General features: G+C 37.8%; 1 protein-coding gene across 1 annotated transcript; it reads right to left on the bottom strand.

Moving 5' to 3' along the window:
• Nucleotides 1–35,793: 35,793 nt before the first annotated feature.
• On the bottom strand, nt 35,794–71,269 carry LOC122787260 (fibrinogen-like protein 1-like protein). Its single transcript, XM_044053874.1, has 3 exons — nt 71,182–71,269; nt 45,868–46,017; nt 35,794–36,515 (listed from the first exon to the last, which is right to left on the bottom strand). Exons 1-3 carry the CDS (start codon nt 71,183–71,185, stop codon nt 35,884–35,886), a joined length of 786 nt encoding a protein of 261 aa, XP_043909809.1. The 5' UTR covers nt 71,186–71,269; the 3' UTR covers nt 35,794–35,883.
• Between the last annotated feature and the right edge of the window lie 820 nt (nt 71,270–72,089).

Below are 72,089 nucleotides of genomic sequence, written 5' to 3'. Positions count from 1 at the left end.
GCTAGAAATCCTAAGGACATTGTATTATTTATGTTTAGGTAAATCCTGATAGTCTTTTGAATTCTTCTAGCACATTCCAAGCTGTTTTCAAAAAACATATTGGATTTGGAAGTGTAATTAATACATCTTAAGTTTAGTTTTTGGTGTCATTCCAGGGGGATCCAGTACCTGACAGCCAGGGAAGATATGATAACACACCACAATGCTTTGCCAGAGATGGTTTGCATCTGTCTCACTTGGGCTTCAGGCTTCTGGCAAAGGCACTTGCCTCCCCCATAGTGCCTTTTTTAGAAAAAGTGATGAGGTTAAAACTACCAACATAAAAATTTAAACAAAACCCAAATGAAAGGTCATGCTGCTAAATGCTAGGAGTCTAAACATGAAACTGCACTCATTGCAAGCATTCTTAACCCTGGAAAATGCTGACATCTGCGCAGTCACAGAAACCTGGTCCAAAGCTGCGGAGAGCACCCCAGCCATACCTGGTTACACATCCTATCATACATTCCAACCCTAAACTGTGGGTAGTAAAGCCAAAGGAGGTGGAGTTTCAATATATATTAAAGACATACACACCTCCAGGCTGGTCAAATGGTATGAAACACAGGAGACACTCCAGGTGCAGTTAACCATTGACAAGACCCCTATACAAATCATACTACTGGCCCCCAAATCTGACCCAAGATGCCCAAACTGCCTTTCTACACCTCTTCGAATCTATCAAGATTTAACCCTTTACCCTGATCCTGGGTGACTTTAACTACTCAAACATAGACTGGAAGAGCTACTCATGCCAGAACACAAATGCCCAGAGATTCCTCGATTTTGTCAATGCAAATGCTTTGGAACAGTGATCCAATACCCCCACAAGAGGTGATAATATCTTGGACTGGTATTAACCAACATGAGTAACCATTGCAGCATCCCTGCAGTATCATCTTCCCTTGTAAGATCAGACCATAAAGCGGTCATGTTCGAAGTCACCATCTCCCCTGACCCCCCCCCCCTCTAGCCAGGGTCAAACAAAAAAACTTTTCCAAAGCTGATTACAGCCTCCTGAGGGATGGTATAAACAGCTTCACAGCCCTCTCCCCTCTCTAGGAACTGGCACCAGTATCCAAAACTACACCAAAGCACTATACAAGCATTTATATCGATGCATGGAATCAGAATACCTGACAGGGCTAAATCATCCTCCGCAAAGAAGAGTAAACCTGTCTGGTGGATATCTGCAATAAATAAACTCTATAACAAAAGAAAAAAAATTTCTGCCATGTGCCCAATTGGAAACAATCTCTCCTTAGCCTAAACAAGCAAATAAGAGCACTAGTGGAATCCTTCAAAGCAAACTTCGAGTCCAAATTGGCCACATCTACTAGAGACACTCATAAGGCCTTCTTCACATATGTCCGTAATCTCAAAGGTAGCACCCAGATCTGTTCAGAACTGGTGGTCAAGGACACCACATATACAAATGCCATAGATATAGCAAACTTGCTGGCTGACAGATTCAATGAAAATTTCAACCCTCTGTCTCCCCCATCAGTAAATCAGGACATTCCCAGTACCTGCCCCCTTCCCCTTATATCTAGGGATCAGGTCATCATTGCTCTCTCAAAGGCAAAAAATACAGCCTCCATGGGACCAGATAACATCCCAGGCTGCATCCTACATGAACTCAGGCAGGAACTTGCAGCACCATTAGGTGCCCTATTCAACCAAAGCCTGAGTACCGGCTTTGTCACAGCTGAGTGGAGGACAACTACTGTCATCCCTTTGCACAAACATGGAGCATCCACCAATCTGGAAAATTATAGACCCATCAGCCTAACTAGCCTGGTCTGCAAGGCCATGGGACGAATTATCATGAACCTCATTTATAAGGACATTGGCAACCTCCAAACACTCGATCCAACACAGTTTGGCTTTGTCAAGGGGTGGTCATGTCTGTTAAATTTGGTCAACTTTTTGAAACAGTTACCAAAGCCATGGATGAGGGGAAGGCAGTGCACACTGCCTACCTTAACCTGGCCAAAGCCTTCAACACTATTTACCACTCAGGCATAATAGATGAACTCTGTCAACTAGGCATCCATCCATATATTACCAGTTGGGTAGCTAACTGGCTCACTGATAGAACCCACCTAGTCAAAATAGGGGACGTCACCTCAAGCAGTAGACCCGTATTGAGTGGCGTACCCCAGGGTTCAGTCTTGGGGCCTCTGTTATTTGGGATATACTTTTCTGTGGTGCAGGCCAAAACCAGTGGGCTATGGCTGACCAAATTTGCAGATGACTGCAAACTGGGTGCAGTCATCAATTCCCCAAATGATGTGGATGTTCTCCAAGAGGGTCTCACCCAAACAAATGACTGGTGCCATAAACATGGCCTCAAGCGGAATACAAAAAAATGCATCATCATCCCCTTTGGGGAGAGTGATGTCCCCACAAATTATCACATTAATAACAACATCCTAAGCATGCAGTCAGTCGTGAGGGATTTGGGCACCCAGATTGATAGCAACCTGACTTTTGACCACCATATTGTTCCCATTGTACAGAAAGCTTTCTACATGCCCCATCTCATAAGTAAGGGTATCTCATCCAGGGGAAAGGAGGTCATAACATCCCTGTTTTCTTCCCTGATAAGGCCCATTATTGAGTACAATGCCCCATTTGACATGTACCTCGCAAAGCACATGCAGCAACTGGAGAGACCACAGAAGTTCTTCACCAGGAGAATCCAGGGCCTTAAAAATCTACCATACACAGATAGGCTAAAAGCCATATCCCTGTGCTCTGTTTCATACAGACTCCTCAGAGGTGATCTCTGTCTGGCATACAAGGTGATCTCGGACCCTGCCTTGATGGGACTGCTGCATATCTGCAAGTCAAGCTCCACTTGAGTAACCTGCACACACAGCCTAAACCTGGTCTGTGACATCAATAGGACTTGTTGGCGGGACAGATTTGTGTCCCAGAGACTCCCCCATCTATGGAATAGACTCCCTCTCCTTGTCAAGCAGAGTACCTCTTTACCCTTTTTAAGCGCAACCTGGATAACTGGATGGGAAATAGAAAATACATCCCTGGGATTCCACCCGTGTCCCTTTGGATAGGGGCATCAGCTGCTGATTTATCTATACATGGGCTAAACTCTTGGCTAGGCTTATAAGACCCTCAGGGCCAATAGTCTAGTAACTTTCTATGATCCTATGATCACCAAGAAAAAGGTTCAAGTGATCCATATGTTATTCCATTAATGAAATGTTTTAACAATGCCTACATATTGTTCAAAAATAAAATAAAAATCAGCTTGGCATTAATCTCTAAGGTATTCTGCCTGAAATGGATAAGCATTGTTTTTCCCCACTCATGATTAAGTGATTTAATGGGATTGAATAATTTATCTAGGAAGGCATTTTCCAATGCTTTTGACATGTAAGGCCATAACAATTAGATATATGTTTTTTTTTCCATCCAAACTCAAAGTTAATATTGAAATAATAGTGTATGCTTGATTTAGTAAAAAATGTAGCTATACGTTTTTTTTAGCATTTGGATTTCTTGACTTTAAAAATTAACACCAGTTCAGATTTATTAATACTGGAGGATTTTTTTAAATGTTCAGCCCAAAGTGACATAAAGATGCTAACAATAAATATCTATATGACATGTCTTCCTCAGCATGTCACTTGACATTAGAATTAAACATGTTGCTGAATGTTTCGGTGATGAAGAATTCTATACATTCATAGATCTAGAGGAGCATGTTAGTCCGTATCCCACATTGGAGCTTGTGAGTGTCCGTGTAGTAATCAGTTCCTTCTTGCTGGAATGAATTAACAGGCTGAGTTTAATTTAGAGGTGAAGTTTATTCCACAGGTGTGAAAGTCTTTGAGATATGGAGCTGTCATGCTTCACTGTATGATTGCTACTTTTTTTTATTAAGGGTGAGTGTCCACTTGTGCATGGGTCATGGGGGTATTCCCAGTAAAGGATTTCAAAATTAAGGTGTCTTTTAATGCTCCGTATTTAAACATAGGTCTTTTCTAATATGAAGATACGCTGAACAAAGAGAGAATTACCTTACTCTTTGGCTTGGAGTCTTTTGATTCTCTTTTTGTGGAATTTCCATATCTTCTCCAACTGTATCATATGGTGTATGAATGGATTGCAGGACACTGTACATTATTCTATAACTAGTCTGGTAAGAGCTGTATAAATGCACGATAATTCCTTCTGTGGCAAAGCTGTTAACCTCATGGAAGATCAGGAATATCTCAGTGTCAAATGAAAAGTTTTCCTAGGACTCCAAAGTCTTTTACTATTTTGGCAATGTTTAGCTATAGGCTATCAGTAATGTATAAATATGAGAAGGAAAGAAGTTACCAAATGTCTGAATGCTTCATTTCTTAACATTGAAGAAAAGGTCATTTTTACTTACCATTCAAGTATAATCCAGGAACCAGCTGGCATATTGGTTAAGGTCTTGGTCTCCAATGCAAAAGGTACAAGATTTGATTCTGACCTCCTGCCAATGCCTGTCTGGAGTTTGCATGTTTGCATGAACCCCCCCCCCCCCTGTGTCTATGTAGGGTTCATCCCATCTCCAAAAATCATGCTGAGTGTTTCCATCTCAAACTCGCCAATGAATGAAACTGTGGGCAGCATCACAGACTCTACATGGTGCTCTGTAGGGGGAAGAGTTGAAGAAAAATGGCAGCACCTCAAAACAGTATGTGTGAGGACTACAGAACAGATATGTGGCCAAACCAGGTATGGAAATAAGGTACATAAGGAAAGCTGGTGGTAGTGGAATGCAGAAGTCAAGGAAGTCATCAAAAGAAAGGAGTGCAGGAAAAAGTGAGAGATAGAAAAGACCAACCAGGCTAGGAAGGAATACTGGTTGGCTAACAAATAATTAAATAAGAAGAACAGGGCATCAGAGGCACTCTACCCGCTCCTGAAAGTGACTCAGTAGGTGGCACAAAGAGCAAGGCAAAGACAGAAAGATAAAGAAGATAGTCAGATACCCTCCATAAGGGATGACAGCAACAACCTGGACACCATCCATAGTCTATCAAAAGCAGATGGAAGGAATAGTTCCAGCAGCTTCTGAATGAAAGAAATTCAAGAAAAGCTGTACTGCCCCAGAAACAGCCTACAATGAGAAAGGAAGAGTTGCCCACCCTAGAAGAAGTAAGAATAACACTAGGGAAAATGAAGTAATGGAAACCAGTAGGCTCAAATAAAGTTATAGCAAATGCTGGGTGAGACAGGAGAAAAATGGCTACCAAGGATATTCATAGCAGTGTGGAGCAAAGGGCATATCCCAGATGAATAGAGAATAAGCATACCCATGCTATTGTACAAGTAGAAAGGGGACATCCACAACTGTAGGCAATACAGAGGTATAAAACTCCTGTCACATTGCATGAAAGTTCTGGAGAGGGTGATTGATAAATGGATATGCAGAGTAGTAGAAAGTAAGATGGGAAATGAGCAGTTTGGATTCAAATCTGGATACAGCACAACTGACCCAATGCTTACAGTGAGACAGATAGTTGAGAAGAATCTAATGATGAGAAAAGAGTCCCAAATGGGCATTCCTAGACTTGGGGAAAGCATATGACAAAGTCTCAAGAAATCTTATTTTGGTTTGAAGTCCCAGAAACATTGGTAGAATAAGTGCAGGCTTTGTACAAGGACCTAATGACTCAAGTACGGACAGTGTTCGGTGTCACAAAGGGGTTTGCAGGTGGAGTGGGTGTGGACCGGGGTTTAGCTCTGAACCCATTGCTGTTCATACTGGTGATGGACTACATTGGCAAACACACAAAACAAAACCAAAGTACGACTTACTTCGAAAAAACAAAAACAGGTGCCAACTCCACACTGTAATTGCTGAGACACACTTTTAATGCTGAGCAGTTGTAAAAAATTCCACAAGTAAATCCAAACATGAACAATAACAATAAAGTTTAAGCGCTTTTCATCTGGATGTTATCCGGACTTCTTCAGAACACTGTTTAAGTTAAAAAACCTATTTAAAAAGCCCTCGTCGCATGATGAAATCAAATGGGCATTACTACTTACATACAATTTATTTAAAAGCAACACACACATTTTTTTAATACCCAATACTTTCTCCCTCTAAAAAAATACATAAATATCATTTCACCGTTATGATAATTCATTAGTTATTATTAAAATAAATAAAATCATTGAAGTAAAAGAGGTACACAAAGAAATATATAACTAAATAAAAGTTGGCAAGCACCACACTGCAGGTCGACCTTAGCGGCTGGAAAACCTCCTAGCACACACTTTTCTAATTTATGCAAATAAATGTCAAGACTCCTTTAAATTAGTTAAAGTAGTACATGCCAATATAACCTCAAACTATATTGAAATCTCTAAAAGATATAAATAACCGTTACAGTAATAATATAACCAACTGTTCTGGTTAAACAAATACCCACTAATACGGAGATTTGTTAAAGCTATATAATCAACAACACGGCATTTAAAAAAAAAAGAATATATATATATATATATATATACTAGCAAAAGCATATTACCGTATAGCACAATATGGAAACTAGCATAATATAATAAAGTTAACAATAGTTCCTATCATTCCTATCAACTAATTATTAAGATAAAAAAAAACATATATATATATATATATATATATATATGTATATAACAAGCAGCCCCAACAGAAACCAAAATTGTCTGGGCTGTTAGATCCAAACAGGAATACTCTCTTAATGCATACACCTTAACAGTAATTATTTACAATGGTAGTGGATGTATAATAAAGCTGTTTTAGCCTAAGTTCATAACTTTAGTCTAAAAAATTCTTAACAGGGTTAATTAACACTTAATAAGTTTTATCACCTACACCTACTTAAGCAAAAGTAAATAAATGTGAGTCTATTTGTACAAGGATAACACTATAACAGTAAATTTAATTTTTTATTTTTTGTGTTTTATACTCCTTTACTCTTCTTAATAAACTCTTTAATTTCAATACACATGCTATAGAGTAGGTTTCATTTAAACCCGGGTAATTATAGGCATCAAGTCTAAGCTGCCAACATAACTCACTTTTTTCAAGTAGTAACTTGACCACATTCTCTTCAGCTAACCTTTTGGTGTCTTGTGGTGATATTTGAGTTATCACTTTAAATTTCAAATAATGGTCCTGGTTAGTTTTACAATGTCTAGCTAAGGCGTTGTCTAATTTATGCCTCTGAATAGCATACGTATGTTCGTATATCCTTTCTCGTAATCTACGATCAGTTTTACCGATGTAGAAAGCCAGATATCCCTGGCACTGTGCCAAATAAACTACCGATTTACTATTACAATTGAACTTGTCTTTAACATAGTAAGTCCTGTTCCTGATCCAAAATCTATTTCCTACATCAATATATCTACAATAACGGCATACATCACATCTGTACATGCCCGCATTCATCTTTATTGGCTTTGATGATAATTCCAGTAGGCTTTTTAAGTTCAGGCCCCTCCTATAGGTAATGTTAGGGTAATTCCCTATTTTATTATAAATTTCCCCATCCATAGACATTATGGGCCAAAATTTCCTAATTATTTTTGTATTTCTTCCACTATTGGACTAAATGTAATTATTAATGTAAGTGAACGGACCCTAGTAATTACCGCCCCATAAGCTTAACAAGTCTAGTCTGCAAAGCTATGGAGAGGATCATAATGGAGCTCATAAACAAAGATATAGGGGACTTGCAGAAATTGGACCCGACCCAGTTTCTGTCAAGGGCAGATCATGCCTTTTGAACTTGGTCGACTTCTTCGAAACAGTCACCAAGGCCATTGATGAGGGAAAGGCAGTCCATACAGCCTACCTTGACCTTGCAAAGGCTTTCGACACAATACCCCACTTGGGTATTGTAGAAAAACTTACCAGCTTAAATGTAAACCCATATGTCACAAGATGGGTTGCAAACTGACTTAACAGAACCCACAGAGTTAGAGTTGCTGGCGCTATGTCAGACTCCAAGCTGGTCACATGTGGTGTCCCACAGGGCTCGGTCCTTGGCCCCCTATTGTTCGGCATCTACTTCTCAGAAGTACAGGCCAACATGGGAGGACTTTGGCTGACAAAGTTTGCATAGGCGACTGCAAACTGGCTATAGTGGAAAGTGCATCAGACACGGATATCCTTCAGAAGGGACTCACGGAAACAGATAGCTGGTGCCAGAGCCATGGCCTGAAGTTAAACGCCAAAAAACATTACTGTTTTGTTAAAAATATCCACCAGTTTTTTGGCTATTTGGAAATCACCATCCACTATTAGGAAGATGTCATCCAGAAATCTTGTGTAGAACACTATTCTTTCCATCTACATACTGTTGAAAACAATTTTTTTCCCAGTATGCCATCACCAAGTTCGCAAAACTAGCTCCACAAGGGGAACCCATAGCAACCCCAATTTTTTGGAGATAGAACTTGTCATCAAAAGTAATAAAGTTATTCTTTAAAATAATACCCAAAAGTTCCTCCACTAGTCTCAAGTTGTTGTTAGTTGCACCCTTAGATCTAATAAAGTCTAGCACCCATTCAATACCCATATCTTGTGGGATAGATGAATAAAGGTCGCAGACATCAACTTTAAGAAAATTCAGCTCTTCTCTAAACTCTATAATATTGATCTTTTCTAGGAAGGACCACGAATCCTTACAAATTAGTTTTTCTTTATTCACAAACAGTAATGTTTTTGAGATTCACTATGGAATTTCAGGAACATAAAATATACTATTTGGATGTGGAACTTGAGAAGAACACTATGGAACAAAGATACATAGCTAGGATTTATAGGAAAATCACCTATTCAAACTCTTTTTTGCACTTTACTAGTTCCCACCCCTTACACCAGAAAAGGTCAGTGGTGAAGGGACAGCTAGTAAGAGCTGCAAGGATGATTACCCTAGAAGATGATTTCAGGGAAGAGTGCGAACAGTTGAGAAATATGTTTTTGCACAGGGGTTACCCTAATAGTCTCCTATCCAAGGTAATTAATGAAGTACAGTTTAAAAGAAATGAAGGTACTTATCAACCTATTTTAAATAAACAACATGGAAGTGAGCTACTTATAGTAGAAACATTCACCCAACAGGAAGGTAATATTGAAATAAGTAACACTGATGTAAGGAGTAACCACACAAACACCTATTCACTTACATTAATAATTACATTTAGTCCAATAGCGGAAGAAATACAAAAATAATTAGGAAATTTTGACCCATAATGTCTATGGATGGGGAAATTTATAATAAAATAGGGAATTACCCTAACATTACCTATAGGAGGGGCCTGAACTTAAAAAGCCTATTGGAATTATCACAGAAGCCAATAAAGATGAATGCGGGCATGTACAGATGTGATGCATGTTGTTATTGTAGATATATTGATGTAGGAAATAGATTTTTGATCAGGAATAGGACTTACTATGTTAAAGACAAGTTCAATTGTAATAGTAAATCAGTAGTTTATTTGGCACAGTGCCAGGGATGTCCGGCTTTCTACATCGGTAAAACTGATCGTAGATTACAAGAAAGGATTTACGAACATACTTATGCTATTCAGAAGCATAAATTAGACAATGCCTTAGCTAGACACTGTGAAACTAACCAGGACCATTATTTTAAATTTAAAGTGATAACTCAAATATCACCACAAGACACCAAAAGGTTAGCTGAAGAGAATGTGGTCAAGTTACTACTTGAAAAAAGTGAGTTATGTTAGCAGCTTAGACTTGATGCCTGTAATTACCTGGGTTTAAATGAAACCTACTCTTTAGCATGTGTATTGAAATTAAAGAGTTTATTAAGATGAATAAAGGAGTATAAAACACAAAAAATAAAAAATAAAATGTACTGTTAAAGTATTATCCTTGTACAAATAGACTCACATTTATTTACTTTTTCTTAAGTAGGTGTAGGTGATAAAACTTACTAAGTGTTAGTTAACCCTGTTAAGAATTTTTTAGACTAAAGTTATGAACTTAGGTTAAAACAGCTTTATTATACATTCACTACCGTTGTAAATAATCACTGTTAAGGTGTATGCATTAAGAGAGTATTCCTGTTTGGATCTAACAGCCCAGACAATTTTGGTTTCTGTTGGGGCTGTTTGTTATATACATATATATGTTGTTTTTTATCTTAATAATTAGTTGATAGGAACTATTGTTAACTTTATTATATTATGCTGGTTTCCATATTGCGCTATATCTTTTGTTAGTATATATATATATATATATATATATATATATATATATATATATATATATATATATATATATATATATATATATATATATATGGTTACCTATCATTTCATCTAAAGTTCATTTCATCTAAAGTTCATTACATTTTTAGGTGGGGCCCCCACACCCACCACCCCCAATGGGGGGGGCCCCACTACCCCCTAACTATATATATCAACCACAACATTGAGGAAGGGGCAAATGCTTTCAATGAAATGAACCATATATATATATATATATATATATATATATATATATATATATATATATTTTTTTTTAAAAAACATGCCATGTTGTTGATTATATAGCTTTAACAAATCTCCGTATTAGTGGGTATTCCTTTAACCAGAACAGTTGGTTATATTATACTGTAACGGTTATTTATATCTTTTAGGGATTTCAATATAGTTTGAGGTAATATTGGCATGTACTGTTGTGTCTTTCGGCTTTTTCCCGGTTAGGGGTCGCCACAGCGGAACTCCGGTCCACTAATGATTGGCAGTAGATTTTTACATGCCGAGTTGCCGGCCCTGATGCACAACCTTCAACGAAGGTACGCCCATTCACGCATGTCTCCACACAGAAGACGCTCTAGGTGAGCATCGAACAGGACAAGGTCTTACTGTAAAGCGACAACGCTACAGCAGCACCACCACCGCAGCTGTAATATTGGCATGTACTACTTTAACTAATTTAAAGGAGTCTTGACATTTATTTGTATAAATTAGAAAAGTGTGTGTTAGGAGGTTTTCCAGCCGCTAAGGTCGACCTGCAGTGTGGCGCTTGCCAACTTTTATTTAGTTATATACTTCATTGTGTACCTCTTTTACTTCACTGATTTTATTTATTTTAATAATAACTGATGAATTATCATAATAGTGAAATTATATTTATGTATTTTTTAGGGGGAGAAAGTATTGGGTATTAAAAAATGTATGTGCTGCTTTTAAATAAATTGTATGTAAGTAGTAATGGCCATTTGATTTTGTCATGCGACGAGGGCTTTTTAAATAGGTTTTTTAACTTAAACAGTGTTCTGAAGAAGTCCGGATAACATCCAGACAAAAAGCGCTTAAACTTTATTGTTATTTGTTCGTGTTTGGATTTACTTGTGGAAGTTTTTACAACTGCTTAGCATTAAAAGTGTATCTCAGCAATTACAGTGTGGAGTTGGTACCTGTGTTTGTTTTCTCAAAGTACATTGGCAAACAGGTTGGAGGTGACAGATCAACAAAGTTGCTGTATGCAGATGATGCAGCATTACAGGTTGACTCTGAGCAAGACCATCATCAAAGGATAGTGAATGGAATGCAAAACTGAAGGCACATGGGATGGAACTAAGCACAGATAAGACAGTGGTTATGGCAGTAAACTGGGGAAATCAGAAGCTGAGAACTGAGACAGAAAGGAAGATAGTGGAACAGGTTAATAGCTTCAAGTATCTTGGAGGAGTGGTCGAGAAGAAGGGAAGTCTGAATAAAGAGGTCAAAGTTAGAATTAGAGGGACTGTAGCCAACTGGCATAGAGTCTCAGGTGTAGTGAATGACAGAAGAATGCCAAAGAAGCTGAAAAGTAAGGTGTACAAGACAGTGGTGCAACTAGTACTACTGTATGGTAGAGAAACCTAAGCAGAAAAGGCAGAGCAGATGAGGAAGCTAGAGGTGATGGAAATGAAGTGCCTGAGAAGGGTGGAAGGAAGCACACTGTGGAACAGACAAAGAAACAAGGACATAAGAGCAGAATCCAAAGTAGCTACAATTGTAGAAAAGATCAAAGAGAACAGATTACGGTGGTTCAGATATGTGCAGAAAAGCAGAAGACAATCTGATGAAGAAGATTTGGAACAGACAGGAAGAAGGTAAGAGGAAACGAGGATGTCCAGCAAAGAAGTGGATGGATTGTGTGACAGGAGATCTATCGCAGTCTGAGATGAGTGTCAAAGAAGGTAGGAGTATGGCACTGAATCGGGACAGTTAACATGACACCCTGACCACATGTAGAAAAATGGGAAAAAGGAGGTTGATGATGATGATGATTATGATTCAAGTATAATGTGAGCACTATTTGAAGGAAGGTGGTGTCAGCTGAGTGAAGGAAAATGCTCCCAAGTTTGCCATAATATGCATATTTGGTGAGCCTGACAATGGAGTCACTTTTGACATCTGGAGAAAAAAAAGATGTACAAAAAATAGCCGTAGAATAGAACCTTGATGGACTTTGCTAGTGATGGGCTAGAAAAAATATGAGTCATCTGATTGTTACTTGGTTAAGTCCATTTAACCAGCTGAAGAGCCAGGTTATTAAGACTGCAATTACCTTCAGGTCTCAATATTTATATATGATTCTGTCTTGAGATATAGTGTGAAATGCTTGAGACAGGCAGAATTTAGCTGCATGGACCAGATAATCATTCATTCAGGGCAGGAGTAACACACTGAAAGAAATTATGAGGTTAAAGATACAAGGTCTACCTTTAACAAAATTACACTGGGTTACGACATGACAAAGGAGTTTCCTCGTGCCTAGCTGAATAAGTTTCATGATGATTCTGTCCACCATTTTTGATATTATGCTTGTGAGGATGATCAATCTGTAATTATTAGGTTCTATAGAAGGACCTTCCTTGTAGATTATGACCACATAATCCATGTTTATTCCGTGTTTATTTCTTGTATTGTAAAATTGCATTTGTTAAGAAAATTGAATAAATTGCTTGTGAAATAATTTTATAAAATTGCCCATGTAGGCCATTTGACCAAGATGATTTTAAATAGTTTGTATACTTTTAAGTGTAGCAATGACTGTATAAATCTTTGAAGAGATTACATCACATTTAGCTCACAACTCACAGAGAAATAACAGAAAATAAAATCTTCAAATTCACTGTAATGGCTGATTCACATACACATTACTGTTATCTTATAAATGAGAAAATGGCTCAGTATAACATATAGAGTCGCTTTTCTTTTCATTTAAATACTTTTCAAAATTATTAAACTAGGCTATTGCCCCCCCCCCCTTAAGAAGAAAGCTGCCAATAAAAGAGCATGCCTACTCACTAAAAGGCAACTAAGATGCAATGACATTATCTCAATCTCACTTTAAGACTGCTACAGGAGATAAAGCATTTTCTAGAGCAGGATCAGATACCCCTCAACTGAAATCAGATCTTTAGAAAGTCTTACTAATTAAAAAAAATCACTTTGAGATCATCTAACTAAAGTAGCAAAATGCCCTTAACTTTATTGCAAAAAGGCTGTTTTTCCCATTTGGAAACAATACAATTTAAACAGCCCAGGACACATCTCAACACATTTTAAAACATTTGTTTTTGCATACTCCCTGTAAAGTCGATTTGTATTTTCAACATTTATCTAAATTTACTAACTGACAATTAGTATGTACATCTGTATATTGTACCCATTGTTAAGTTACATGAAAAGCAATGCTGCACACTTTGCATTTGCCAGTATTCACTTTTGTACTGCATGCAACTTGATGTAATTTACCCAACTGTTAATTTGCTTGTACAACTATGTTGATTACTCCATATAGCTTACTGTGTGAACCTGGGTCATGGCTGAAAAGTGGTCAGCTAAACAGTCTACTCACTTGGTCAGCAAATAGAAATACTGCTGGATACAAGTACTTAGTTTTTGCAGAATAATATTGGGTAGAAAACTTTTATCTGGGATCTGAATGAGTATCATTGCAAATCTAAAACAAATTGGAGGCTTCCGGTATTGTAGCTGTGTAGTCAAGTAATTTCCTTGCATTGGGCTGCTTAGTTTCTGGAAAGTTTTCAGTGCATTTATTTTCAATATATTTCTGGTAAAATCACATTTTATGATCTAGTTTTTTGTGTACCTTCTTCATTTTCATCCCTTCTTTTTCTCGAAAACAAAATATGCACCTGTTCTTTCGTCACTGATTTTATTTTTTATCATAAATTAAGATTTCATTGTAACATGCTTGAATTTTCCAATGTTTGTGTTTTTTTTAATAGCAATTTTATAGTGCCCTTTAAAATTTAAGTTTTAATTTCAAAAGAGTTGTTCTCTTATTTGAGACTGACTAAAGAGTTTTAATACAGTCTGTTGGTGTTGAGAAATTAAATTTAAAATTCACAGTATATTTTTCCAATGTGTAGCTGTTGATAAAGTATAAAACATGAGATGTTGAGGCAGTTTCTTTATAACATATTAAGTTACAGTCACCAATAATTATTATTATTAAGCTTTCTTGATGTGGCACTAATAATCCTTAGAGCCTTCTCACAAATACTATTGAGCTTCCTGGAGGGATATGAGTGTTTTTAAATGTCCCTTCCAAAAATATTTCCAAGTCTCCTATATTAGCCCAATCTATAAAGTTTGCATTTATTGTGATTTACTGTCCAGTATAACCTTCCCCCTCAGCTTACCTGATGTATATGCTGAGACCACTATATCAGAAAAAGAGATTTATTTGCCTTCTCATATTCATTTGTTAAGCATGCTTCTTGCACTAAGCAAAATGTTTCTTTTTACATTTAATGCTTCTTGATATATATATATATATATATATATATACATGAGTGTGGAATACATGCATTTAGTCAATGTCAACACTGAATGTTACTTTTTCTGAACCTAAATGTCGAATTTAACATCGGCGAACAGTAGGAATGTCGAGCATAACACCGAATTCAACATTTCCGACCACTTAACCACTAAATCAAGCGCTACCATGGGTCAAGAAGGGGGGATATTTGCCTGGCTGGCATTCAGTGTTTATGGATTCGGTGTTTGAAAATTCGACATTGTGTAAACTTGGGTCACTGCCTTCGACATTTAGTATGTTGGACTACTAACGTTCAATTAAATGCATGTATTCCATATAGTGGATATAAAAAGTCTACACACCCCTGTTAAAATGCCAGGTTTTGTGATATAAAAAAATGAGACCACAATAAATCATTTTAAAACTTTTCCCACCTTTAGTGTGACCTATAACCTGTACAATTCAGTTGAAAAACAAACAAATCTGTTTGGGGATAAAAAATAAAAAACGTACAATAAGCTGGTTGCAAAAGTGTGCAGACCCTTAAACTAATACTTTGTTGAAGCACCTTTTGATTTAATTACAGCATTCAGTCTTCTTGGGTACACACCTGCCATCAATTAAAGAGACTCTGATTAACCCCAAATAAAGTTCAGCAGTCCTAGTAGGATTTTCCTGACATTTACTCAGTTGACTGCTACAGCAAACGCCATGGTTTGTAGAGAACTTACAAAGCATCAAAGAGATCTCATTATTGAAAGGTATCTGTCAAGAGAAGGGTAAAAAAAATTTCCACAGCATTGGATATACCATGGAACACAGGACAGTCATCAAAAAGTGGAGGAAATATGGGACAACAGTGACGTTGCAAAGAACTAGACGTCCCTCCAAAATTGATGAAAAGACAAGACGAAAACTGGTCAGAGAAGCTGCCAAGAGACCTACAAGAACACCGAAAGAGCTGCAGGAATTTCTGTCTGGTACTGGTTGTGTACTACATGTGACAACAATCACCCATATTCTCCATATGTCTGGACTATGGGGCAGGGTTGCAAGACGGAAGCCTTTTCTGACACAGAAAAACATCCAGGCCCAGCTAAAATTTGCAAAACAATACATTGTCTCACAAAAGCATCTGGGAAAATGTGTTATGGTCTGATGAGACCAAGGTTGAACTTTTTGTCCACAGTTCCAAAAGGTACGTTTGGTGCAAAACAACAATCATCAAAGAACACCATCCCCACGGTGAAGCATGGTGGTGGCAGTATCATGCTCTGGAGGTGATGTTCTTCAGCTGGAACTGGGGCTTTAGTTAAGGTGGAGGAAATTATGAACAGTTCCAAATACCAGTCACTTTTGGCCTAAAACTTTCAGTTGTCTGCTAGAAAGCTGAAGATGAATTTCACCTTTCAACATGACAATGACCCCAAGTCCAAATCAACAAAAGAATGGCTTCACCAGAAGAAAATTAAAGTTTTGGTGTGGCCCAGCCAGAGCCCAAAACTAAATCCAATAGAAAATCTGTGGAGTGACCTGAAGAGGGCTGTGCACAAGAGATGCCCTGCAATCTGACAGATTTGGAGCACTTTTGCAAGGAAGAGTAGGCAAATATTGCCAAGTCAAGATGTGCCATGCTGATAGACTCCTACCCAAGAAGACTGAATGCTGAAATTAAATCAAAAGGTGCTTCAACTAAGTATTAGTTTAAGGGTGTGCACACTTATACAACCAGCTTATTGTACATTTTTTATTTTTTATATTTTTCCCAAAAAAGGATTTGTTTTTCAATTGAATTGTATGGGTTATAGGAATACCGAAATTCCACAGTCCCGAGACTCAAAATCCCGAGGACCAGAATCTCGAGATTGCAGAATCTCAAACATCAAAAAAAAAAAAAAAAAAAAAAAGTAAAACATCCAACAAACTATTCTAAAATGTACAAGCCCCCCTGCACCCCCCACACCCCCTGCAACTTAAATATACCAACTCCAACACTGCACTACAGTGGAGTGAATGGCAAAGTTCCCATTCCGCACTGTACGCCAATCCCCATTCGCTACTTTCGAGATTCCACAATCTCGAGATTCTGGTCCTCAGAATTTAGAATCTCAGGACTGTGGAATTTTGGTATTCCGTAGTGATTATATATATATATATATATATATATATATATATATATATATATATATATATATATATTTGTATATAGTGGGTCTACTTCTCTTGCTCGAAAACACACTTCTTTGAACAAGACAAACCTGAGACCTACTTTAGTGAAAGTGCACTTAACCGAAAGTACACTTTCACGAAAATCAGTTTACCGAAGCATAGTAAAGTGGGGATAAGGAAATATACCTTTTCCCCACTACAGAGCAATCTTGGAGTTAGTATATATAAGTAGCGGGGATGTGGGGGGGAGCAACCCTCCCACATGGGAGGTGCAGGTGTGCTTGCCCCCCTGCAAAAATGTGTTTCACTTTGCTGGACCAGACCTCTGCGTCTTATATATACTAACTCTGAGATCACACTACAGTGGGGAAAAGGTATATTTCCTTATCCCCACTGTATTGTGCTTCGGTAAACTGACTTTCATGAAAGTGCACTTTCAGTTAAGTGCACTTTCGCTAAAGTGGGTCTCGGGTTTCTCTTGTTCGAAGAAGTGTGATTTAGAACAAGAGAAGTAGACCCATATATCTATACAAATATATACATATATATATATATATATATATATATATATATATATATATATATATATATATAAATGTCCCAAAAGCAGTAGGTGTACGCCAAAGCAATCATGGTGCTCAGAACTCAATATGCAAACTCCAAAACAAAATTCCAGCACTCGCATACCTTCTACGACATCTTCAACGGAAATCTACAGATGGGAACACAAAACGAACACTAGTTTCAGTGACTACGTATTCACACTGATGACACCAGGGGGCAAAACCGGTCACCGGTCTGTGTTTGCAGCAGTATGGCTGCTGTGAAGATCACCTGAATGGTTGCTCTGTGTATTTGCACTTGAATTAAAACTTAAACACTGAAACTAGTGTTTGTTTTGTGTTTCCATCTGTGGATTTCCATTGAAGATGTCGTAGAAGATATGCAAGTGCTGGAATTTTGTTTTGAAGTTTATATATATATATATATATATATATATATATATATATATATATATATATATATATATATGTGTGTGTGTGTGTGTGTGTGTGTGTGTGTGTGTGTGTGTGTGTGTGTGTGTGTGTGTGTGTGTGTGTAGGTGTAGGTGCAGTCACTTTGGATGATCATTTAAATAATTGTCCATGAAATGAATAAATGAATGTGCACATTTAGTCAAATGTTTGAATGATCAACTTACATTCAATTTAATCCAGTCCTGAGACTGTGATGAGATTTAAGCCTGACTCATGGAGAGCATACCTATCCAAGTGAACAACAACACCACATAGTCTGTGAAGATGATTTAGGCTAAGAAATAACGAGAAGGTACAACATTCTGATTCCCTCAGCCTTCATATGCCTACTGTTTCACCTTGAGAAAGTCACTTGACCAGACAGCACTTTGAGGCAATTGGGAATTTGGGTTAGGCTCTTTAATGGTCTCCTGCACTTCATGCATAGTAACTACCTTTGAACAGAATTCGTATTTTGTATCTACTGTTATTACTTGCAGCTGTATGAAGAACTGCATGCATAATATCATTTTAAAGACATGCAGAAAAAACTTAATAGCTTCCTCTACAGTGACTCTTCCTAAGACTTTTGTTTCTGTACCTCTGATACTGTACCTTGCAGCTGAATAGCACAGCTTCTTTTATTTGCACTCTCAGTGCTGAGTGAGAGAATGAAGCTGCAGAAGTTGCTAGACTTTTTTCTTCACTTTGATTCCTGATGAACAGTGACCTGTTAGCTATTGCATATTTCCAGGAGTGGCGAACTTTGTACTGCATGGTGAAGCCACAGCTGCTATTTAAAACCTCACTGAAGTAAGCAATAAATCTCACCCAGAGATAGAAGCTCTGCTTGTGAGGTGTTCAGAACTGGATACTGCCTGGACAACAGCAAGATAAAAGCTTAGTAGTATTCTTGTCTCTTGTTTGTACTCCAAGGGTTAATTGAGAAAGGAATGACATACACATCTTATTTCAGTCACAGCACATATATGACAAAAGGTTGACTGTCCATTTTAACATCTGTTAAACTTAAAATTTCCAACTGTAGTGAATATTAAGATGCGGGTGTGACAAAGGGAGATACTGCCAGAAAAGCTATCTGGAATTTTGTAAATAATTATATGTCCTTTGTGAATATCAACATGAATCATATAAGATGTTTGTGTTACAAATATATTAGAACTGTATGTCATGTATATATCAGACTGCTGTGCCCTACCGGAAGGGAACAGAAATGTACGTGCACTATTTTAACTGTTTAAATATATATATTTTAATAGAGGAAACTGGAACACAGGAGGTTATCTTCAGTCTAGCAATCTAGAAAAATAGCAGAAATTAAATTATTTTATAGGCTATGCAATAAAAGATGATATATTTCAGTTTTCAGTGCAGCTACAGACAAAATGTGTGTTCTATGGAACTTTCTGTATTGTCTTTGAAGTTTTTTATTGTTTTATGATTTCCAGTATTTCCCAAAGATCTGTGGTCTATGTATTTTCACAGGTAGATGCTAAATACTGCTAGGTTTCACCAGTGGGGGTTTCACCTGGGATGGAGTCAGATGGCAAGAAATTATGTCATTCTGCAGGCTATTACAGCAGTAATATTTCAGATATTCATTTAAGAAGTCTCTTAGTGAGACACAGCATTCTGTATTCTGTTTTGGACCTGACAACAGCTATAAGATCCATTCACCACATCTGCCTTGCTCTTAAGTAAGTTAACTTGGGTATAGTAATTCTCTTAGATTCAGGCAGAAATATAGTAAAGCTTAGTTTAAATATTTTTTCTTTATTTATTTGAGACTGTCCAGCAATGTTGTTTCAAATATTTCCTGTTATTTTGAATGCTGATGTCACTGTGAATATATACTAAGTATTTTCTTGCTCTTTTATTTACTATTAAATATATGTAAACCTTTCATTGCAGCTGATCTGTCTAGAGATATTTAAGTTCTGAGAGTACTTGCATATTTATTTGGTGACACTTTGTAGGCCACTCCTAATAGCCTTGCTCTTGGTCAAACTACCATTTGTATTAATAGTAACATTACACAGTAAGATTGGGCACCCTTTGTTAAGGGCCTTAAAGTAGCTAATAAGGAGTTAGTTGGTGCCAGTGATAACTACCTTATAGTCTGGGCAAAAGTGGGCATAGCTAGTAGACCTGTGTCAGCCTGTCCCATGTGTGTGTGTGTGTGTGTGTGTGTGTGTGTGTGTGTGTGTGTGTGTGTGTGTGTGTGTGTGTGTGTGTGTGTGTGTGTGTAAATCAAACCTCAGAGAGTGTGTGTGTCAGCTACATGGGGAGGAAGATGAAGCACTGGTTGGACAGAGAGGGTGCTGGAGATCCTGGCTTGGCCAGTCAGCTGAGATCTCAACTCTCTATCTGTGCCGGTGGGGAGTCTTGAGTGAGAAACCAGTCCCAGGCTGACTGTGGTCTCTGTGTGCTTTTAAGGGAAATTGCACTTGATGCAGAGAGCTACATCTGTAAATACTGTTTGTGTACCTGTTATCCTCCCAGTATATGTCCCCCACTGTTGCCAGTGGTAAGGATTGAGGGTCCTTGATTACTTTTCCAGTGGTGGGTTATCCACATATTGGGATTCAGTGGTGTGGATATTGAATTCCTGTGGGCTGTAAGCAGTGGTCACTAAAGACAATGTTTGTAATCTCAAGCAGCCACACTGTAGACATTCAGAGTTTCATATCAGAATACTTGGTATTCATTTTTAGTTAGCTTAGTTAGTCAGAGAGAGCAAGCAAGGATGTCAGCAGAGGAGTATGGCAAGCTGACAAGGAGCCAGTTAGCTGAGACATGCCAAGACAAAGAATTGGTGCATGCCAACCTGTCTAAAGCAAGAATGATTGCAGCCTTAGTCACAGCTGCATCACACACCAGCAACCAGGAGGACAACCAGACTGGCCATGGGGATATACAGCTCCCAGAAAATGGACGGTTCAACCTTTCCACAGAGGACTTAAAAATCCATCTGGAGTTAAAGAGATGAACTGGAGGCCAAATGGTTGGAAACAGAATCAGCAGAGAGACTGCAGTGTTTGTAGGCTGAAAAAAATGAGAAACAGAAACAAATGGAATTAGAATCAGCTGAGAGACTGAGATGTCTGGAAGCCAAAGAAAATGAGAGGCAGAGGCAACACGAAAAGGAAATGCTGACTCTTTGCCAGGGTCATGAAGGTAATGGGGGAGGAAGTAGCTGAACCCCAGAAGCAATTAAGATCAGTAAATTTCTTTCATAATTTACAGAGGGTGATAATTTTGATAGTTTTATTCATATGTTTGAAAGGGTATGTTAACAGTATAATGGGCTCTGGGTATGGTTCCTGACCTGCTTACTCCACGGTAGAGCTGTATTTGCTGTTTCTAAATTGTCTGACACTGATTGCTTCAATTATAATACTGTTAAAATTGTTTATTAGAGTGTTTTATGGTAACACCTGAAGCTTATAGGAAAAAGTTTTGTGAGCATAGACGCAAGGCAGATGAAAGTGTTTGTCAATATATTGCTGAGTTAAGTACTTATTTTCATAGATGGGTGAGTGGGTGTCAGGTTACCACTTTTGAAGGCAAGCAGACCTTTTGGTGAGGGAACAAGCCCTTAGCACTTTGCCTAAGGACATGAGAATCTGGTTGGCAGATAGGGAATGCAATACCACAGATTTGTTGGGGAAAAAGGGAGACCTATACCTAGCAGGCAGGGCATCACTGCACAGGAAAGGGATACCCAGTGCTGCACATGGGTCTAAGGGAACCCATGGTGGGCAGCCTAAACCGGCCAAACAGAGTCTGTTAGTAGCAGGGGAAGCCACTAATTCAGGTACACGGCCAGGATCAAGAGTTAAATGTTTTAAATGTAACCAGTGGGGCCATGTAGCATATAGATATCCACAGAGGCAAGGTGAGGAGCAAAAGGTGGGAGTGTCAGTAAGTGGGAATGACATAATCCCAGCAGTAAGTTGTCTGGCAACAACAAGTTTACCAAACTACCACAAGAGGTTCTATCCTATCTTAGTAGATTGAAAACAGGCCACTGCTAAGAGAGAGACACAGCCTCTGACCTAATCATTGTGAAGCCTATAATGGTTAAAAAGGATCACTACTTGGGCAGTCTACTCCAGTCAGAGCTTTAGGAGAGACCCTATTCCAAATACCTTTGGCTAGGGTTCACCTTGGCTAGGAAGGTGGAAAAAGAAGCAAGCAAGTAGGTGTGTTTGAGGATATCCATGCAGATGTCCTGATAGGGAATGATTTTGATAATTCAATACATTGTGTACATGCAGTTACATGCAGTCAGGCTTGGAGACAAGCATGTAGGTCTGGTAGCCTGTGGGGGAGACAGAAAGCACACATGAAGCTAGCACTGGTGAGGTGGCTACTTCAGGGAGGAAGCTACCCTGTAGCTGTGAGACTGAAGGTGAGTCACAGCTGCTTGTGGGTACTGATGTTCCCTTGGACAGAGGCAAAGGTGAGTAGCAGTACCCAGAGTGACAGTGAGGCACTGCTGTCAGAGGATACCAGATTTCCTGTGGAAGGGGAGCCAGAAAAGGTTACAAAGAGAGAGTTAAGACAGGCTCATCTCTCAGAACCTACACTACAGGGCTTGAGGGAGGTAGCCAGAGAGGTGCCTGATTCTCAAGCAAAGAGGGAATCTGTATATTGGGACAAAGGATTACTTTATAGAGAGTGGACCCTGAGGGAAGGCTAGAGAGTGAGACAATACAGCAATTGGTAGTGCCCAGAGCCTACCATCTGGCACTTTTTGCCATAGCCCATGATATTCCCTTTGCAGGTCATATGGGCAAAAAGCATATAAAAATACATATTATGCAGAACATTTATTTGCCTGGGATTTCCAGAGATGTAACAGGCTACTGCAAGACCTGTGAGAAGTGCCAAAAGGTAGGCAAGGCAGGAGACAAGGTCTATGCTCCTTTGATGCCTTTGCCTAAGGTTGAGGAGTCATTTCAGAAGGTAGCTATGGATATTGTTAGGCCATATTGTTCCCAAGTTACACAGGGAAGAAGTATATCCTAGTGGTAGTAGATTATGCTACCAGATACCCTGAAATGGTGGCCCTGTCCTCCATTGAGGCAGAAAAGGTGGCAAATGCTTTATTAGAGATTTTCAGCAGGGTAAGTTTCCCAAAAGAAATACTGACTGACAGAGGTGCCAATTTCATATCAGACCTGCTGGCTTGTCTGTAGAAGCACTGTGGGGTGAAGGACCTAAAGACCATCCCCTACCATCCACAGACTCATGGTCTTGTGGCGATGTTAAACACTACAATAAATACCATGCTACAGGCATTTGCAGACCAGTTTAAGAGAGAGTGGGACAAATATTTGCCCCATTTGTTGTTTGCTTACAGAGAGGTAGTCAAGAAAGTCAAACAGCCCTCGACCACTGGAAAGCTGGAACCAGCAATAAGGCACAGACCAGGAACTTGAGGCAATAAAAAATATATAATAAAAAAACATATATACGACTCTGAAGAAACCGGTTGCACCGGTGAAAGCGCTCAGTCGGTGTGCTTTGTTTGTTGGATTAAATATATTTTTTATTGCCTCAAGTTCCTGGTCTGTGAGTTCCTGCATTGGAGCTTTATTGTGGTTCGTTTTGGTTTTGCTTACAGAGAGGTGCTCCAGAAATACACAGGTTTTCACCCTTTCAGTTGCTGTATGGGCATAGGGTGAGGGGACCTCTAGATTTGATTTGAGAAGAGTGGGAGGGTGAGTGTGAATCCCACAAGGAGTCTGTTGTGGCATATGTCCTAAACCTCAGGACAAGGCTCAGGGAACTCATGGGCTTGGCCCAGGAGAACCTGCCAGAAGCCCAACATCAGAAAAAGGTCTGGTATGACAGGAATGCTTGAGCTAGAGAGTATGCTGTAGGGCATCAGGTTATGGTTCTCATTCCTGTAAGACAGAGCAAGCTGCAGGCAGATTGGGAGGAACCCTTCAAAGTGGTAAGGAAGGTCAATGCTGTTAACTACATGGTAAAACTGCTAGGTAGGAGGCAGGGGCACACATTGTACCATGTTAACATCATGAAGCCTTACCATGATAGGGAGGCCCTGGTGCTAAGTATTTGCAGTAAAAGGCAGGAGGAGTCTGAGAGGGATATATGGCTACAGGGAGCCAGCCAGCAAAATCCCAAATAACTATGGTAGAGCCTAGGATTGCAGGCATATGATATGACAGTGCAGCACTGTACTGGGGTCAGCAATGCAATTGTAGCTGGGATCTCAAGACAGGGTATGGGGTAGTGTATTCCCAGATAGGCTCATCCCTCTCAAGCAACATTTCTCAAGGCTCATTTGAAAAGCTAGCTTGAGTGTTCGAGGTGGGGAAGAAGTGTGACAAATGGAGATACTGCCAGCACAGCTATCTGGAATTTTGGAAATAATTTTATGTCATTTGTGAATATCAACATGATTCATATACGATATTTGTGTTACAAATGTAGTAGAACTGTATGTCACATATATATCAAACTGCTTATACAGATGTGTGTGTTGAAAAGGTTTTTGCAAAGAACTTGAAATGTATCCACAGTGTACCCTACCAGAAGAGAACAGAAATGTATGTGCACTATTGTAACTGTTTAAATGTACATATTGTAACAATGGAAACTGGAACACAGGAGGTTAATTCCATTCTAGCAAACTTCAGAAAAATAGCTGAAATTAAATTACTTTATAGGCTACACAATAAAAGATATCTTTCAGTTTTCAATGCATCTACAGACATAATGTCTGTATTAGGGAATTTTCTGTATTGTCTTGAAAGTGTTTTGCTGTTTTTTGACTTCTAGTATCTGCCAAAGATCTGAGGTCTATGTATTTTCACAGGTAGATACTAAATACTACTAAGATCCAGCAGTGAGAGTTTCACCTGGGATACAGTCAGATGACAAGAAATGATGTCATTCTGCAAGCTATCCCAGCAATAATATTTGAGATATTAATTTAAAAAGTCTCTTAGAGAGAGACAGCATTCTGTATTCTGTTTTGGACCTGGCAACAACTATAAGATCCATTCACCACATCTGCCCTGCTCTTAAGTAAGTTAGTTAGGGTATAGTAATTCTCTTAGGTTCAGTCAGGAATATAGTAAAACTTAGTTTAGATATTTTTCTTTATTTATATGAGAATGTCATGCAATGTTGTTTTAAATATTTCCTGTGATTTTGAATTCTGATGTCACTGTGAATATATATACTGAGTATTTTCTTGTTCTTTTATTATTTATTATTAAATATATTTAAACCTTTCATTGTGACTGATCTGTGTAGAGATATTTAAGTTCTGAGAGTATGTGTATATTTATGTGGTGACACCGTGTAGGTCACTCCTAACAGCATTGCTCTTGGTCAAACTACCATTTGTATTAATAGTAACATTACACAGTAAGATTGGAAATCTTTGTTAAGGGCCTTGAAGTAGCTGATAAGGAGTTGGCTGGTTGCAGTGAAAACTAACTTATAGTCTGGGCAAAAGGGGGCATGGCTAGAAAACCTGTGCCAACCTTACCCAGGTGTGGGTGTTGGAAATCTTGGCTTGGCCAGCCAGCTGAGATCTCAACTTTATAGCTATGCCAGTGGGGAGTCTTACTGGAGATCTGGAGAAAGAGGAAGAAAGTAGCCTTGGACTGACTGTGGTCTTTGTGTGTTCTTAAGGGAAACTACAGTTGATTCAGACAGCTGCAAATGGAAATACTGTTTGTGCACCTGTTATCCTCCCAGTGTACATCCCCCACTGTTGCCAGTGGTGAGGATTGAGACTCCTTGTTTACTGGTCCAGTAGTGGGTCATCACAGAGGGATCACAATAATATTTAATATATAATAATAGAAAAGTAATGTAGTTGTTCCAGGCCAAATGTTTTGTAAGGACAGCCCTGATGGAGAAAGAAATGAAAGAAGGGGGTTACTGTTCTGGACCTTTGATGCATGTTATGTGCTAAAGCCACAGGCATTTCCAGAGTATTTGTTTTCGAAATTGGTTAGCTGTGGAGAAAGTAATATTATTTTACTTTAATACAAGAATATGTGATGTCCAACAAATACATTGCTTTACTGATATTCATGTAGCAGTACCCTGCTACATTTCCTCTGGCAGGCTACCAAAGCTCAGGGTCCTCTCACTGCCTATCTTCAGATGTGATAGACCAATCACCTGGCAGTACAGGGACTGCTTTTCAGACACACAGACAGGGCCCTTTCCATTTTCTAGTACCATAGTAAGAGAAGGATCTCTTGGAAGACCGCTGCTTACTCTGGATCTCTTTAGCTGCTGAGCTCAGATAATAAACCCTTTTGGGTTTATTTCCTCCCTCTTCATTTTTCTCTCAATGCTTGAATAGTGTATCCTGCTGCTTTGCTTATTTTTTTCTGATTGGGAAATTGTATTTGCCTGGGGTTTTACTTTACCTGCAGTGTAAGATTTATACTGTATATTATACTCTAATAATTGGTTTATGTGAGTTTTTAACGCTTGTGATGTATTTTATGGCCACTCGTGAATGCTTATCTAAGTTTCTGTAGTAAGGCCATTTTAGTACAGTTTATCTCATTGCCTTGTGCTCCCAGAGTCCCAAGTTAATTGTTTTGTTATTTCTGTTGATTAAAAGTTTCATTTGAAAATTTTGACAGGAAAACTCGCTGTTTTGCATTTTTTTCTTTAAGGTTATGATTATTTGAGGTGATTGAGTAGGTTTAATTATTTTAAACATTTTTTCATTTAAATCTTGATTTTGCTACTATGTTGTATGGTAAACATTTCTAACAGGAACTTTTCATAAGTTTAAACTCTGTTGCTTTTCTAAGACTCTTTTATGCTGTTTCTAATCATTTGTGGTTAAAACTAGCTTTTTAATTAAAACTGGGTGACTTTTGTGACATATATATTTTGTGTTATTGAAGCTGTTGTCATTTTACTTAATGCAGTGTTCAGAACAGTACCCCTGCAGAAATAAACTTTAGATTGCTTTTTAGAGGGAGAATATTGGGATTTGTCCACTTTTACTGGGCTGACTGTGAAGCCAATATTTGTTATTCCTCTGGCTAGTTTTTTGTCCACTTATTGATGGATTTGGATACAGTGTCCCCTTCCACCATCTGCTCCTTGTTTACCTAAAAAACAGAAATAAATCAGAAAAAAATTGCCTCAACCTATAGTTTGTGAGTCCACAGTACAGTAGCCTTGGGCAGGCAATTGGATCACTCACCTTTTATTACCTCCAGATCCCCTGGTGTGATGCTAGTACCACATTTAAGCATGATACAAGGGTCAGACACATCCTCTGGGGCTGTACCATTGCCTGGGTAAGGTATTCAGAACCAAGCTCTTTAGGTGGAGGGGAAGTAAGAAGTGCAGAATCTGTTGCCAGCATTGATATGTCTCCCTCCAGGGATGCTCCCACTAATGTATTGCATGCAAACATGGGAAAACCCACCACATTGCAGGGCAATGATCTCTGACTGTATTTTCACCTGGGTTTATGACTATGGCTAGATCCATTATTCAGGACATTGATTATGTAGTCCAAACCATGGTTAGGAGTAACACTAGTGCTCCCAACCCTCTTTCAGCCACCCAAGGATTCTGATTTTGAAGTGGATATGGAATTTGAGGTTTTGGAAGTGTCAGGGTCTGATCAGTTAGTTTCTTCTGAGGACAAACAGGTTCAAAAACCCAAACAGATGTTTTATTTTCTTTTAATGCAAGCAATATTTAAGGATGTCTTCATCTGGGAGCAATCATGGGCAGCCCTTGAGATCACCAGGGTATTTGATATTTTGGAGGATGAGGTGACTTTCCCTCCATTGATCCCAGCATTGGAGGATATTTTTAAGAAACTTGCAATTTTCCTCTGTTAAATGAGTATATGTCTAAAAAAGTATTTAAGAAATTCAGGGTGTGCTCGGCCATGCCTGGCTTCCAAGCCCTCTTGTCTGCAGACCCTGCTTCTGTGTCCCTAGCAACCTATTCCAATAAAAAGACTATGGTTTCATCAAACCCTGTCTCTTCAGATAAACTAGGCAAGTGGCTAGAATCTCAGGGAAAGAAGCTGGCAAAGTCAAGCACAGTAGCTTTTAAATTGCTTAACTCTCAGTGTTTTATGTGGAAGTTTGTGTTGAGGTGTATGTATAATTTAAACAAGTTGGCTGCATCATTACCTCATAAGCAAAAAGTCTCTGGTTATGGATATTGTTTCCAATGTTTTTTAAGTGTTTAAACAGGTAACCATTTGAAATATCTGGTTCCCAAACATGAAGACTGAATGGCCAAAAAACAGGCTTATATATACTAACACCAAGATGGCAGTTTCTCAGGATATTACCTTTTTCCTAAGGTATGTAAATCTTGAAGTTAGTATATGTATTTATATATACATTTTGAGGGTGTGGTGGGCTTGCCCACCCCCCATATTGGGGGTACAGGGGCTTGTTCCCCCCTGCAAAAAAGGAGGTTTAAAGGAAAAAAGAGATTTTTAAAATTCACTCTTCTGAATTTTTGGTCTTTTTTTTAACATGTCAGCACTAGGCATTTTGATGCTGATATTTCAGTAGGCAGCCATCTAAATATGCTTTAAAGAGTGACTTGGCAGGAGCCAATACTGTTTCTAGAAATGCAGCAAGATCGGTTGTGATAAGGAGGTATACTTGGTTGCAAAGCTAAAACTTTTCTGATGAGCTAAACAATTAGATTATGAATGCTTCGCTTGATTCTGATTGTGTGTGTTTGGTACAGCAGCTAATCAGATCCTTAAACACTGGGGTGGCAGAGGTAAACTGATGCAAGGGGTGTTGAAAATTTTCCACATTTCTCAGTTTCCCTCCAATATTCAGAGTAATTTTCAGTGACCCAACAAACAGAAGTTTCAGTTGAACAAAAACCAATGCACCAAAAGGAGATGGCAGGATGAGAATTCTGCCAAACCTTACAAGTTGGATTCCTTTCCCAAAAAGGGTAACCCACCTTCCAATCCATGACTATGCCAAGACAAACCACCTGTTTTTTCTCAACTCATCCTGAAGGTTCTCAGTCTTGAAAATTGCCTGTCAACAAGCCAGCCTGGCCATCAGTGGTTTCAGACAAATGGGTGCTCAACATTATTGCCAGAGGTTATAACGTGGCAGCTGAAAGTACATCCACCTCCATTCAAGGAACAGACTCCAGTCTGGAACAGATTTTATTATTCCCACAATCCCACCTATACTCTGCAAATTCTGGACTCAGGGGTCATAGATCCAGTCCTTCCTTTAGAGAGAATGAAAAGCTTCTACTCCAGAATTTTCCTGGTTTCAAAAAACAGTGTAGAGGAGACACCAACACCACCTTGTTTAGTGCTTTTATTCTGTTTAATCAAGGATATCTTCTTTCTAACAGTGGTGGAGAGCACAGATGAGTATCAATCCAGGACTTCCCTTCTTCTCAGCATCTTCCAGACAGATTTGTTGGACTTTGCTTGGGGCACTGTGTCAATGGGAGTGCACGTTCAGGTCATTTGGAGGCCCAGGGATATATGGAAGCACATCAATATCTAGGAAATTTTGGCAGTGACCAACGTCTCAAAAGTCCCTCACCACCTATGGACTCCAGGTCCTCCTCTTGTAGTTATGGACAATACCACAGTGATGTGGTGCCTCAACAAACAAGAGGATACAAGTTAGCAATGATGGTCTGGGAGCTGGGTTTATTGCATTCTCTGACTCTTCAGGCAACATATATTCCATCAGAGCAAAAAATTGTGGCAGACAGACTAAGCAGATCCTGGACAGACCAGCATGAGGGTAATTTCAAAGCAGTAGTGTTCCAGAGTCTAGTCTAGATGTGGGTAAGCTGCAAATATATCTGTTCACCCCCTTTCAAAACAGATAGCTAGAGAAATTATGTTCTGGTCATCCTTGCCACCGTGCTTAGAGGACAGATGCATTTTCATTTGCTTGGACAGGAATATTCCTGTATGCATTTTCACCCTTTCCACTGATTCACAAGGTACTTCTGAAGGTTCAGAAAGTAATGCCAGAGATCACTCTGGTGACCCCCCCTATTGCCCCAGTCAATCTTGGTTCTCCCTTCTAATGGCATTGGGCAAGGGCAATTATCACAGACTTCCTCACCCCATGGATTTGCTCATACAGTCTCAGGGGTGACTGGTGCACCCCAGTTTGGAGTAGCTACAACTGGCAGTCTTGATAGTTCATTCTTCACTCCATTTAAGTACTGATTCATGGAGATATACAGCAGGTGTTAAGGAGGCCAGAAAACCTGCCAAGAGAAAATCTTATGTTTATAAATGGATGAGGTTTTCTAAGTGGTGCCTAAATGGGAACAGAGGGTCTCTTGAGGTTAACATCTCTCTGGTTTTGAAATATTTGGGTGAGCTACTTCAGAATGGCTTATTCTATGTGTCCATTAAGGTGCATTTAGCAGCCATCTCTGCTTGTCTGCCAATGGAACCCCCCCTTCTTCTTCTTCTCTGTTGATAAAACAGTTCATGAAAAGGTATAGCATATGAGACCCCCTCACAAGCAAATTCTTCCTTTGCGGGACTCAACTATGTTCTGAAAAATTTACCTTACCACCCTTTGAACTGGTCTGTCAGACTGATCTGAAGTTCTGAACATGGAAAACTGTTTTGCTTATTGCTCTGACATCTGCAAGGCAAGTCTCTGAGCTGGAAGCTTTCATGGTGGGACTACCTTTCCTGATTTTCCACAGGGATAGGATTGTGTTATGCACTAACCCCTCTTTCATGTCAACAGTGGTCTCAGAATTCACTCTCAGTCAGTCTATTAACCTCCCTGTGTTCTTCTCAAAACCTAAGAATAAGGGAGAGGATAAATCTTGGATGTGCACAGGCAGCTCAGGTACTTTGACAGAACAAAACCTTTCAGGAAGGCTGGGCAGCTTCTTATTTCCTACAGAGGAGAAAGGAAAGGGTCAAAGTGCCTTTAAGCATTCCAAGAGGGCCTTTTCCTCTTCAGTGGCATATTGAAAAAGAGTAGAATCTGGAAATGTTCTAGAGGCAACAACTGGTCCCCTGTCCATACCTTTATGAAGCACTACAAGCTGGATGCCTTTTCTAAACCCAGAACAGTCCTCACTAGAACCATTCTCATGGTGCTCCTGGACCATTACCCTTCCTCCTTCCAGGTTGGGTGATCTTTGGGAATCTACTTGAATGCCAGTAAGGCAGTGTGTTTGATGAACCCAGTACTTACCTGTAACAGTAAATGCTCATAGAATAGCCTGCCTTGCTGGCAATACCCACCCACCATCCCCCTTTTTAATGTTCATAGTTTGGTGTTGATTTTGTCATTGAATTATGCTCAGCGACCTTTTTGTTGTGTGTGTGTGTGTGGGGGGGGGTTGGAACAGTAAGTGTGCACAAAATTTGTGTTTTCATCTTTTCTTCCTGAAAAAAAAACAAAGCAGTGCAGTATGGAACAGCCACAAAGTCCAAATTAAGGAACCACACTTCATTCACATAAAATAAATAAATAGAACCACAATAATCCAAGTACTTTTGCCTCTGTTAATTCAGAGACTTTTTCAAGAATAATACATTAATTAATTTAAAATATTATGTAAGAAAACTGAATCTGAATGTATTGTTTAAATCTGTTGAATATGTGAGCAACCCTTTACATATCTCTAGTACATACAACTCTACATTGCACCCTTCATTACAAACTTTTGAAAAATTATGTGAAATTGATTTAAGGAATCTAAAAAGAGATGGGCATATTAACAACTTAAAATCAGATGAAATAGAGAGTTTACATAATTTAAAATGCAATACTGGTCTTAGAATTATAAAACCTGATAAAGGGGGTGGAGCTGTGATAATGGATATTACAGATTACAATCAAAGAATGAGAGATGTGTTGATGAGTGGTGCTTACATTAAGAGCTCATTAAATGAATTGAATGGTGCATATAGGAATATCCGGAATGAACTCAATGATTTGTTTATTGAGGGTTGTATTACTATAGATGAGCTTAATTTTCTGTTTGTACTCTATCCAAGAACCCCCTGTATTTTTGGATTACCAAAAATACATAAGTGCTTGCATGATCCTCCCATGCGACCCATTGTGGATGGTTGGGGGTCCATTACTTATCCACTAGCGAAATTTTTGGATGCTAAATTAAAACCTTTATTAACCATAGAAAATTGCTTATGTAAGGACTCATGGGATTTCCTGGATAGGGTTAATAATCTATATTATGTGGAGTCCTTGGATGTTAAGGACCTACACACTGTGATACCCCATGATCTTGGTTTGGAATGGTTTTGTGAATATCTACTTGAGAAAGGGGTACCGCAGTCAAAAATTAACATTTATGAACAGCTTTTGGGTCTAATACTCAGGAATAATTTTATATTTTTCAATAAAGAATATTTTTTACAGACGAAAGGGGTTGCTATGGGCTTCCCTTGTGGTGGCCTGTATGCAAACATTCTAATGCTCCAATGGGAGAAAAAAATTCTAGTGGACTCAGTGTTTTACAAATATTGTAGAATGTACATCCGTTTTTTGGATGACATTTTTATTTTCTGAGCCGGCCCCCCCAGGAGATGTTTATTGAGTTTTTGGGTTATATTAATAGTTCTACCCAATTTCTAAGGTTTACTCATACTTCAGAAGAGAGAGAAATTGCATATCTTGATGTGAGGCTAATGAAAAATAGCTCCTTATGTGTCTTCCAATCTGAGATTTTCCATAAGGAAACATACTCAAATAGTTTTTTTGCATTTTAATAGTGCCCACCCATATAAACAGAAAAAAACTGTTGTAAAGGGCCCATTTGTAAGAGCGGCCCACACGGTCACCACTTGTGACACATTCTTGAGTGAATGTGAATTATTGAAAGAGATGTTTATAAAGAGGGGTTACCCTATTAGACTGGTGAATGAAGTGGTTATAGAAGTGGTGAATAAAAGGGAAAGAGGGCACTTTAAAGCTATTTTAAACCAGGATGCAAGTGAGCCGATGTTACTTACTGAAACTAGTAATATTGAGTTTAATTACGAATGTGTGGATATGGGTAAAGGTGATGTGAAAAAGATCGTAGGGGTAACACATTCCAGGTCAGCATAAGAGAATGCTAATATTTTATACAAAAACTGGGTGATTGTTGCATCTTGTAATGATATTAGACAATGGGTGGGCAAAAAACCTAATATTGTATATAGAAGGGGTCGGACCCTCATGAATATCCTTGAATCTGACATTAGGGTACCCATGTTAGGTTATATGACTAAATGTGGGCCATGTATGGCCTGTACACACATTTTGGAGGGACCATCCTGTGTCATTAATGGTGCCCTTATTAAACTAAAAAAAAGGCTCATGTTAGAAAGGGTAGTATATGGTGCCCTTTGTACGGTTTGTCCTGCTTTTTATATTGGGAAAACTGAAAGGAAGTTAAAATGCAGAATTTACGAACATCTGAGGGATATAAGATTGGTGAAGGATACAAATGCACTTGCAAAACACTGTAAAGAGTTTGGGGGACACAGTTTTAAATTCATTATTATTGATGTTCTTGAAATTAATCTGAGGGGTGGTCCGTGGACTCTGCAATTGGAGAAACAGGAAGCCTTATGGCAAATTAGAACAAATGCTACGAGTTGGCTAAGAATTAATGATGCACTGTTCTTGGCTTGTTTCTTAAAACTGAAAGCACTAAATAGATAATTATAGTTATTTTTATAATAATAATATCTTAGTTGGTTGTTTTGTATGGTCTGTTGTATATATGATGTTTTAAAATTGTATTTTAAAAATGATTGGATTTCACAGTCTTTTAATTATTAGTGATGACATATGTATTATTTTATTGGTGTGATAATGAATGGGTGGGTCTTTACACTTTATAAGTAATCCTTTGGCAGTGTTTGTTATTCTTGAAAAAGTCTCTGAATTGACAGAGACAAAAGCGCTTGTATTACTGTGGTTCTATTTATCTATTTTATGTGAATAAAGTGCAGTTACTTAATTTGGACTTTGTGGCTGTTCCAGACTCTGCTGCTTTGTTTTTTTATGGTCTTGTTTTGTGGCTTTACTTGATCTTTTCTTCCTGTTGGACTCTAGAAAACTGAAAGAGTCCTGTCTGTGGATGTGAAAGACAGTCCCTGTACTACCAGGCAATTGGTCCATCACATCCACAGAGAAGCAGTGGGATGGACTCTCAGTTTTAGTAGATTTCAAGAGGAAGTGTAGCAGGGCACTACTACCTGAATGTCAGTAGGGTAGTATATTCTACAAACATCTACTTTTTTGGGTAAGTAGGACTTAGGCAATTGTGCTTTTTGTAATGCTTAATGTTTTATTGCTTGAATACAGTGTGTGTTACATTTACTACACTAACTGATAAAAACACCAGTATGCAAACCTCTTTAAAGTACCACAGGACATTTTTAATTTTCTTTACTGTTTAGAGATGACACTGTGACAAACTTCACAACTTGATAGTTAGGACGTTCCACATGTTAGTCTACCAACAGCTCTGTAGGCATATAAATACCTTTAGAAAGTCATAATATCTCCATTGTTACTTAGATTTGGTTTAACATTAAACTGCAAAAGCCAAAGCATATCAGATGTGCAGATACAGATCAGAACATTGTAAAAATAAGGTATAAACAGAATGGCTATATTCATCACAGAGAAATATGAGTTCATATTTTAGTTTATTTAAAGAAGTAGTAGATCTCTTGAAAAATTAATTCTTCTCAAGGTTAGTGCAAGGCAGCAATACATGGCAAACTGCCAGCTTGCTCATTCTGAGTTGAAGTTTAGAGATTTCTAGTTTCTGGTGGCTCTTTCACCTGGTGTCAAAGGCTTGTTGATGCCAATAGTGCAGCACCACTTGGGAACAGGGTTTTGGTCTGCCAAGGCAATAATGGTGCTTTTGGTCATGGGTTGTTTGTGGAACAATGCACATGCCAGGGGAGGATAGTGACATAGGAGCCCATGTCATCCACCAGAAGGTAGCATCAGCACATTATTGAAATCTCTGCTATCTGCTTATTGCAGGCTCTCTAGACTGGATCATCAATATTGAGGACTGAGCAAGACAATCAGTGGGTATATGATTGTTAGGGTTGTTGGATGGACCAGATGGTATAATAGCCATTCAGTGGGCAACTGGGCTGCAAGAGAAGGATGATAATGTGCAGATACTTTGGGACCAAGCAATCTCAATTCCTGCCTGAATGATGTTCTCCACCTCTCCTTCTCTATTTGCTTTTTTGTCCAAGTCAGATCTATTGGAAAGGCAGTTAATAGTTGGAGAAAGGGCATCAGAAATTACATAAAAAGAATGCAGCAAGCAGGGTTACGTAGCTACTTTAATAAATACATGCTTTGTCAATGACAATTACAGAAAATAACTGCAGTAGAACTAGATGTCATATGTACATCACACATATGCAGGCTTAAAACTAACAGAAGTCCCAAGAGATAGAAATGAATAGTAATGGTTAAAGAATAGGGAAAATTCTAGTTTGTGTAGCATTATTTGAGTCCTGCAATAGTGCGGATGATGCAGTATTGCAGCGGTTTGCGTTTTCACTTCACAGCAAGAGGTTCTCCGGTTCAATTCTCAGCTGGGGTGCCTTCTGTGTGGAGTCTGCATGTCCTCCCTGTATTTGTGTGGGTATCCTCCAGGTGCTCCAGTTTCCTTCCACGTTGGAAAGACATGCGTCTGGAGCATTTCTCCCTGGGCTTCCACTGAAAATTGGCTCATTCCAAGTCGGACTTTACTGGTAAACAAATGTTAAATAAATAAATCTTCTTGTTACTGTGCATTGAATGGTTTTATTAGTACCTCACTGCTTTTGCAGTCACTACAGAAAGTACTCCATAGTATGTTATTATGACTGTTAAGCCTGACATAACAGCAGTTATTATACCACCAGCCTCCACCATGTACAGAGGCACAATTTCCAGAGCTGAAGTCCTGATCTCTATCTTTGGTTGTGAATTTCATGTTGTCATGAATGCCAGCAGTACTGTGCATAATCAGTGCATCTCCTGCATTCCCAGAGTACTTCCCAAGCCGCAGTGCATATCCCTGACTCTCACTGTCCACACTGAAAAGGTCATAACTTGCAAACTTTAAAAAGCTGTTTGCATCAGAAATTACAAAGCACACTTTATACGGCTTCTGATTTGTTATTTGATGAATATATTCATTGCCCAGCCAGAATTCCCCTTCTAGGTTTCCAAATCCAGTTTTATAACTTTGCCAGGTCTGATCCCAGATATTTTCTGCTCTGTGGTGACTTCTTTGAATAACAGTCCAGCCACCACCATCTGAGTACATATCACAGTATACTACCAAATAACCAGTCGACAGCCCCTGAGGGAAGATGATGTACAACCCACTTGGACTTCCCTTGGGGATCTCACTGCAGTCTTTTGGATAATCTGAAAAAGAGGAAAGTACATAAACATGTAAAAATGTACTGCTACTTATATTAGCAATTTTAAGGGATTCAGCACATTGCTTCCCACTATACCAAAATAACAACTGAAACATAATTTTCAAACATGATGTAAAACCAAGGCACATTATAACAAAGTGGTAACCCGATCATTAATAGCTAATGATATTCTTTTGCATGTCAGTACTAAGGCAGTTCTTAGATATTTGCATAAAAAAGGCCAAGTATGCAATACGGAATTTTTAAAGGATGCCATGACTGTAGTTTGATCAATTACATGCAACCATTGCAGACAATGGAAATATTTAGTGAGTTTACAAGTAATTCATATTAAGCCTCTCGTATTAAAGCAAGAAAACACATTTTAGCTGTGATCCTGAAAAAGGAGACAGCAGATGACCTTACACCTCGTACAGAATACAACGTATTGTTTAGGAAAAGATATGGAGGAAGGGATCCATTTATAAATCTCAGCTCATGAGTATCTATGTCTCCTAATAACACTGAACAAGAGCCTTGCGTGTGATTGGTAAGTGCTTAGCAGGTAGCCATTTCAAACTTAAAGTGGTTTTGGTTTTATATTCCTAAACTTATGGATGCTAAATGCACCAAAATTATTCTTGAAGAGATTGTGCTTTTACTAACATGACAACTATATTGTATTGAATGATGTGAAGAACTGATGGTACAAATTGTTACCAAGCCAATTATGCCTAATAATGCTTGAGATAATTATATAATTGTGGACTAGATTATTACCAACACACTTAGGTAGGCTCTTCATTCCAAAAATTAGGCCTTCAAATCCCCAGACCAGATTTCAATAACTTCTTAGCTAAAAAAGGCATCTATACAAACATTGTCAATACAATTTAATGCTAAGATTTAGTGCATCATTAAAAGCAACACAGCCTCAATAATGAAATAGTAAAACCGCTTCAAAAATGTTTTAATAGCTTACTTTCGTTACAAGATATGTATTTCCCACTCACTAATAGTAGGCTGATGTGTGTGAACTTACCCCACGGGTTACCCCTTTACTTAAAATGTCATTTAAAACATGAGCCAAAGCTTTGATAGCCTACAATCATCCAACTCAGCAAATCAGAATACTTAAACAGCACTTCATAATTAATGTAAGAACCTCACTGGTGCTACTGATTCATTCCTTTAAAGGGGTCAACTTAGATTTCCTAATGATCTAGACAATTCTGGAGTGAAATAAACTATCTCTCTGGTAGAAGGAAAACATTTAGATATTTCTCAAAATAAATAAAGGACTATATTCTGAACCCAAATATACTGCTGCTCAGTCCTGTCTGGAATATGCTGCTGCCCAAACCTCCTCCAAAACCTCAATAACTCGTGCAGAACTGCTGTTCAGTGCAGCTCTATACTGCAATGTCCATTCATCTTTGTGTATCTGCCAGCTAATGAACAAACTTTTTAAAGAGATGGCTTTTTTGGTGAACTAAAGTCTGGCAGAATTTTTTCCTAAGTCCCTAAATTCATGTTATACTTTTATACCAATTCCACCTGAGCACAATTTATCCAGTCTCTTCTTCAATAAGTTTCCTGATCTTTCAATATTTGCAACTGTTGTTCTGCTCCCTAAACATACATCAGTTATCTCACTTTCATCTCTCACACACATTTTTCTATCAGTTCTAGGAAATTGTTTACAATTGTTTTAGATCATCCCAAAGCACATTAACAAATGTAGACTCATTACATCTATATGATTTATGTTTAGTAAGAGTCACAGTATTCTTACTGAATTCATCTGCATGACTAGTGCTATTTCCAAGACATGAACTCAAGTAGCCTTAGTGACATTGTTTTTGTAGCTTTCATTAAGGCCTTTGATTCACTGTCATATCTACTACTGCTCAAAGAACTAGTAACGTGGACTATTTTGTCATGAGCTAGTTTATTGACTATTTCCATAACAGATCATTTAAGGTGCTGGATAATAACAACATATCACAGGGCAATGTAGTCTCATAGGTGTGCTGCAGGGGTCATTATTAGAGCTTATACTAGTTTTTATTCATGAATATAATCTAGTTCTGTCAACAATTACATCCAATCCGAAGGGTAAAAAGGTCACACGGGAAAACTGTTCAGTAAAAATTGCAAGAAAGACCCAGGCAGGCTAGAGTCTTTACTATGTAGTACCTTAAATCTCATGTAGTGGAGGACCATGGGATATATGCTAAAGTATAGCAAAACAATCCACTTATGTTGTACTGACAAGGTCAGAAAAAGACTGAAATATGGCATATCTACAACTAGTGAAGTTAGGCTTTATTAGCCTGAATGTACCCATATAGACTTAACAAGTAAAAAGTCATGTGCATTCAAAAAACATATAACTGCAACACTGATATGTTTCCCCAAAGGGTCATCTGCATATATCCGATGCCTGCTAGTGGCAGCAGTATATCAAATGACTGTATTACTCTTAGATTAAAACCATCTTTCTTTTCTTATACAGTCTAAATTAGCAGTTTGATCAATAACTAAACTTATTTGACTAAGAGAATCGCATTTTATATAAATAAATTCCAGAGTTATTCTATAATTTAAGTGATAACCTTGAATATAAAATCTATTCAGTAGAATTAGTTTGCATGAATGCAGGTAAAGCAGTCCTGAATGAGTTACTATCTGGAACTATTTTTTATTATTTCATATGGTCAATGTTTAAACATACTGTAGAGGATTTTTATCAGGTTGCCAATCGTAACCTGTTTATTATGTGTTTGAGACATGGATCATCAAACCAAATGCCTCGCAAGTATGGCATGCTCAGTCAAACCATAATCAGACAAACTCCAGTGACCAGCAAAATGCTTTACACGACACCAGCCTTAAATCAGGATGATAATTTTATTACATAATCTTGTATATTCCTATATCCAGACCGGTTTCGGCTACCAAGCCTTCCTCAATGGATAGAAAAAAAAATTTTAAACAATAAAATAATCACAAATATTTATACTGTTTCCTAACCAATGGAAGCAGTGGTATAGCCCAACCTAGTAGTTGGAGTGTTTTAACACTGTTCAACACAAAATGAACTGCACTATGATAAATTAAAAAACAGTTCTTGAATATATTGATAAAACTATTTATGTTGAGAAGCCCAACAAAACCAGTTATATCTATCAATATATAATAAATAAAGAAAATAGCCCTTAGGTTCAATTGAAGCCTGACTAACATATTCAATTTTTTGACCCATATATTTCCACATTTACAATCTGTTTTCTCTGAGTATGTAACTAGTTTAATATATAATGCTAACAAATATATAGCTTGTATATATATATATATATATATATATATATATTTGTATATAAAAATTGTGTGTGTGTATATATATATATATATATATATATATATATATATATATATATATATATAGTGAGATATCTGAGCATCAACGGACAGAACTGTTCATCCTATCAAAATCTCTAGAATCTAATAAACCTAGAGTTCATAACATATCCAATTGGAATATCCTGGTATGTTAAATATCAACATTTATATCTGCTCCATGATATTCAAACCTATATATATTTTATTATACCCATGATAGACTAGTTCTAACCCATAAAAATGTCCAGCTGTACATTATCAACAACTCCATGAATATACAATATTGGTAAATGGAATGTAGGACATAATGTGTATATGTACATATATAAGTAAATATTTCAAGGTTAGAAATAATCCCCTATCAAATCTTATGACTTAAAAATGAAATGAGCATGTCACACTATATCTAACCAGTATAGTCTGCATAACTAACTGTTATTACCAAACGACATATAAGTCGTCATGTTAGTGATCTAATGTATAACTTTGTAAGAGGACCAGAGCAACCAATATAGACTGGCTCACACCAGCCTTTAACTCATAATGCTGACGATCAGCATACATCTTAAGGTTATTTATAAATGGTCATTAAGACCCGGCGGAAATAATCCCCCAAGATTAGTAATCCAATACTTTTCCTTATGATTTAGAATAGTATGCCAACCTTGTTGGTTACTTCTGTTCCCTGTGATTTTATCAATAACCATGAACATAAAATGAACATTACCATGTTTAATGGTATGTCTATATAAGGCATTGGTTTCTTTTCTGTTCCTGATGTCGCTTTTATGCTCTGTCATTTGTATTCTAAGTGACCGTGATGTTTGGCCCACATAAAATGCCTTACATTGGCAAGTGGCTAGATAAATGATCCAGGTGCTACTACAATTAGCGAATACCCTAGATTGATATACTCTGTTCGTATTAACACTAGTAAATTCTTTAAGTTTGCTAACATGTGAACAAGAGCTACAATGACCACATGGGAAGGTACCCAGAAGTCTGTCTCCAGTTAAAGTTGTTTGTTGATATATGGCACCCCCACTTTCCTTATGTTTATAATGAGAAAAAAGACCTCCTAGGGTTTAATGAAATTTGGCATTTGGGGCCCAAAAGTTTTCTTAGTTCCTCATTCGCCAAAAGTATATTCCAATTCGAATCTAGTACGTTTCTTACCATGTGGTGGTTCCTGCCATATGTGGTCACAAACCTAAGGGTAGAATCCTCCTTAGTGTTGGTTGAGTTCTTATATTGTAACAAAGTGTTCCTGTCTTGAGTGTTGCACCATTCACTTGCTTTATATATATCTGAATCTCTATATCCCCTGTCCCTAAATCTGTGGTACAGATCTTTTCTGGCTTGTTCAAAATCCTGCTCAGATGAACTTATGCGTTTGATACGCATAAATTGAGATTTTGGTATGTTTCGGATGGTGTGGTTCGGATGCATACTTGATGCATGAAGCAGTGTATTGTACTGTGGGTATTTACGATATGTTTTGGTGCTTAAAGTATGATCCGCATTTCTGTACACTGTGACATCCAGAAAGTCAATAGTATCATGATGAAATGTTAAGGTAAACTCAATGCCCCATATGTTTCCATTCAGATATTCAACAAACTCTTGTAAATATGCCAGATCCGCCCGCCACACCATCCAACAATCGTCCAAGTATCTACGCCAGATGTCAATCTCCACCATGTATAAATTATGTGATGTGTCATAAATCATGCATTCTTCAAAGTATAATTATCACAATGTGTTGAACTTATCAGATGTACAACTCACTAATGCACAAGAAACATTACTCAATAAAGGCCTTGGTGTTATCCCTGGTTTCTTTCCTGATCAATACAATATTGTCAATGATGTATTATCTTTTTGCCGTAATCTTAACCTTAAGTTGCTTTAGAAACATGCTAGATTCGAATTGGAATATACTTTTGGCGAATGAGGAACTAAGAAAACTTTTGGGCCCCAAATGCCAAATTTCATTCAGGCGGGGCAAAACCCTAGGAGGTCTTTTTTCTCATTATAAACATAAGGAAAGTGGGGGTGCCATATATCAACAAACAACTTTAACTGGAGACAGACTTCTGGGTACCTTCCCATGTGGTCATTGTAGCTCTTGTTCACATGTTAGCAAACTTAAAGAATTTACTAGTGTTAATACGAACAGAGTATATCAATCTAGGGTATTCGCTAATTGTAGTAGCACCTGGATCATTTATCTAGCCACTTGCCAATGTAAGGCATTTTATGTGGGCCAAACATCATGGTCACTTAGAATACGAATGACAGAACATAAAAGTGATATCAGGAACAGAAAAGAAACCAATGCCTTATATAGACATATCATTAAACATGGTAATGCTCATTTTATGTTCATGGTTATTGATAAAATCACAGGGGACAGAAGTAACCAACAAGGTTGGCATACTATTCTAAATCATAAGGAAAAGTATTGGATTACTAATCTTGGGGATTATTTCTGCCGGGTCTTAATGACCATTTATAAATAACCTTAAGATGTATGCTGATCATCAGCATTATGAGTTCAAGGCTGGTGTGAGCCAGTCTATATTGGTTGCTCTGGTCCTCTTACAAAGTTATACATTAGATCACTAACATGACGACTTATATGTCGTTTGGTAATAACAGTTAGTTATACTCCTATGCAGACTATACTGGTTAGATATAGTGTGACATGCTCATTTCATTTTTAAGTCATAAGATTTGATAGGGGATTATTTCTAACCTTGGAATATTTACTTATATATGTACATATACACATTATGTCCTACATCCCATTTACCAATATTGTATATTCATGGAGTTGTTGATAATGTACAGCAGGACATTTTTATGGTTTAGAACTAGTCTATCATGGGTATAATAAAATATATATAGGTTTGAATATCGTGGAGCAGATATAAATGTTGATATTTAACATACCAGGATATTCCAATTGGATATATTATGAACTCTAAGTTTATTAGATTCTAGAGATTTTAATAGGATGAACAGTTTTGTCTGTTGATGCTCAGATATCTCACTATATATATATATATATATATATATATATATATATATATATATATATATATATATATATATATATATATATACAATTTTTATATACAAATATATATATACAAGCTATGTATTATGTATTTGTTAGCATTATATATTAAACTAGTTACATACTCAGAGAAAACAGATTGTAAATGTGGAAATATATGGGTCAAAAAATAGAATATGTTGGTCAGGCTTCAATTGAACTTAAGGGCTATTTTCTTTATTTATTATATATTGATAGATATAACTGGTTTTGTTGGGCTTCTCAACATAAATAGTTTTATCAATATATTCAAGAACTGTTTTTTAATTTATCATAGTGCAGTTCATTTTGTGTTGAACAGTGTTAAAACACTCCAACCACTAGGTTGGGCTATACCACTGCTTCCATTGGTTAGGAAACAGTATAAATATTTGTGATTATTTTATTGTTTAAAAATTTTTTTCTATCCATTGAGGAAGGCTTGGTAGCCGAAACTGGTCTGGATATAGGAATATACAAGATTATGTAATAAAATTATCATCCTGATTTAAGGCTTTTGTCGTGTATTGCATTTTGCTAGTCGCTGGAGTTTGTTTGAGACATGGATGCCAGGAAATTCACCATGAAACAGAAGCTTGAGAGGTGAATCTTGGCATCCATGTTGAGAACACATAATAAAGAGTTATGAATGGAGACCCTCATAATTCTTTGTAGTACACGGAGCTTTATCTGCTCCATGTACTACCAGTTTCAGAAAAAAAGCACCAAGCTTTTTGCTGGTTTTCAAAGCCATAAAGTATTTAGCAAGTACTGTCAGAAAAGCAGCAACATAGTCTCTAATGTTGCAAAAAGTCAGGGACAGTTACCAACACAAACAGTAGGTAGAAACAAATCTGTTTTTTCATTTTGCCACTGTCGTTTGCTGGTGAGTACTGGCAGATTTAGCTGCCTAGCGCAATACCATATTTTAACAAGTGAAGTATGGGGTGCTTAACATTTGTTAAGCTTGGGTCGTGAATTATAGAAGTGCTTAACTGATTTGTCTTTTTCCAGAGTTTGGAGCTTAGTCACTGCTCTCCACACACTACGGTGATGGGGTAGCATTGTCGCCTCACAGTAAGACATTGTCCTGTTCGATTCTCAGCTAGAGCGTCTTCTGTGTGGATACATGCGTGAATGAGCATACCTTCGTTGAAGGTTGTGTGTCAGGGCTGGCAACTCGGCACATAAAAATCTACTGCCAATCATTAGCGGACTGGAGTTCCGCTGTCGCGACCCCTAACTGGGAAAAGACAAAAGACACAACAACAACAACAACATTTAACATTTTTAAACAACTTTTAGATCTGTACATTTACAAAACAATATATTGATTAGTTCATACATGTTATTTGCTTACTAACTTGCAAGTATGCTATAACATCTGTCAGCTCTTTCTGTTACTATTGTTAAGAAAATGTTTTTGTCTAAATGGGCCTGAATAAAATAAATATTTAGTGTTCCCTGATACATCGACAGTAGGAACTGTTCTAGCCCTGTAACTTTCATTGTATAATGACCTTTTCTTGAATACTGCTAGTCTGTGGCATGAATAAGGATAGGAGCTGGGATTTTTCTTGCCAAGGGATTCAGTCACTGGTAAGAGAGTTGGCATACACCTTAGCAGTTTAGTTTGACTTAGGAGTTGATGTCTGTCTAAAGGAGAAAATTAGAAAAGACACATGGTAAGCTAGCATATTAGCCAATACAGACTAAGAGAATATTTCCATTTCAGGAAATTTGTATACCCAGAAGAGAGAGTTGTTTAGTAAAAAGGTTATGGAAACTTTTATGTCTTGCAAAAGTATTTTTCAGTTGTGTTAACTGACCATTTTTCAGGTGAATACAGCATCAGCTGATTGTTGCTTGACAGAGAAACAGTATAGAACCATCTGGAAGGATGCTGGCACGCTCTGGTGGAATGGATCACATGCCTAACAAATACCTGTTGAACTGTGAACTAGACAGTGCTGTACTGCAATTGTGAAACTGAGCTAGGCTTTTCAATGGTCTCTTGGACTACAAGCCTAGAAGCTAAATATGAGCCTAAGATGAGTTTAAGGGCCTGACTAACTAGCATTTAAGCTGTATAGGATAATGAAACAATCAGAGCAGTCCTAAACCACCCTATTAGAATCATATGTGAATTAGATATTGGTTAGTACATGCATTAATGATTCAAAATCAAGTTTAATTAGGACAGGAGATGTAATAACTATACTAATTAGCTATGATGTGTTGCTTAGCAGAAAGGCTGAGTAGTCTAAGGACCTACACTCATGGCTTATATCCTTCACTAAATTAGTGTTCTGGTCACCAGATAGAGGTGTGGTTTCTGATAGTAGAATTTGCATGGCAGTTAGCACACAGGGGATGGCATAATGTGTGCTAACTGCCATGGATAGAAGTTGCAGGGGCTGAGTCTCACTTTGGGGGTTTGTTATAATAGCTAAGGTGTTTACCTCTCAGGCACAAGGTACAGGGTTTAATTCTCACCTTAGAAAGGGAAATTGGCTAGGCTTAAAATAGCCCAAAGGAGCAGCTAGCCTAGTACTTATCTATGAGCCTATTAGGGCTATGAGCTGTTAAACAAACTGCTTCTTGTAGTCCAGGGTTTGATTCCCTCATTCTCCATTTACATACTGTGTGACTCTGAACAAATCAATTAACCAAACAGTTTTCTGAGTCAATTAGGAAATCAGGATAGGTTTCTCAGTGGTCTTCTGGCTCACATATCTAATAACTACCTGTTAAGCTACGATCCTAACAGCCCAGCTGTTGTCATAAGCCTTATTTTAGTTTAATTTAGCATACACTTAACTTCTCACCCCTCCACTTATTAGGCACCTACCTGTAAGTTTGTCCTCAGCCTTGAGGTTCATAATCTGTTCCGGTGATCCTTTGAAGATATGGAAATTTGCAATATACAGCTGATGGGGACTGCATGTAAACACCAGCCACATGAACAAAAGAATGACTTGGAAAGAACCGTATTTACAACCTACAACAGAAAATGAAAATAAATTCTAAATGTGTAACTTAAAGAAGTCACTCCTTTCAGTTGTATAAACACTAGTGCTGACCTACTTATTTGAATCTAAACGATGTTCTGTTTTGTGAAGGCAGTCCTGTTTTAACACTTGTAATAAGTTATGCAGCATTAAGCCTGTACGTCCCTGTCTGTTGAGGCAGACACACCTGGTGCACATACAAAATGATGCAATGAAATGTTTCAAACAATTACTGACAAGCAGCAGCACAACAGTCGTAATCATAAACAAGTCACTTTTTTACAAGAACAACCACTTACACTGTGCTTTTAGTACTGTGTCACACACACTAATCCTCAAAGTAAGGTATTTCAGCAGCAGCTCATAGATAGCAACATACCACTCCAGTACAGAAGTCTTTGCTTGCTGCAGTTATTATATAACTATAGTATCCCATACTCTAATTTAGGAAGTGTGATATCATGGGTTCATTCCATCCTGATGCGATATTAAGATGTTACAACTTCTGGAAATTTTTCAGGGACAGCTCTTAGCAACAAAATAGATTGCTTTAGATTCATAGGTGGATAATAGACAAATAGTTGTGAAGACCATTTAGAAGCCCAGCCAAGCAAGTCACTGTACCCCAGCCCTTGGGTTTGCTATGCTTCAATTGTGCTGGCAACCTTTTGAAGGAGGGCTGCACATTTTATCACAGGAATGAAGTTATGAAAATCTAACCAAGTGTTGTTTGACTTTGAAAATGTTGGGTAAAACTATGTTTAATGTACAGGGGAAGCTTGTTCCAATGGTGGTGAAAGCTTCGTGTTAGGAAACTGTCCTGACATTGACCTGTATTTATTTGCTAATGGAAATTAAGGTAATTTGTCCTGGTATTTGAGGAAAAAGAAATCTTCTCAAAGTTGAAGATCACAAAAGAAAAAAATGTCCTCTTCAAGCTGAAGAAAAAAACATCTTCTGAGGCTAAGCAAATAGCTGTTATGTACATACATAATAGAACTTTGGTAGACTCTGTCAAATATCTTTGCTCTTTGTACCTTTGCCGAAGCTATAGCTCATAATATAGTGATTACTGATACTGCTTGCAGGGATCAACTGGCACCTCTTCTACAGTGCTGACCATGTGCTCTCTAACAGCTTGTACATTGGCATGTATCTTCCCCTCTCCCAGTTCTTCCTACAGTTTTGGAGTTAAATATATGTTGAGGGTTACATTTATGGCTAAATTGTATGCTATGTGTTTTACCCTGTGTATGGGGATGTTGAGATCCCTGTTCTTTAGCAGAAACTATTTTTTTTTGTTGTTATACATTTCTTTGTGTTTTATGCATGGTTTTCATTTCTGGCATTTTTCTACTGTTCTAGTTATTTTTTCAGTTATGTTGCCTTTGATGATTATATGACATGATACCTGGCAGCTACACAAGAGAGGGAGGTTATTTCAAAGTAAAATGTGGGTGCTGCATGTAACAGTGAAGTAAGTGAGTCTGCTTAGAGATCTACACAATGCCAGGTGGGAATAGAATATGGCTAAGTGGAGCCGGGAAGGATATGGATGTGTTTATTGTTTCATATAGTTATAAATCAGGTCTCACAGGTTAATATGCAGGTGTATGAAATATAGTAATTTCAAAACTGATTGCATTTCTAGACCTTTATATCATTCTAATCACTAACAAGAGTGTGACGACCGTGCCCTGGCTCACTTTGATATAAGTATTTATACAACGTCACAGACACTCCTGGGAAAAGCTGACACAGATTCACCAGCTGTGCCCCTTTACTCAGACCATACGGTAGTAATCCCTGCCACTACCCAGCTAATAATATCAGCTGACAGCTACTAAAAGGCCCTTATTACTGTGTGATATTATTATTATCCAATGGTAATGTGACTATTCAGTCTAGGCTTATTGGAAGGGCTTAGACTGTAAAGTCTATAAATATATAATGTACTCTAAAGCATAATTTATTTCTACATAAACCAACCACAGATAGAAGGTTTTAAAAATATTTAATAATAAATAATTAAAACACAAGATAAAACTACTACACCACAGATATATCTAAGAGTTCAGAGATCACACTGACACTTAAAATAATACAGTAGGACAGGTCTGATTTCAAAGAAAAATATCTACTTAATCTATACTAGCTTTAACTATTCCTACAAGAAACCACAGTGCTAAAACTTACATGTGAGCTTAGGCAGAGTGCTGAGTTAGATATCTAAGATCAAAATGCTGCCAGTCTCTTGTGAGAAATACTATTTAAACATTACTAACAAACATGTCTCTAAGGCCCTCCCAAATTACATCATTTTTGACACTTAGTCTGGAGTCTCGGGCCACAAACTGCATTATTTAGCAATCTAACACCTGCTCAGAAACGTACAACAATATAAATCATTTCACATGTCTATTCTAACAGAAACCAGAGCAATAAAGCACATTCCACATCTAAATTCTGGTCATAAATTTTATCCTTAAAACAATGGGCATGAAACCTTCATCCAGACACACTGGAGCAGAATTCTAACATGAAAGGGTCACAACATGCTTCACTGGGCCAGTAGAGTGCAATGTTGTCACATATTTTGCAGTTCCACATTTCACAGTATTTTTTTACACTCAAGAAAAACATGCCTGTATTTTACATTTATTTACAAATGTCAGAATTATATATCAAATTATATTTGACTATGTTGGCAGCCTTCGCCCATCTCTCCCCAATCGTCACAAAGAGTATAAAGTTTAATTACTGGAATTCCTGAATAAGTGACATGGCCATCAATCTCCAGTGAGACTAAATTAATGAAACTAAGCAGTGGCCCACACAATACTCATAAAGCCAACTATGGTGGTATTTCAACAATTTACATGCAAGTTCTTACTGATAACATTTCATCTATCACACTATGTCTTTCAACTGTGTGAAGAGTAATTTGCAGTGAATCCATCTACTGAAATCCCTGCATTCAGAACTATGTTAAGATGATATTAATATCATGCAGGATTAAGTCCATAAAGTGCTAACAGACTTCATCGCCTTAGCCTGAGTTTGTTTTCCTCAGTCTCCATATGCTACTGTGTGACTCTGAATAAGTCCTAATATTTAATCATTAAATTTATCAGTTATACAAACTCTTTCTATACAAAAAGACCATTTGGAGCAGGCAAAACCATTTGCTCAGTTCACTTACTTACATATAGTGACTTGTGTTTAATTACAGCCAAAAGTCCAAGCATTTTAAGATTACCTCAATACTGGACATCTGTTAAGCAGATCAACCTCCCCCCTACACACACACACAAAAATTAATTAACCACTTTGAATATAAGCATTCTATCAGAAAAGAGTTGTGCTTGTTTGCAGGTTGCTATAGAATGTGGCTGCATAGTAAGTTTTGTCATAATATAATCCCAATGTCTAAGTGCTATTCATTCTGCAAGTTGAGTCATAATTTCCAACACTTGAATATGTTGTTTTGTTAACTTGAATGTGTTTTTATTTGATTACAGCCCCTCATTTCCTTCCAGTTGAAACTGGTCTCACAGAGGAGTTCCCAGTGGGAGTGGGTGTGTATCAGGATTCAGCTCTGAGTGAACCTACTGCTTTTCATATTGATAATGGATTACATTAGCAAACAGGTTCGAGGGGACAGATCAACAAAGTTGGTGTATGCAGATGATGTGGCATTACAGGCAGACTCTGAGCAAGAACTTCTACAAAGGATAGGAGAATGGAATGCAAAACTGAAAGCACATGGGATGAAACTGAGTACAGATAAGACAGTGGTAATGGCAGCAAATGGGGATATCAGAAGAAGCTGAGAATTGAGAGAAAATAATGGAATATGTTAACAGCTTCAAGTATCTGGAGGGGTGGTTGAGGAGAAGAAAGTCTGAATTAGAAGGTCAAAACTGAGTCAGAGGGGCTGCAGCCAACTGCCACAGAGTGTCACATGTGGTATATGATAGAACAATGCCAAAGAAGATGAAAAGTAAGGTGTACAAAAGAGAAGTGCAGTCAGGACTACTGTATAGTACAGAAACCTGGGCAGTAAAGGCAGAGCAGATGAGGAAGCTAGATGTAATGGAAATGAAGTGCCTGAGATGCACAGTGTGGGACAGATGAAGAAATGGGGACATAAGAGCAAAAGCCAAAGTGGCTCCAATTGCAGATATGGTCAAAGAGAAGAGATTACAGTGGTTCAGTCACATTTGCAGAAAAGCAGAAGACAAGCTGGTGAAGACAATTTGGGACAGACAGGAAGACGTTAAGAGGAAGTGAGGGCATCCAGCAAAGCAAAGGATGGACTGTGTATGAGAGAAGACCTGTGACAGTCAGACATGAATGATGAGTTTAGGAGATTTGCATTGAACAGAAAGAGATGGTGACAGCTGACACAATGCCCTGATCCCATCTAGAAAAATGGGGAAAAAGGGAGTTTATGATAATGACAATGGATGGATGTACCTGTGCATGTGTGTGTGTGTGTGTGTGTGTGTGTGTGTGTGTGTGTGTGTGTGTGTGTGTGTGTGTGTGTGCATGCCTGTGTGCATGAGAGTGGCATTCAATAGAGATAGATGGCAATGGTTGACATAACACCCCAACCCCATGTAGAAAAGTGAAAAAAAGGGGCTGATGATGATGATCTCCTTCCAGCTGAAAGAGACAATTCAGTCTCTCAAATATAACCCACAATATTTAATTTGGTATAAAGGCGGGTAGTCCTATCAGTATAGAATTGTGTTGTATTTAAATGATAACTGAAAAAAAATACTTGTACAATTAACAGGATTGTGCAACCCATCAATGCTTAATAAATAAATACACATTCCCTAAATATACCATATATTATATGATGATATGTTATATTGTCATTGTTTGATGTCTTCTGACTGGCCTTATCTTTATTAACAAAATAAGGAATCCTTGCATGATTTTGTCCAAAACCGATGCCATCTCACTCACAGGAAAAACAAGAACAGACTACAAACGTGAATAGTTAAAACAGTTATACACTTGCCTAACCATGTCCTTGCCCCAAATCCTGGGGTTTAACTAATAGTGTACGTAGTAAAGCAGAGGGCTTCCAATGTTTTTGTTCTGCTATCAACCAGTAACGTTTATACAAGACTGGAGAGTATCACCATTCAGCCCTGTAACATAGAAGGACGAAGCCCTGACTATGACCCAAGTAACCTTTTTCAAATAATGGCACAGTTACCTGAGAGACCAGGTGGTTGAGTTTGAGCAGCCGGTATTAGCTTTCTCATCTGGGGTGGGGGGAGGGGGGTAAGGTACTTGGCACTGGTGATACCTAGTGGTGGCTTGGTTTATTGCCCTCCGCTACAGAGATCATGTTATCTTGTACTGCACTTGGCAGGAACCTCCCTGCTGAGCTGGGGAAAATAAGAGGAATGTGAGGTAGCATACATGCCCTCTCTTCTCAACCAAGCAGCTATGCCTAGGTCATGTAGCTGGCCTGCTTCCTACAATCTGACTCTTACCACTGAGGGAATGGTTGGACTGACAGTGCTTCCTGGGCAGGAGCCAATGGGCTGTCGACTCTCGCCTAACCCACAGATACCTGGCTACCACCCCTATGGAATGAATGGGCCAGTTCAAAACCATTGTGCAGAGTTCTGCAGAGATGGAAAGGGAAAGAGTATTGATCTACGTAGCTTTACATACTTCTTAGTTACAAATGAAAGTTTCAAAAACGACAATGGATTCAGTTCCACAGTAAAATTTATTGCTTGTCTTGTCTTAGTGCCTCGGCCATTACAGCCTTCAAAGAGTACTAGTTTACCAAAAAACACATTCCCCTATTTATACATCACCAACGATCATTTAATTAAATAATCAATCAATTAAAAATTTGAGGATGGCAACCAGTACTTATTTGGTACTAGTTGCCATCCGATTCATACTATACAATCTTTACCTTATGGAGAGATGATTAGATTGTCTAGGCTCTGTAATAATAAATTGAATTTACAAAAACAAATTAATCAAACACTATCTATGTTTTTTACAGAGAGGATATAGTGAGAATTTAATTTATGGGTCTATTGATAAACTAATACAGTATAATTTGAACAAACATGACACTAATAGTAGAAAAAGATTTACTAGTGTTAGTAATATTAATTCTTTGGTTGAAAAAGATAAAAAGTTTTTTGTGACCACTTATAACAGTTTAAGTACTAGGATCTGGGAACTAATAAAGCATTATTGGAAATTATTACATAGAGATGAACTGCTACATAGAATTGTCTCTGAGTTTCCCTATGTGGCTTATAAGAGAGGACAGAATTTGGGGGACAAATTGGTTAAAGCTTACTATATTGCACCAGTAGCTAGTCCCTCCACCTCATTAGTATCTTTGGGTACTATACTGTGTAACAATTGCAATGTATGTTCCCTTATTTAACTGAGTTTTCCTAGGATTAATGGAAAAACATTTAGACCACATAATTATTTCACATGTGATACAGTGGGTGTAATTTATTGCCTGAGATGTCCCTGCAACCTTTTCTATACTGGGGAAATTAAAAGGAAATTTAGAATTAGGTTGCAAGAACATATTAGAGATATTAAAAAGGGGAGACTAGAAAGTCCTATAGCATCTCATTTTGGGGAAAAACATAATAGTGATGCTAACCTATTACAAGCTACTATTTTGGAAGAAGTGTTTATCAGGGGAAGGGGATGAAAGATTAATTAAAAATATTTTATTGTATAAGGAAACTGTATTTATATTGAAATTTGATACACTGACACCAAGAGGCTTAAACAGAGACGTTAATTGGAGGTTTGCTTTAAAATTTTAAAATGCATGTTTAATTGACTGATTATTTAATTAAATGATTGTTTGTGATGTATAAATAGGGAAATATGTTTTTTGGTAAATTTGTACTCTTTGAAGGCTGTAATGGCCGAGGCGCTAAGACAAGACAAGCAATAAATTTTATTGTGGAACTGAATCCATTGTCATTTTTGAAATATTCTGCTGGTTCTGCTGTTCTGCTGTTGGTTACAAATGAAAGTTTCCATATCACTGCCTTTGCATTTTGTTATCTTATATGTATTTACCATGCAAGTACCTAAATCATTAAAAAAAATTACTGTTTTACACTGAGTCATACCAAAAGAGAATATCTATGCACACGTATGTTGCTTCTTGTTGTAATCAAACTATGTCAGCTAAGCCAAGTTAGTGAAAGAGAAATATTATAGTAAGAGAAATTATAATTAATTTCTATAACAATAAAATTGACACCTTTTTCAGTAGAAACTCCTGTTATTTTGTTAGATTAACACAATTGCCTCAACTAACTCTCTGTGCCTTTTATTGTTTCTGCTTATAATGCTTGACAAATTATTTTGCATTTTTGCATTCTGATGAACCACTTTTTAATATCAAATTAAAGTACTGCACCATCGTTAAGTCCAAATTTGGTCAGAATTGCTTTATTTTACCAAAAACACTGGCCTTCCTCAGTTTTACTTTGTAATAATCATCTTCTCCTACTCTGAATGTCACAGCTTTATTACTAATTTTATGTATTTTACATTCCCTGGCCTCTTTAATTATACTGATATCAGTATGGGGAATCCTTGTATAATATAAGCTCAGTTAAGTGAGGTCCCAGAAGTTATGTGATTTTAAAATGCCCTATAAGTCATTGAATCTGTGCTACCTTTACAGTAGTGCCAATGCCATTATATATTATTTTTTTCTTGTCAGAACATCTGCTTGTTCATTTAATGTATCCTAACAACATCTGTAAGGCAATGGAAGTTAGTCAGATATGCTACCACCAAAAGACAACCAGTGTCATGGTAGCTGCAATTATTTAACCTTTACAGCTTTATTTATATATTTATTTATTATTTATTGATCAGGTTAGTCCCATTAGGCTAGTAGCAGCTTTTCAGGGGAGACCCAAGATGGTATTTATATTATTACCTGAAATTTGGCCAAGGCATGATGAACTTCCCCTACTCTTTTCTATAGGTGCTGTGGGATTTTTTCCATCCACTGGAGCTTCCACCAACTCAAACAAATGGGGCCTTAGTTTAACATTCTCGTCTGAAGGATGGCACACTCAGGAGGGCAGAACTCCCCTTGTGCTACACTGTAGTGTCAGCAATTGATACACCTGTTGTGGAAATTAAACCCACAGCCTTCTGTACCAAATGAGTGTGTTCTACCTGTTACACTACTGACACTGTTATGGTATGTAAATCTCCATTGGTTACCAGTGTATACCTCATATCTCACTTGTATATTTATTTATTTTTTACAACAGACTAGTCTACAAGGGAGGGTGTGATTTTTTTTTTTATTTAGCCATATGGTGAAAACAGTCATGTGACTAAGGGGAAAGTATCACTTATTGTATTTTAGCCCTGTCAAAAACATAGTGTGTTACCTCTGGAAATCAGATCTGCATACATTATTCATTTCATGAAAAGCTCATGTCCGCTTGATTCACTCATGTATCTCAGGCTGATTAGTACCACTGGCTGGGTGAACTATATGCAGTGTATATGATGTTGGATAAAGCATCCTGCCACATTTATTTGGGTTATGGTTTCCTTAATTCTGTTAAATATGAAAGCATTAAAATGAAATGTTGTTGTGTCATCTGTATTACTTCTCTCATCTGTGTGTGAAACATTACAGCCCAAATGGCCTCATAATAGTGAACTTGTACAAAGTTTTTTTTGCTATGGGAAGAAGTAAAAGCAGGAATAACAGCGTGTATTTCATTGAGAGAAAGATGTACTGTCCTGGGATATTTTACTGCATTGCCCAGCACTGCAGCCATTGACCAATGACAGTTTTCCTTCAGACAGCTATCATTATATGGTGTTCCCATGTAATGCAAGCATAACCAAACCTGTGGAGCCATTTTACTTATTGGAGTATACAGGTGCCTGTTGAATAAATAGTCTCTTTCAGGTATGTGTCAGCACAACTATTCTGCATTTGAATAATTTGATGGTCCCTCCTTTCTTCCTTCCTTCATTAGTTCAGGCCTGGCATCCCAGTGCCCCATCCATGCTGGATCTACCAGCTGTTTCCTTGCCCCTGCTATCTGTTGCAGTATTGCTGGACTGGTCATGGGCATTAGGTATCTAGGGGCTTGGCATGTCTTTGCATCTATCCAGTGGAGGTTTTTTGCTATGTTCTACCTGCCTCCCCCCTTTAGACCTAATGGTTTTGTCTGTGGCAGGCATGCAGTGGAGGTATGTGGCATATTGCCCTGTCTGTGCAGCAGCTCAGCCATGTCTCCACCCTTATTTCCCTCTTCTAGGCATGCCTACCAGTGTGTCAGCCCCATCCTCCACTAAAGACTGACACAGGAGATGACCACAAGTCAGTCAACACATCCCTGCCTAACACCCCATCTGTCGATTGAGCCACTATTCGAACCTGGATCAGCTGGGTTATAGACATGGCTTTATTCCTTTACACCACTGGAGTACCTCTCCATGTAAATAGTTCATTAATTAAAGGCACCACTCATACAAAAGCAGAAATGAACTTATTAAATATAGACAATGTTAATAAAACTTGGAGAAGCTGTGGTCCAGTAGCCCAATAGCACCACCCACTCTTCCAATAACAGTAAATTTATGGCTGTGCATGGTAAATTTATTTTAGTTGGCAAATGTTACCATCTACTACATTCTTTACTTTTAAAGGTACCAGTACTGAGTTAACTGATCCTTCTGAGACATGTTGCCTTGTATCTCCAGCTGAATGACTTTAAGGCCCACATTAGTACAACTGTAAGCCTGGTTATCTCCCTATGAGTGTATTTTAATAGATGTGAACTTTCTCCTTAATACATTTGTTCTGGTTTATCACTGATGCCTTACATGTTATGTTCTGTGGTGCCCCTTTGCTACTGATTCTGTTCTGTGGTGCCCCTTTGCCACTGATTCTGTCTTTTTCTCTAAAGAGCTTGTGGTGTGGCAGTATTCCTGTTTCTATCACTGCACATAGTACTAAGGTACAGCCTGGCCCTTGCCACCTTAAAATGGTTCTTGACTATTTTGAGCTTCAGATGTGTTACTTTATCATTTCTCTTACTAATCAGCATCTTCTTCCATCCTTTCATCGTACCCTAACTGAAGCACTCAGTATTTCTTCAGAACTCCATTCCTTCATTTTACTCTTTCAGATGTACAGTCTTTAACTCTGATTTCACAGCCCACTGTAGGTTTCTTAACTGTAAAGTTCACATTCCTGAACTGTGCCATGTTTTTCCTCCAGCCTCACAACTTAGTCTTAATATAAACTATATCTCTTCAGCCATATCGGCCTTGTCTCTGTCCTCTGCACAGGCTGATGAGGATACAATGGTTTTGGTCTGATATATTTGTGAACTGGTACCAATGAAACTGTTAACACACATCAGGGACATGTTCACATACTACAAGCTGTTGTACATGATCTGATTAAGGTTTAGTCACTTTTTCTTGCGTCTCTGTAGGAAACTACCAAAGAATGTTATGTGTGTGCTGTAGAAGTTGTGTTTTTCATTTCACTTGTGTTAGTAGTTTTGTTTGTAATTGTATTACAGAATCTCCCCTTGCCTCTGTAATACTCTAATATATTATTTGATTATTGTGAAACTTGCACATTTTTTTCCTCTGAGTAAATTTTCTATGTCCTGTGAGCAGACGATCATTTCATTGTTTATTGCTAACGTTCACAATTTTACCTTTTGGTTTTCTGGTGTAATTAAAGAATATTGATCTCAACCAGAAAAATTGGGTTCACTACGTAATCCCGAAATACTGAAATCCCGAATTTCAGTATTCTGAAATTACATAGCCGAACATTCCAAATACTGAAACCCTACAACAGTGAAATTCAAAATCCCAACAGTACACTACAGATACAGCACACACAAACACATATACACAACTCCCCCCCCCAACTCAAACATAAAATCCTACACTACAGATAAGCAGGGGGGCTAGCTGCGCCCTCCACACCCCCTTACTTATATATACTAACTCCGAGATCGCACAATCAGACACACAAAGGTAACTCACACACACACATTTTACACTCCCTCACACACACACATCACAGTCACAACATACACTGACATACACTATAGCCCCTAACCAATACACATACAATCCCCAGGTCTTGGGAAAGGGGGTCCAGGGGCATGCCTCTCAGAAAAAGTTTTATAAATTTTTAGTCAAAGTGGTACATTCTGGTCAAAGAAATTTATGTCAAATATAGTATCTTTTAGGAGACTAACATATCAAAATATGTCCTGTTGTAATTAGTCACATAGGAAATGTAGTATATTAGGCAACCCCCTCCCATTATAATCTGCCACCGATATACCTTTCATGGTAAGCCAGAAAAGTTGTCAGAAAAGTTGATTGAAATGAAATAAATAAATAAGTCAGGCTAGGAATGAGGGGGTCCTTACCTCCAGAAGCAATGGCATTTTAGATGTTCTGTGATATAATTTAGGGTGTTTTTCCAACTTTTAATGAATACATATCATGTGCCCCTCATCAGTGGACTTCTGATGAATATTTATTTATATCATCATATTCTGGATTAATGTGACCTAGTTATAATAAAATGTTGTTGTCCTTAGAAAGCCATCTGGTACACAGATGATGTACACAAAAAGTTAGCAAAAGACAAACTTAGGGTGAGCCACAGGATGGCTTCCTGACCAGCTGACTCCTTATACTACAGGCAGAATGGAAACTGCCTGCACTAAAATGTTACAATCAAAGGAGTGCATGGTGTCTTCAGACACAGACCCTACTTTGCCTCCATTGCTGTGACCCCAGAATCTGGATTTAATGCAGTGAAAAAAAATCACTGTATTTGATTCCTCACTGCATTCATGACCCTAGTTATAAAGCACTTACCCATACTTCTTAGAGTTCCACAGTGGACGTCAGCTATAGTGTCTAACTTTCTTACTCAAGTGGCCTGGTCTTTCTTGCTACTTCACAAAAACAACAAACTGTATAAGTGAACAAAACAAGCAAGCTTTTATGTTCTACTCTGAAACTAGCACCTTTGCCCTATAGTCTTCTAAGGATGAGAACAACAGTGCACATATTATATCTCAAACAACAAAAAAAAATCAGCAAATCTCTCACTAAGTGTAAAGAGGCAACTGGGCAGGAGCTGTATGAAATGAGTCCTGTAATGATTACAGAACATGAATTCACATGGCTTATTCTGTGATAAATATAGGGCCTGAGTTCACACGGTTACATAGCTTACTAAATTTGAGCAGTGATAAAACATGAGTGTAGGAAGAAGGAGAGAAGAAAAAGCAAACATCAAAATATTACCAGACCGTGATGCATACCACAGAAATAGTTCATTACCAACTCATTAGTCATGCCAAAGTTATAAGGTATTCAACTTAAAGGTATGCCGTGCAGAGAACATGATTTACATCTGTGGCAAGATGACCATAAATTATCGTAAATAAAACAAAGAGCTGAAATTCATCACTATGATGATTCAAGCTGAAATGTTTGGCAACAGGATTCATGTATGAGCCACTTCTAATGTCACATGTGTTCAAAACGATGGTACCTCACTTTCCTGATTTTGTCCTAGATAATACATATTATAAGGACAGTGCAGTGTGGGTATAACCTGAGATCTGTGGCATTTAGATTCCACTCTACTCATGTATCATCTCCACTAATATAATGGATCTGTCAGTCATTTATGTAAAGACATACTGTGGATCCAGGACTCAACTCCAAATCAGAGGCATAGTTTTCCATATCAGAACCATACATGCATAGTGCACCAGCTTATCTCTAAGGCTTGGAGACTTCCTGTAAGTGACTTTAAGTATAGTTTTAAGGCTACCTGGTGATATCTGTACATTAATATCCTGCTGGAGAATGCTCATTGTTCAATAGGGTATTCATGTACAATTCACGCATTAGCTAAGAGTTCCCTTCTCTGTACTGTTTTTAGTAATGACATGTCTTATCTTGGTTCTACTAGTTCCCTTCTTTTCCTTTAATACTCAATGTTTTGCTCACCTTTGTAGTTTCTTTTTCCCATCTATTGTAGTATCTTTGCTCTTTTTTATCAGTAGCTTTGGATATTTTTTTCTGGTGCAAGTATTTTTCTTTCCATTAACTTCCATATTACCCTTACTGCATATAACCTGTGTGGAAAGTATGAGTTTGTTGTATAAAAGAAGCAATATCCTGAACTGTTCACTTTATTGTTTCAATGCTATAGTTTGGAAAATCTTTTGTTTTGTTTTTGTGAATTACTGGTTTCAGCTACTACAATGGATTCACTCACAGCATAGCCTGTGGCAGAATGTTTCCCTCTTTACAAGTTTGCAGTGTTTGTTGTTCCAGCCCTGGAAACAGTGCTTATGCCAGGAATGGGCACTTTGTTTGTATCCTGGGAGCTGTGCAAACAGTCTTTATTTTTTAATATATGTTTTTCAATAATTCATGGCACAATTATTTTCCCTTCCTTAGAAACACTCTGGATTGCCAAGTATGCTGGCAATATTAAGACTGGGAATGTTTTTACCAAATCCATTTCTCCACAACCCCTATTCCCATGTCTACACAGGGGGTCAGGGTGTGACTTCAAAAATGACAATCATCTAAAGCCAAGGTTCACACCATCAGCTGGCTAGCCCTACCATGGTTGTTCTTCCATATCACACACTCACACCTATGGCCAATTTAGAGTGTCCAATCCATCTGCTGCATGTCTTTGGAATGTGGGAGGAAACTGGAACACCCAGAGGAAACCCACGCAAATATAGAGAGGACATGCAGACTCTGCACAGAAGACACCTTAGCCGGGAATTGAACCAGGGAACCTTTTGCTGGGAGGTAACTACACTATCTGCTGAGCCATTATGCCACCTGTTTCAACTAGAGACGCTGATATTACTTCTTTCAATTACTATTTAATTAAAGTATCAGATATGCAAGACAGTCACAGTTTGAAAGTGTACCGTGACACGTCTGACTTCTGCTTATCATTCAGTTAAAGTTATAGATTTGCGGGACAATCATAGTTTGAAAGTGTATCTTGATGCATATGGCCTCCGATAAATATAGGTATAATTTTGTGAATATGTGTATGTGTGTGTGTATATATATATATATATATATACAGTAAATATGTAAATATACTCTAAATATATGAATATTGTCATATATATATATATACTGTAGATATGTAAATGTACTCTAAATATGTGAATATGGTCATCTATCACTTACAGTAAACTGTATAATCAGCGCTGTTTACATACCTCTTAACTGTGCAGACTTTCGCAAAATGTTTAGATTTTTGCCTCATATTTTTGGTCTGTTCCTCATAAAATTTGTGATTTTCTGGCAAATCACTGGGATGATCTGAGGACTGAAGTTACTAAATAATGACATACAATTGAGTTTCAGACTTCAAATCTTTCATAAAATAAATGTATGTTAACACAAAGCCTTTTACAGCAGTAACTTTCTAAGTTTATAAGAGCAATATTTATAAACTGTCCCTATTTCTTGGCCTTTGTCCCCCAATTTTATCAGGCTTTGTCAATATTTCTTGCAATAAGAGGTTGAGAGGTGTCCTGTTGTAATATTCCTAATCAGGTGGTCATGTGAACTGAAATTTTCCCTTATATAATATATAATAATAATATAATCACTACATTAGACGCCATTTGTGTCTTACATTTAAGGCATTCCATCAGGATACACTGGGAACACTGCTGAATCTAAAAATTATTGATAACCCTATTTTCTTTGCTCAATAACATTTTATTTAAGATTGATAGATTTGAAATGTCAAGAGGAATAATTACATCTCCACATCACTGGCAATGTTTGAATAAGCTAGCTAATACATAAGATGTTCTTCTTCATTAAATTTGTTTAAGAGAATGTTAGATCTTTCAGTAAGACAGTAAACCTGCTCTCCAAAAGATTTGGAAGCTGTGTTCTAATGGCCCTAGGGCCCAGACAGAATAAAACAAACTAGAGAACTATGAATGTTATTAGTGATGTCCCAGTGAGATTGTTTAAATAGCTCTGTGCAACATAAAAACGAACATGGGCATGAGGGATAACATACTACATTTTCTGTATTACAATTTATTTTTTTAATGGAAGTCAGATTTTTCTCATTTATTTCCTGTAGGAAGTACTTCTGTAATACTGACCACTCTGAATAGCTGCTACATGCAAACGTTTCACCTTTCTCTGATGGGGCTCTTTAAGATGTCAAATGTACTATAATATCCCCGATAAAGTGCAAGCATTACAATAACCTCTCTTTAGTTTAATAGGCAGAACTGTTTTGAGAACAGTATCTAAAATCATTATAGCCCGATGTTGACAAATTATTTAGAATTTTAGTTCCACAAATGGCACGAATTCTGTAACAAGCTACACATTTTATTATGATTATTAGCTTTATTTACATACTCTTTGTTTTGTAATTTTTCAGTATGTCCCTCTATTTTTTGTTGCAAACCTTCAACAGAAAAAATATTGATCTGATACTTTCGTAGCTTCATAACCTCCTAAAACTGGGTTTTAGGTCTAAAGGTGATCTAGAAATACAGACTCATTTAAATTAGGGAAACAAATCCTGTACCCATTCAATCATGTACAAGGGATTTAAGTAATAACCCACCATGTGTAATAAATAAAGGCATTTTTTATAGTCTTGCAAGTCATTGGGACAAGTCTATCCCTGGTAATAGTTTGAGAGAGACAGAGAAAGAAAACAGAGTGGGTGATGAAGTCGTGTATTTCTTATTTATTTATTCATTCCTTCATTCATTCATGTTTGTTGGCCAAGATAATCTAACTAGGCTGAACCCCTTTTCAGCAGAGTCCCAGTGAGAAAAGCTCCAGAATAAACAATGATAATGTATTAGCAGAAAAGGTCTGGGAGTTTGGCATAATGGTTAAGATGTTTACATTATAATCCCAATGTGCAGGTTTGATTCTCACATGGAGTAATTGACTAGGCTTAAATTAGCCCACAAGGCCTGTTAGACTAGTGCTAATCTATGAACCTATATGAGATCTAAAATACTGAAATTGTTACATAACGCAATTATTTATAGTATCTACAATAAGTGGAACTAAGGAGATCATGATTAAGAATCCTTGGTATAAAAATGCCCTCAGTACGTTATCATTAAGGGCTCAAAGAGCTGAACAGAACTTACCCCTAAAGGGGTGGCATCTTAGACTGAATAAGTTCAACTTAACCAATTATTCATTGTAAGGAAGATGTCTTGCAGATGGAATTTGAAAATTACAGAGTGCATGCACAAAAGGGTGCATTATACTCAAGAAGAAGATGCATAAAAAGTAGTCCTATCTACATCATAACTTTAGTTTTTATATGCAAGGTATATACAAGCTATATTCCTTAAAATAAAATGTATCTTTTGTCATAATATCTAGATTCTTTACACTGTAAAGAACAGAAACAGAATAATACCATTCAGAGAAGCCTTCAAAAATCATAACATAACCCTTACTGCAGTGAAATATTAATCCCAAGTTCTTAGCTTAAGAATAAGCAGGAGCTAAACAGTTATTTAATGCTTTAATATTCTTGGAAGTGTAACCTTTTGGAGTACATCTTTCTCTAATTTAAACTGCTTAAAAATATCACACTGGAAACAGTTATTTTGCTTCCAAAAGTTCTTTATGTAGAGCCCAACTAACTCAGAAAGATGTGCATTACTAGTTTACAGAATGAAGAGGGTTCTTTTCTGCCTATATGTTCAACTAACTCAATGTGCTATACAAATAAAACTACACCCAAAAATGTCATTTCCATCTTCTGATTAAAATAAACTCAAAAGAAAAATAATTTTATATAAATCCCGAAACAATTTCATAAAATCGTATTCCAAGCTTGTATATAAAAATTAATTAATTTGCAAAGATAGCTAAGGCTATAACAGGTTTCATCTCCTCTTATTTATAAATAAAATTAGTCCCAAAATAATCAAGGTTGAGCCTAAGGCTCAGAGGAACCTTATAGTTAAACACTACCCCGCCCAAAAACTGAACAAAATAAATGTTTTTATTGGTCTTTTTTGTAGTACTAAAGTACTGTAGTCCTTGTTTCACTATAATTGGTTATTTTCTAACTTTTATGCCCCCAGATGTCCTGAAGGCATTACCACACTGTGATTTTATCATAAGGTCTTTTTTAACTCTCTGATGTAACAATTTGTATGGAGACACAAAGTGCACTGTACTGAAAAAAACATTTACTGTGCTGATATCTTCCTCAGGACTGAGCTGACTTTTTACTGTCACTAGTAAGAGCGTTAATTTGTATTTTACTGTTACAAACTCTGAGTGTTTTTTTTTGGCCATCTGTTATACATGTTAAATTACATTTGAATGTTAGGCTTGAAAGAATAGTTTAATTAATGTTTTTGTTCAGAACCAGTTTTATATTTCCAAGCCACATAATTTAGTTGAAGTGTAAAGTTGGTCATAATTGACTGGTAATACATAAAAAGGGTGAATGCAGTCAGTGCTTAGATATACATTTTTTGTAGTGTATGGAGTGTCATGGTTATGCTTCAACATCGGAAAAAAGATAAACCTGTTATGTGGTAATATAGAGAGAGAGAGACCCAACTATAAAAGCACTTTCAGAGGTGTACAACATCTGTTATACAGTTCCTGACAGTCATGTATATGAGAAGGGATGTTCCTTTGGTCCCTGAATATATTTCCTTGCTTATCCACGGAAGTTTACAGATGTTACTATGTCCCCCTACTGTGACACACCCTTCCTTTCTAGTGTTTTTCTTTTCAAAACTTAAACTTTAGATTTTTTTTTCTGATTTCTCTTCTTTTCCTCCTTTTGCACCTTTTGAACTTTTCATACTAAAAAGCATTCTTTTTATTCATTTCAGAAAACTTGTTAAAACTGTTTTTTTCTGACATTTTGTTTTTTTTTCTATGTTTCTTGCATTCCGCCATACTCGAATTGCATATTGGCCTTATTTGATAGTATTTTTTCTACTTTTTTGAAACTGTTGAACTGTTGTGGCATGTTTTCTCCTTTATACAAAAAATTAATTCAAATTCCTGTTTTGTAACACTCCTGCTCTTTGACACTAAACATTGTTATAGCATTTTTAATGTTTTTTTTTGCTTCTTGCACTTTAAAAAAAAAAAAAAAAAAACATTTAATTTTTCCTGGTCATTTTTTTTCTTAAAAATTGTAAAAAAAAAAAAGTTTTCTGTTTGTTTTGTCATCCTGTTATAGTTCACTGAACTGAATTATCTCCAGTTTTCGTTTTAGCTTACTAGGGAGCCTTTTTTGTTCCTGGTGAAATCCACTACAGGATTTGTTTAGTCCAAGTTGATAGCTCAAATTAAAGTTGCCTATTGTCTCTAAGTGCCCTTGTTTTTGCCACGCTAAACACCTGGCTCAAGCTTCTTCTCAATTGCGCTCACCTGCACAAAGCCCGCAGGAGGCAGCCACTGCTATAGAGCAGGCTAAAGAGGAGAGTTACAAGAGGAAGTTATAAATATTTTTAGTGTTTTTCCACTGGCGAGGTTTATTAAGCAGCAGTACTAACTAATTTAGTTTTTTACTTATCCAATCTGCATTTAGCTAAAAACCTGCATTTTTAAGTTTAATATTTGCTTCACCATGGTTTTGCCTGCTATGAAGTGCAGCATTGCAACTGTTTATGTTTATTTTTTACATTAATTGTTTTTTTTATTTCTCATTCCTAACAAAAAAAAAAATTGTTTTTTGTTTTACTACACTGTTTGTATACAGTCTTTTTTTCCTTTTGCTGTTGCGCTTTTGTTGTGGTTTTTGTTTTGTTCCTGTACTTAATTGTCCCATTTAGTAGGAAGGTGGGATCTTTTTTGGGATCCACTTTTTATAAATTGCTTTTTGTCCGATTTGGAAGCGTTGAAGCCAGAAGTTAGTGCTCCATTACTCGTGGTGGGCCCATTCGTTGCGCTAAGCAGTTGTTTGCTATAAATTGCATTACTGTTCCTGTGCTCTAACTGAGCTGCCCAGTTTCTGGCTTAACTGAGCTTCATCCTTCTACTTGATTTTAAGCCAACTGTAGTCTACCTCCAGCAGCTAGCCCCCAGTACCTGAGTCTTTGCCTTCTTATTAAAAGCCACTAGATCAATCTTCTAAACCACCAGCCTAAAAGTCCTGTCTTACTTTCCTTGATCTACTGCTTCTGGTATGGGGGTATAGTTCCCCAAAGTCCTAAACCCTTCTGACGCTGCACTGGGTGAAGTTATCATACATGGCTCATGTTGCCTCCTCGATACTGAACAATCCTCTCCCTTCTTGAGTCCTACACAAAGACATGCAGTACTAAGCACAATATGCGGCAAAAGTCTCTCAGCTCTCAGCAACAAGCTAGCACACCAAGAATAGGAAGCAACTGAACACACCACACATACATAAGCCTCTGTTCATGCTGACCGGATCCTTAGGAGCCCACATACTGAGACAATACACACAAAACATAGGCTCACAAATTCCAAAATCACTGGCACATACCAGAGCAACACAGGCAAACACACCCTCACGCACTCTTGGCCAACACAAAACACACACAACAAACCAGACAGTCCAAACAACAACCAGACCAAAACAAAATGCCACACAAACAAAATTCACACAGAGGTCACCGTAGTACATTGCATAAGCCAAACGCTCACCACCCTTAACACTTCACACACATGCAGTAAGCTGCACACAGGGCGCCCGGAGCCACATAACTGAGCCACTGAAAAACAAATCTCTCAATACCTCCTACTAGTGGGCAGCACAGTCATACGGCACATTTCTCAATCAACGGTACAAGGCAGGTTACCTCAGTCCACGCTACATGAAAAGGGACTGAGAGCCTTCAACTGATTATGACATGGAAAAGGCATTGCTCTTGAGATTATGTAGCCCAGGCAGGTATGACGCTATGATGGGAATGATGCCAGTGACCATGATGAATGATGGAATGCCACAGTGATAAGATGAAATTCTCTTGCTCCATTCTGTATATTATGACATTTGTAAGCCTGGGATCTGTCTAAGGGACGCTTTAGCACCTTCGCTTGGACGGCTTGCACCTATCACCCTGGCTCCTATATCACCAATGGCTCTGGGCACCGGGGAAAGGCTCCAATGCTCCCACCACTAAACCTAAGGAAAGGAAAGGAAAAAATTGTAAAACTACCTCAATAGAACACCAAAAGGAAAAAAGTAGGGCAAGAAAGGCTGGCCGCCAGAGGGGCCCTTCTCCAGCGGCTTCTGTGCTCCCTGTCCATGCTGTACAGGACACCCTAAAGGCTCCTGCGGAGGGGTGCACCCACACATATTCGACCTCATAAATCTCTGCATGGTTTCATCCCAGAAATCCGGGCCAACACAAAAGGGGACAACACCACATCAAGGACGCTGGACATTCCTTCGTTGTTAGAGACGCCCAACCGGCACAGGACAGACCATCCCGGTAACCATGCAGGCAAAACAGAATTTGCAGCATGTTACAGCAAACACCATCTCACCTCACAACCCTCAAACCCCGGCCTTCCACTGGGAACGAATCTCCTAAATACATACTCACTTCAAAGTGACTAATTTATCAATATGACTCATACTGGAACACTCACACTTAACACTCCCGAACTAAATTCCTAACCCAAAGATTCTCAAATGCCCATAAACTCAACCAGTGAATCCACACAGGATCATATCAGGTGAAGAGCAAGATCCAACGAATATCTCATCGCCACTACAGGATCAAAATACACCCACCCTCAAGACCTCACTGGTGAGATAAGATCATCAAACTGGGGTCTCATAGTCCTACCACCCACAAACAAAGAAACAAAAACTTCAATTTCCATAAAAAAAAACTCTAAAAAATGTGTCAAATCATACAATTCGGCCTTCTAAAAGAGCCAGTGATGAAACATGACTCCCACCCAAATGCCTTCACCAGCACCTACGACTCTGTACCAACAGCACAAATCCAAACAAAAACTAAGAAAACTGTAACAAAAAGCAAAGCGAAAGCAGCTGTGATCCCCCAGCATAAACAAGCTCTCATCTGTAAACATTATAGGCTAATGCATATCAAAACAAAACAAATGCTTAAGACACTTTGAATGCAAATAGTTAAAAAAAAATAAAATCAAATCATTATAAAAATCATAAAGAGAAAAAAAGCAAGCCAAACCTGGTGAAATCATAGAAGAAACTTTAAGGATGTAAAAAAATAGGTTCAACTCACAGAATGATAAAGAATTAGTTCAAAATGGAGTGACTAAATGATCAGTGCAAACTTCTCCTCAACAAAACTACTGGCTGACAACACACTGGGAGACCCCTCCCCCAGGAGATATCTATTCCCTTCTCATCTCCTTGCGAGGGGGCAAACACTGCCCTCCAGGTGAGAACTGCCACACATGGGACTTCAAATGAGAACTGATGTACCGGATGTGTCCCATGCATGGCAGCTGTAATGTTACAGCACCAGCAGTTAGGACTCAGCGCTTTGTTTAATCAAGCGACACCTAGAATACTCAACTGGGTAAGGCACTCACTTGACTGTGGTCCCACGATTCTGGTGGGTAGCCTTCACTTCCCCGCGCAACACCTTGGATGGACAGCCAAGGAGGATCAAAAACACAACAAGAAAGGATCATAATGGGAACTGAGGACTTTACGGATTTGAACTTGCAGGATCCAACTCCAGACTTGGTTCTTCAATTCTTTTTCTTTTTGTCAAAGGCAGGTGACAGCGGGAAACTTGGTAAGGTTTTCTACTCGAGACAGTCCCCTCCTGCTACTGCAGGGAAGGCAGTCCATACAGCCTTCATCGCCCACTCAAGAACTCAATGAAAATCATCACCAATGTAACCCCAACATCCAACTGCAACTGAAACCCATACAGGGCCAGATGGGTCAGAACCCACGAGGTCAGAGTTCAGGGTCTCACAGCCTCTCTCAAAATTGATCCTCAGAAGTCTCCACTCCTGGTCCTCCTCTTCATTCGCATCTACTGAACCTTTGGTCCACACCTGACAAAGTTGGAGGCTGAAGCACACTGCAAACTGCAAACCAAATAACACTGACATGATTCAGCCCACTAAGAGGCAAATGTCCTCAAGGGAAGGACACAGCAGACAACGATAACTGGTGCCATGGCCCCTGCTGAAGATGGCAAAATGCATAGGCACGCCCTTCCCCAAAAAAAAACAAGCACTAATATGGGTGACAATCCACTTTAGGCAGCAACAGAAAAGGGGGTCATCACAGGGGGGGGACAGCAAGTTGACAGGGTTCTCGTTGACACTCATGTTGCTAAAGTAAAGTTAAAACCTAAACCTTCTAGCGCACCATCTATATGTTCACATCTAGATCAGTGATCAAAAGGGTCGTCCCCTTAGACTCATCACTCATTTAGACCTCCAGCACTCAACTGCCCTGCCTCCGAATATTGATGCAGGCAGACACCACAATTGCCCAGAACCAGAAACTCCCAAAAAATGCCAAAAAAATATCTCACCTCTGATAAAGGATGTCAAACTATAACTTATGCTGCCTTTCTTCAAAGAAGCCAGCTTTATTCAGTACGAAGTCTCCACGCAACCTATAATGACATATTGGATTGATACTGTTTGAGATCAATTGATGAATAACCTCAAAAAATCAAAAGGCCTCACCAAAGAAAGGGACGGAGACTTAAACCTTGCGGACACGGTAAGGAATAACACGGGTTAGAGATTTCACCTGAGGAGAGGATCCTATGCTGTGGAACAAAATCCCGTACATGGTGAGGCAGAGCCTCGCTGGCCTTGTTCAAAAGGAGATTGACCAATGGATGGAGATATCGATATACCCCAGGGATTACTTCAGTGTCACTGTGACAGAGGCACAGAAAAAATGATAGCATTATTCAAACTAAAACTAAAGGTGGCGTGGCTACACTACTAAGGGCTAGGGGCTTAATGCCCTTGGGCAGATAGCCTAGTATGAACCTATGAACCTAAGTAACTTGTTTAAATCGGGGCAGTATTTAAAAACTGTCCCTGGCTTTTTTCTTACCTGCTATCTATGCAAAAGCACTTGCTAAGTGATTTACTGGCTTTCAAGGCTGGTAAAGTACTTCAGTAATTTTGTTTCTGTAACTAGTAGTAGATAGGGTATATACTGCTAGTCACAAAAAAAAATACTGAAGTGCTGTGACTAGTAGTGGATGGAGTATATAAAACTCCATGCATTGCAAAGAGTTATGATTGGGTCTCACTGACTGTACCCATTATTACGTTTTCTCAACATGGATGCTAAGATTCACCTCTCAAGCATCACTCTCGAGATTAATTTCTTGGCATACTTGTCTGGAACACATAATAATGTAGTTAGAATTGGAGACCCAATAATATCCCTATATAGTGATCCTAGAGATGGAATAACTGACATGCATAATTGATTTGTTTTGTTTTTTTTAAAGTTGCTAAATTCAGAGATATAACTAGCCCTCCCAGCCTATATGATACCATGGATGATGCAGCGAATGTAAATAGAAAATATCCTGTGATTTCTCAAAAAGTCAAATTTTGTGTAGAGAAACATTTTAATGCAAAAACCTTTGTGAGTCCAACTTAAATTTTGTTTTATTTGTATCTTGCCATTTGGGGGTTAGTTTAAAGGGAAATACTTTCTCATGAAAAAAAATCACATTTGAGTGCGGCTGTCCTTTAAGAAGGGCAATAAATACTTAATTAATGTGAAATGCAGATTTCATTTACTGATGATCAGTAGAATGGTACACATAACTTTACTTCTTGCTTTGTAACCTGCTACTCATCTGTCTGAGCTACAAGGATTATGCTGCACTGCTGCCAAATAATGTGTTCTGAAATCACTCCATACATCAGTGATACACAGTGACACTTCCTAAATGATGTACTACTCAAATGATGTAATACTCCTAATACATGTAGCATACAAGATCTTGTTAATATCTAAATTCTGAAACCTCACTATGCAGGATGTTCAGGTTATCATCATATTTGTGCAGTCAGGTGATAAAACATGATGATTTTATTTTGTGTGGATATAAATATGAAATCGGATCTTTATCAGTGTTGAATAACATGTACACTAATGTTTACTTTACAACTTCTACACCTGTAAATATCCACTTTGCTGTGATACTGATGCATGTGTTTAATTATTGTAATGGGAATGTAATCCTTGGTTTTGGTTTTTCATTGGAATGATCTGTAACCGTTGTTACTGGCAGCATCTATCCTTATTAGTGGAGCTTTTCTCCTTTGCCTGTACTGAAAATGGGAAAATACATACAGTTGTACTTTCCAGCTAAACAAATGCAAATAAATAAATAAATAATGATACATTCAGCTTATATTTGTTAAATCTATTCCATTCTTGTACATGTGCAACAGCAGATGACAACATAGCAGCATAATGCCACATTTAGGATGCCGGAGAAACTGCTGAAAATATATTGACCATAGGGGTGATTAGGTAGCACTTCATTTTGGAAACCCGTATAACCATTAGTCACAAAATGTAATAGCTTTAGACTTTTCTTGAAAGAATCACTGAATGTGCTAATTTTGAGTTTTTCACTTTGCTTAAACATGAAGCATATCCATTAGAGACAGTTATACTCAGAACTCCAATAACTGTATTTATGTTTGTTATGTAAAACCTCTTCTTGAAAAAGAATGCCCTGCTGAGTAAACTTAATAATTGCTGTTATTGGCTATAGAATTCATTCTATAGATCTAGCATAGACATGTAACACAGCAATTAGTGACAGACTCATGTTATTACTCACCTGTCGGATACTTTTGCCACATTGCTTTCCTACATGCTGCTGGCAAAAACAAGGCTGGATATGACACCATTACTAGCTAAGCTACAGTGAACCTTACATACAGGCAAATGATTTCTCTAGTCAGTCATTGTATTATTTAACTAAATGGCTATTAGAAGATCTAAAACGAAGATGAAGTCTAGAATTATGATTAAAAGAGAAAGAAAAACACATAAAGCTTACTCATGTTTTTAGGTTGTGAAGAAAGGATTGCTGCTCCTGCTGCTTCTGTTTAGTGAACTAAGACAGTTTATAGCAAGACATTCTCAGATATCAGAGAGCAATGTACTGGTCACGTGACCAACAGGAGATATCGTATATGCAGTGTCTGCATGTTCACCTGAGTGACCTTTTACACGCTCTTTTTCAAAACTGTAAAATAATCAGTGACACACAGCTCTCCCGTATCTCCTGTTAATTTTGTGCCAGAAAACCATGTTTAATTATGCATTAGTAGTTATCTTTGCTTTTACTCCAAGTGACCAGTGCTAGGTTCTCTCCCTCTCTCTCTCTTTGTATCTGTTTTTCTCTATCACTTTGAGACATGAATGTTTTGACTTAGAGATTCTGTTATATTCTTCAGATTGTGCTTTCTGCATCTGCTGTCCCTGTATCCTTTTTTATTGTAGCCATCTTAGTCTAGATTTTTCTTACATACTGGTTAAACAGACATTCCTTGGGTATCCATAATCCTTTGTGTTTTACCTTTGTGTAAGTATTGTTGATTGTCTGTGCAGTCATTACTCAAGCAAGAAAGCAGAAAAAAAAAAAAAACAAACAGAAGCCACCAGTGGTTAGTGAGAATTAGTAGAATTCGTGACATTCCATTTTATGTCAAAGATGATGTCATCATTCTTTATCAGGCACGCTATGCATCTTGTAACACAAGCCTAGCGAAGGTATTTATTGCTACATTTACAAGCAAAGACGGATTCAAATCAGTCCATGAGTGGCAGAACAAGGAGTGGAGAATGGTGACAGTACAGACATGTTCAAGTAATTAAGGGGTCTCTATGTTCTAGTCTTCATGGCACAGCAGATTTTAAGAAGCTAAGGACTGACAAAATAAGTGGCTATCAGGAGGATATCAG

Source organism: Protopterus annectens, chromosome 13.part0 (genome assembly GCF_019279795.1).
Source record: "Protopterus annectens isolate FY-2018-M chromosome 13.part0, PAN1.0, whole genome shotgun sequence".
Lineage (NCBI taxonomy): Eukaryota > Metazoa > Chordata > Ceratodontiformes > Protopteridae > Protopterus > Protopterus annectens.
Note: the sequence above shows the minus strand (reverse complement) of the source record. Positions and strands in the feature narration are given on the sequence as shown.

Coding starts and splice junctions, on each gene's coding strand:
- LOC122787260 (XM_044053874.1), bottom strand. Junction 36,516..45,867: donor GGCTGAGGACAAACTTACAG/GTAGGTGCCTAA, acceptor CCTCTTTTTCAG/ATTATCCAAAAGACTGCAGT.